This window comes from Leuciscus leuciscus (assembly GCF_965113295.1).
Source record: "Leuciscus leuciscus genome assembly, chromosome: 6".
Taxonomy (NCBI): domain Eukaryota; kingdom Metazoa; phylum Chordata; class Actinopteri; order Cypriniformes; family Leuciscidae; genus Leuciscus; species Leuciscus leuciscus.
In genome coordinates this window covers 21360339-21432427 of record NC_138730.1, presented here as the reverse complement: position 1 = coordinate 21432427, position 72089 = coordinate 21360339, and the positions used below count along the sequence as shown (strand labels likewise).

General features: G+C 38.1%; 1 protein-coding gene and 1 long non-coding RNA gene across 5 annotated transcripts; both read right to left on the bottom strand.

Annotated features, from left to right (window-relative positions):
• Positions 1 to 51058: 51058 nt before the first annotated feature.
• Positions 51059 to 52820, bottom strand: LOC309501361 (uncharacterized protein). 4 transcript variants are annotated; one of them, XR_014206868.1, is made up of 6 exons: positions 52700 to 52820; positions 52572 to 52605; positions 52402 to 52488; positions 52095 to 52259; positions 51876 to 51933; positions 51059 to 51783 (listed from the first exon to the last, which is right to left on the bottom strand). XR_014206868.1 is itself a non-coding variant. In XM_082173408.1 (5 exons), exons 1-4 carry the CDS (start codon positions 52799 to 52801, stop codon positions 52135 to 52137), a joined length of 312 nt encoding a protein of 103 aa, XP_082029534.1. In that variant the 5' UTR covers positions 52802 to 52820; the 3' UTR covers positions 51059 to 51783; positions 52095 to 52134. The 4 variants fall into 4 exon arrangements, 1 of the variants encoding a protein (XP_082029534.1); XR_014206870.1 differs by having other exon boundaries at positions 52095 to 52223; XR_014206869.1 differs by lacking the exon at positions 51876 to 51933.
• Positions 52821 to 54077: 1257 nt separating this feature from the next.
• On the bottom strand, positions 54078 to 56256 carry LOC309501273. The gene is made up of 5 exons (XR_014206837.1): positions 56241 to 56256; positions 55285 to 55483; positions 55098 to 55147; positions 54600 to 54648; positions 54078 to 54185 (listed from the first exon to the last, which is right to left on the bottom strand). It is a non-coding gene; the product is annotated as an uncharacterized lncRNA (long non-coding RNA).
• Between the last annotated feature and the right edge of the window lie 15833 nt (positions 56257 to 72089).

Here is a 72089-nt window from a genome sequence, read left to right as displayed (position 1 = left end):
AAAACATATGACTCGGTTGATTTGACTCAGTTTTATTATTTTTTTTATTCAATCTTCTATAAATACATAGTCACTAAGACTTAGGCCTACCATGAACAAAATGAGCCTCACAAACTCGATCAGTAACGTTAGCTGCAGGAATCCAGGCTTTCTTCGGAGCGTCCAGGTTCAATCGCCTAATTGCACGCAACCATTTCTTTCGTTTTTCGCGATCCTTTTCGGAGGGAATTCGAAAAAACTTTTTATCAGGCCCCCAACGAGCCGTACAATCGACCACACAGCAAGAGTGAACTATCCTCTTCTCTAAATCCTCCTCCAACGTGCAAAACAATCAAATTACAGGTATCTAGAGGTATCTAGCGGTGTTTCCTGCCACACGATTCCCATGATGCAACGCGACAAACATAAACAATGACGTCACAAAAGATCCGCCTATAGGAACCCAGTCCAATCGACTACATTCATGCCAAAAAGTCCAGATTGGGAAATCAGTGAGTCCAGAAGAAAGGCCTCGTCCTTATCGCGAATTTCAGTGAGATTCAGTTTCAAGTGCCTTTCTACAGTCACCAGCTGTAGACCATCGAGCAACCAATTGTGTGAGCTTTATTTGCTCAACTGCCTCAGGGGTAGGGTTGGGTATCGTTTCATTTTTAGCGATTCCGATTCTGATTCTGCTTATCGAATCCGGTTCTTATCGATTCTTGTTTCCGATTCCAATATTTTTTGGAGGGAGAAAAAAGGGCAAATAATTGAAGAATAAATATTTCTACCTTTTATTCTTGCCAATTTTAAGCAATAACCAATAAAATGGCTAAAGTGAAAGGAGTCTCTTCATATAAAGGTGTTGATTACATTATTACTCCAGCAGTAGGTGGCAAAAATCGACTGTTTTTTTTTTTTTTTTTTGAATTATTTATTGAAGAAGACTCGAGAGATTCGTTCAAAAACGGTGAATCATTCATTAAACAAGTATTTATGAGACACTGAATTAATTAGTGTTTGAATTAATTATTCAAACTAGTTTTTTTTTATTTAAATAGACTATTATACTAAACATGTTATTCTGAGTAGTTGTCTGATGTATGTAATCGTGATCTCCATTTTAAACTAAACAAAAATGATTTTAAGCCACATAGATTCCTGAATTAGAGACCGTTCACATATCGCGTTTAAAAATGCATGGAAAAGCACGGCCGTCTCCTTCTTTCCACAAGCGCTTGCTCTCCCGTGGCGTCTGTCGTTGCTATGCAACCAACCATTTACTAGGCTACTAGATATATTTATGGAGATGAGAAATAAAAACCCGCCCTGTTCAGCTATGATCAGCTGTTCAGCCGAGCTTTTGATGTTACAGAAAGGTCGGTTGTTTTTTGTCACTTGACCTGCCCACCGCTTGCGCCATTCTGAAAAGTTGAGATGTTTTCATCTCGCCGAGGCATAGGCGCGACTGCAAAAACGAGCGCCACGCACCCCATGCTCGTCGCGCCCACGGCCCATGTCGCTTCTATTATGAACGTGCTTGCCGCGCGCCTACATTTGAAATAACGGATAGTCAGGAATCGATAAGAGGAATCGTAATGCGTGCGTCTTATCGAATACCCGGTCTTTGGAAATGTGTTACCGGTTCTAAAATGGAACCGGTTCTCGATACCCAACCCTACTCAGGGGTCACGTCAGCTCCCTCGTCCAAATTCTTGAGGATGCTAAACCAGCATGACCCGCAGGCAAGTAAAAGACTTGCCGACCAGGGCAGAGGTAGTTCTGCAAGGTTTGGATTGCAAACAGGCAGAGACTTCCAGGAGGAAGCCATGGACAGGGAAATATATGCAGCCAGCGTATCCTCCACCCGGGGAATGTCAGCATTCCCCTGCTCCTCAGAGCCAGTAATGCTGGTATATGCTTGAGATTTCAGCCTAGGGGGCAGAAAAAAAGGTCCTAACTCCTCGGAGTCTAAAACAGCAGTAGATACTTCACTTCACACACCTACCAAGAATGTCACCGCTAACTATGAAGCATGAACATTAAGGAATACACTTCTTAAAATCCATGATGCGCTTAGCCACAACGAGAAAAGAAGCCTGCTCAATGTAGCCGCTGAAGCCCACAAAACCAACAACGAGACATGGATCAGAAAAAATCGCTTCTTGAAGAAAAAGAAATCTGAGCAGTGATATCACGGATGCAGCCTACATAGTGTGAATGATGTAGTATTTCTTAAAGTGTCTGCACCGTTAAACAATGAATTGGTGTGATTCTATTCGGGCTTCAGACAATCTGTACCACCAGTTAGTGTTCCCCTTAGCGTCAGCTGCTGACGCAGTGTCGAGTGAACCTATGGAATCTTTATAAAGTAAACTTAAGAATAACTTTTATATTGTTGGTAAAATTTCAAAATGAACACTTACTGAAGCAACTTTTTCCATACATTTTGTTTTTTGTGGCCATATAAATATCAGCAACTGCACCAAATTAAATATTTTTGTTCAGTTTGGGCCTCTGAATAAAACAGTTTTTTTCCTCCTCGAGTGTAAGCTTTATATTCTCACTATGTATCATACTATATGAGTCAACAAAAAACATGTATATATATTTGCCTAAAGGTTCAATAAACAATTTCACTTCGAATAATGTGATTTTTATTACTATTATATGTCAGGCTTTACAGGGTTAACAAAATCATATGAACTTAATATAACAAGAATATATTTTACACCAATGTATAATGTACAACTTTATGACCTAATGGGAGCAGTTTCCAGATAACACTGACTGTATCACTTAAATCAATTTACAACTGCTAAATATTGCTCAGTTTGATGTCCGGTTTCAACAGTTGGAAACGGTGGTTTTCAAACACCAATTTTTGTTTTTCCATTGTGGAACATATTTGAGTGCATCAGCACTTGATTACAGGCCACAGCTGGAGATGAGATGCAGATGAATTCTCACCTGAATTCTTGTACCAGTAAATAGACAGCTCGCTACATTTGCATATAAAAAGGTGTGCTGATAAAGGAAGCACTTAAACTGGAGTTTCTATCTATTCAACATCCTGCCTCTTTCATAGGTTTGATAGAGGTTTTATCTCTATGGGTCCCATTATAAGATAATTTTATTTATTTTCAGCGGGAGCAAAGATGAGAGGATGACATGAACATTTGTTCTTCTGTAGACCTCTGCTAAATTGCAGAATGTGCTCACGCACATAATTTGTTACAGCGCAGATGTGCTTCGCAATCCAAGCAAGACTGGTACAAAATAGAATAAGACCTATCAGTTTATTTGAATCCATGGATCGGCATGTAATAGGATATATTCATTACGTAGCTGGAATATTTTCACCAAGAATTTAAAGGAACAGTTCACTTCAAAATGAAAACTCTGTCATCATTTACTCACCCTCAAGTTGTTCCAAACCTGCATGAATTTCTTTCTTCTGCTGAACACAAAGAAAGATATTTTGAAGAATGTCAGTAATCAGACAGTTGATGTACCCCACTGACTTCCATAGTAGGAAAAAACTACTATGGAAGTCAATGGGGTCCATCAACTGTTTTATTTATTTTTATTTTTTTATTTTTTTTACAACGGACAGGTCATACGAGAGCACCCAATTAAATTTTGACTTACTTTTAAGAAGCATCACACGCCCCTTGAAACACAGCATGGCTGACAGAGAGGTTGTAATATTTTGAAACACATGCTTCTTACAGTACTAATTATAATTTCACATTAGTGTTGTACTCGAGAGACACACTTGTAGACACATTATTTTTGAATGAATAAATTAAAATTGACTCCTTAATTTTTTTTTTAAGTGGCTTTCTTAGCCCATTGAAATACAGTCTACAAAACATCCACAAAGCTGTTGCAGGGTGCCTTGTTAATTTTGACGATAACAAAGGCATCTCTGCAGGCATTTAGCAGTAGATATCGGAGCCCCCTGCAACCACTGTGGGCATCTATGAGAAACAGTATTAACAGCATATTAGCCCCGCTGTCCAAACATCTTTGGGCTTTAATCAATGTCAATGTCAAATTGTGCCTTGTCTTCCCCAGGGCAATAGACTCAGGATGGGAGGTGAGGGGCGACACGCACATTACCCAAAGGAGAAGCCTGGGCCTCTAATGAAATTAATCTTTAAATTATTCATCACCATCACAGAGCCTGAAAAATGTCGGAGGATTGCCATGATGATGAGCTAAAAAAAAAAAAAAAATGTCCTCTAAATTGTGATGATATTTTTTCTCTCATGTGTTTGTAACCTCAAGATAATATTTTCCACATAACTCATAAATCCCATAATCCTGAATACCAATAATTTATTAAACGCTGTCTTAAAAAGTGAGGGTTCCAGGCACAAATGATTCAAGGGCGACATTATTGTTAAGAAAAATACATCTGTTTAGGAGTCAAGCAGAGGGCACAATGTTTAAAACCCACCTTGATTTTCAGATCATCTGTATTGGTACATCTATCCATCTGACACAGGGAGAGCCAGAGCGGATTGTCTCCGGGGTGTCATTCATTTCTGTGGATGTTCAATCAATCAAGTCAACCATTGATCTTCCTGTCAAATGGTTTTATTCTCTCTGTAATAATCTGCTCACATTTGACAGAGACCTGTGTGGAATAGTAACAAGACAGACGGACGAGGTAAATGGATTAAGAGTGGGTTGCAGGCCACTGGTTTGCTATATGAATCTACTGTAAGAGTGATGAACTGCATTAATGTAATAATTCATCCATTCCTATGAGTTCTGTGTAACTGAATATAAATAATTCAACTCATTTATTTATCCGAATCGATTTGTTCAAAAATACATAAAAAATGCTATTCATACATGCAATGACTCAAATACACACACACATTACAAATAATTATAATAAAAATATGTTTTGTATTGTTTAGTGGGAAATAAAAAATGTGAAGGTGATGCAACTGTCCTGATATCATAATGAAGAAAAATAGCCTATCTTTCAAATATATTCATATTTAGTAGTTTGGCATAACCTTTCTTAGAATTTTTGTTATTTTTATTATTGCTTATTTTTTGCTAAATTGATGTTCACCAAATCAAGGTCATGTGGAGCAACCAACATAGTAATATGCAGTAAAACATAAAACAGGAAATTATTTCATAAAGGGGATATCTGCAGACCCTCATGACTATGTGTCAAGGTCAGTAAGTCTCTTAAAATATCAGAAAATTTGTAATGTCATGTGGTGTGACTTTTTCAAAAACTTTATATTTATAAATGAATAACTTTAACCATTTAATTTTTTTTTTCTTTTTTTTTCTAATAATAATAATAATACCCATATAGTACCACCTGAATCCAACATGAATATAAGTACATTTCTACACTTTGGTACATGTCTTTTAAATGCTACATTTTAAATCATGGACACTCTTATTTGTCATTAACTGTCTTTTTTAGTTTAGTCTTCTATTTTATTAAAGCAACAACAGTTTCATGTACATGCTCAAACACTACTGCTCGCATCAATATACAGTAGTAGGAAGAGAAAAGCATTACAGAATCATATCAGAATTCACACCCGTCCTCTCACATCACTGACACATTTGCATATGCATTCTCTTCGCATAGCATTGAACATGAGTAGGTTATTTTCAATATTCTGCAGGTAAAGTGTTTATCTTATGGGTCTGCTGTAAGTTAAACATCAACCTTGCCATTTGAAGATGTATTGTCACATATGCCACAAACACAACTATGTAATATATTTAATGACCAATACATAAACTTTAATTATGTGAAATCTGAAACATTCCCTGAATTATTAGAATGTCAGAACTATTTTTTTTTTTTTTTTTTTTTTTTTTTACTTTGTAATGCACTTTAGAATAAATACCTGCAATTTTAACCACCTGCAATTTGCAATATAAAAAAAAAAAACTAAATGAGCAGGGACCAGTCATGATTTAAGTGATTTTGAGCAATCTAAATCCATTAAAGACATGGGGGGCAAGAACATTATACAGTAAAATAATACAATGCTGGTTGTTTCTAAGGTTGTTGTTTTCTTAAAGGACAAGTTCGGTATTTTACACTTAAAGCCCTGTTTACAGATCGTATCTGATGAAATAGAACGGTTAAGATTAAAATTTGGACACATGCTGCTGTCCCGAGAATTTTAGGTTTATTTCGCTTCGCTTTATTTTCTGTATTTTTAAAATATATTTTTAATTAACATTTTAATGACAGTATTTATTGAACAAAAAATTATATTTTATTTATCAAAATAAACAGAAAATACAGAACTTTGCTGAAGTGATTGTGTTGAGCAAGTATTAACTTAATGTAAAGACATTATTAAAAACATTACTTTAGTTAAAGTATGGGGGCAAAATGTTCACCTTTGGTAAACAAAATAAACAACATTTATTTTCTAAAAAAATCTGTTGCTCCATCAATCAATGTTCAATATATATATATATATGCTTGCCTATATATTTGTTTCTGTCATTTTTGTTTTTATCTAATTTCACTTTTAGTTTTTTTTAATACATCACGTTAAATGAAAATGAGAAATGCAACTAGCTGAAAAAAAAAGCTTGTCTTTCAAACCAAGTTAAAATCAGTCTACAGCAAGATGAAACGAGAAAATGCAGTTCACCATCCATCAACCAATTTCCTTTATATGAGGATAGGCATCACTTCTTGATTGCTGTTTAAGTTGTCTTTGGCTAACCACTACTCAGAGAGCCCAGTCCCTGCAGGAGGCCCTGTCCTGGACAACCTCCATGGGTAAACAGAGATCTCAATAGGACTGGGGAAGCAGACATTGTGGGAGCAGGCAGAGCTGGCAGAGCTGGCAGCCATACAAAAGGTTGCATCCGCATGGACCCACCCAATGATTAGCAGGCAGAGGGAGGCTGGGACTCACAGCTCCCGTCTCGGAAAGAAGGCAGGATGCTATTGTGATTTATTTCTCTCATTAACACGTGAAGGACAGAGCTGAGATTCGCTGTCCAGTGTTTTAAAGAGAAAGACCCCCATGTATATGGCATCTAGCCATGTGCATAAAAACTTGTTAGGCAATTACTTTTTTCTTTCTCTCTCTCAATTAGGTTTCCTTAGAAACATAATGAATAATTATCGTAATTATCTTTTATTGTTAAGAAACACATCATCACGAAAGCAGAGCATACAGTATTGCTCAGCTCTAATCCAATCTGAAAAAAACGTAAATTGTCGTCTATTCACCCTCATGTTATTTCAAACACAATTGTTCCAAATCTTCTGATGATTCAGGTTTTTGGTGAGAGACAGACATAATTGTATATCAGTTTTTAACTAAATCTGACTCTGTGGGCTGCTGCAACCAGATCATTTAGTTGAACTTGAGAACTGAATCAGTCTAAAACGTGAATGAATCATTCAGACCGTTTTTTTTAAAACAGATTCTTTGAAAAGATCAAACTTGATTTGTTCATGATTTAAATTTTGGACATTACGGTTGCGTCCGAAGTCTTCAAAACGTTGCCTTTGGCTTTGGAGGATGCATTCCAAGGTAGGAAGGCATCAAGACACATCCAAATCCATCGTTAGCTTCACTTCCTGTCTCCTGAGATACAGTACCTTCATCTGGTCGAATCTTGAATGCGTCCTTCACTGTCTCTGATAACCCACAATCCTGTGCTTTCCATTCTGTGACAGGTTAGTTAAAAAATAAAAATGAAAGTTGTGGTTGTGGTTGGTGGTGAGTTTGTGTACATTTTTGACCAACGTTTTCCACTTCTGATGTAATTTCTAGCGAGATATTACCATTGCAGTATTTGATATTTCAAATACTCAATTCAATATTTGCTTAGATATCACCAAAGCACTCTCTATTTCACTGTAGATCATTAGACCTGCCTCAGAAGTCTTTCCGAAATTAGTTTCGTGAGGTTCCTTTGTGCGAAAACGCTGCCTACAAAGTCATTGCCTGATAAGGCAGTGATGCAACAAGTCAGATCCATACATTTTCGGATGCACCCTACTACTTCTTATGATTCAAAACGAATCACTCGGATTCATGAATGAATCAGACCGGTTTGTAAAACAGATCAACTTACTCAACTTGTGAACGAATCTTTCAGACCAGTTTTGTGAACCTGATAAACTGATTGACTGAAAAAAAAACAATACAAAAGTTAAATTTGTTCATGAATTGGACATTGCCACTTCTTATGACTCAAGCCATAGCCAATAAGTGAGAAATGAATCAATCATGAATGGATCATTCAGACCAGTTTGTGAACTGGATCAGCTGACTGCATCCCATCAAGGCATATTAATATTTAGGCATAGCTGCTTCTCACAAGTTGAACATGAAAAAAAATGAAACAGTCTGATTCGTGAACAAATCATTCAGACAGGTTTTGTTAACTGAATTAGTTGATTCATCAAAAAATATCAGACTCAAAAGTGTGATTCATTCATGATTTGGACATTATCTTAGAGCTCAGTTCATATGGTTTGGGGAGACTCTGAATAGCGTTGACTGCTTTTATGAAACATTTTGGAATTTGACAGCCCCAGTCCTCATTTACTATCATTATACTGAAACAGTGGCTTGATTTTCTACACCAAAAAAAGTAGAAAGAAAGTCACATGAACATTTGTGTTTATATAGCACTTTATCCAAAACAAATTGCAGCTTTGCAGTAATAATCAGTGTGATGACTGAAATTTTACTGATTAAATGAAACGAGGTTACCGACATTCCCATTCTAGGCATGATCAGAAGGTTGACAGGCCTAGTAAGGAATTCAAATCAGCAAATGAGTGGCATATGGTAATCCTTCAGAACCTGATGCATCGCAGACCTCACAAGAGATTCAAGCAATAATAGCCGCTTTCCTTTAAGTCAGCTTGTGTGCAGTGGTAGAGGAGAATGGGCTGCTCTATCCCTTATGACTCTGTGGCCTGACCTTCTCTTTCTGCCTTTTGTTCATGTCTGACAGTGTCCACAATGATTTCTCCATTCCAACTCTGACAGGACAACACAATAAATCGGCACCATTACAAAAGGGACTTTTTCACTTCATTAAGCCAGGGTCCCACTAGCTTGAAGGGCACAGAATAAGCTATTTATCTTGAATTACAGCTGCTTAGAAGTGGCTGCATGATCAAATTTGAATGACTTATTTTATCTTGTTGTAAATACCCCTTTGGACATCCTCTGGTATGGGCATGAAGAATCAATATTAACAAATGCATCTCTTCAATTATGGAAATTGGATACTGTTTAAGACACTGCATGGCAATGGCATGCTTACAGGCATTTGAACAAGATCAAACAACAATGGGTCAGTTATTCTTGTGCAGGCTGTGAGAGGAAATTATGCTGATGATGACGTAGAGACTGGGAATGAATCGTTATGCCCATGGACAATGACAGCATAATAATGTCTCTCAGCGGACTTGCGCTGATTGATTCATCATGACCCTCAGTGCAAGCCTATTTCAGGTGGTACGTCAGCTTATCGATGGATTGACCTGAACTGCATTCAGGCTTTAAATGAGGGATGCTAATGATTGGCTGAGGATCCAATCACAGAACAGACAGGATGGATGAAATTCAAATGTAGGTTATTTCATCTTAGTAGGGTTGTAACAGTTAAAATTACTTACGGTTCGGTTTTTATCTCGGTTTTAGGGTCATGGTTTCGGTATGTGCATGTTCAGGGGTAAAAAGGACTACTGTCAAATGCAAATAAAATAAACAGTGCATTTTCATTTTTTTTTTCAGGAATCTAACACTAGTTTTCAGGTACATAAATTGAATAATGTAATCAAATGTAAAACAACATGGCATATAATTTTCACTGTATAAATTTCACGAGTTCACACTTCTTTCGGATAGAGAAAAAGTATTAAAAGACACAAAAACATTAAAAACACAGACAGCAGGAATATTAGGTGCTGTCACTTTAAGACATAATGCACTGATACTGATACACATGTGTTGTCTTTCTCGACTGTTTATGTTCACTTAAGACATAACCTACTATGTTTGTTAGGATACTCGCCAAGACTGGCATGTTGACATTTTTTGTGTGAATTTGTCCTTTCAAGCGCAACACTTGAAAGAGAACTTGATACCAACCTATATGAAGTGTCTACTTCTGCTTTATCAAACATTCATCATAAACGATGCATTTTAGCATTTTCTTTTTATTTAAAAGTGTTTTTCTTTATTTTTTTACAGTGAGTAGTAAATGTGCTGGAGAAACTGAAGAATAGTTAAAAAAAAAATTGTGTTTGGCAATGAGAAAACAATTCTGATTTATCTTTATTTTTTGAAAACAACTACATTTTGCAAGCATGTTTAGTGGTGATTCCACTAAACATACTTGGTAATTAAAAACAACATTGCTGTCAGAATCAGGGAAGTTTGGGAGTATTTTTGGCAAAAAAAAAAATCTGAAACCAACCAAGATAGTTGTGGTGTGGCAGAAGTCACTATGAATCTAACCAAACCTCTCAACAAAAACAGACAACCATCTGTTCTATTTTGACATTTTTGTAAATCTCTGGGAATTTTCAGATAGCAGCAGATCTCATATTTAAATAAAATGCTGGAGGTTCAGAAGTGGTTTCAGATCGATGGGTTTGAGAGAGAAAACGCCCTATAGTGGTTCAAGGGGTTTCCTTCAAAGCACAGATAAAGCCCCAAAGAAAAATATAAGCATTCTTTCAATAATTACAGGGTAGAATTATGGCAGAGGTCAGATAAAGGACTGAGGAAAGACTACGTTTTTATTTTACCCCATAAACTAAATAGGGGGATATAGTTTACCCCAAAACTAAAATTCTGCTATCGTTAACTTGCACGTTATTCCAGACCAACTCTACTTTTATTCTACTACAAGAGATGTGAATATTTAAAGAATATCCTGACTACTTTTCATAATTAATGAAGGTGAGTGGGGACTGGGGCTGTCAAGCTCCAATCACAGAAGTATTAACAAAAGTAGTAACAAAAGAAGTAGTAACAAAATATCATAGTTGCCTTAAACACTACTATCCCAGCTAAGAAAAATATGTTCTAAAAACATTAAGTACATTAAGTAATGAAAACGTTAGGTTATCTGGACATTCTGAAACAATTAGTTACATTTAAAACCTGTTCGACGAACGTCCAAGTAAAATAATATTTTGAGAACATTATTAAAGACCAGATAACTTTGAGTGAATATTCTAACATTACTGGAAGAATGTTTGTTCATAACTTTAAAAGAACCTTGCCAGAATGTTCCCTGTCAGCTGGGATGGCTTCTAGTAACATCATTACGTGGAGCCTAATTGTGTGGTGTGAGTGAAAATGTGTAATATTTGGCTTCTATCGTCACTAATATTTGCTGTTTACTGTAATAAAGCCTATAGTGTTCATGACAATCCTTCAGATACTCAGTATAATACTGTGTAAAGTTGTGTTGTCTTTACTGATTGTTTTCAATCAATGTCTTCTGACCTGTGGTAACAAAACAGGGCAGAGAAAATATATTTTAGGATGCTTTTACATAAAACGTTAAACATGTCAATAAAATATTCACTGATAATCTCAACAATAAGCCTAAACCCACATACTTCACATAATTATTCAACCCCGCTTCATTTATTTATTCCCTTAACAGCACACATACAATTTGATTCTAAGTTGACTCTAGCAACAAAATCACAAATTATTAAATTAGTTTACTGTTAAGAAATATAATGGGATAGGTTGTTCTAGCTGGATTAAGTGTTCTCAGACTCAATGGTAATGCATCTCAAAAGACAGTGTTTACACATTTAACATAACTCGATGGATATGTTTTGTTTAACTGCAGCACAGATGGCTGTACACAGCAACATAAATGTGCAGTAATTGTAAAGAACTTATTTTTTTGGCTTCCAGTTTGTTGTTTATCACAACATCAGAGTTATATAGTAAAGTGTAGCTTTAAATATGTATAGTCAAATATGTGTACAAAAAAATGAACAAAATGCAAATGTACCATCACCCAAGGTCAGACATAATCAGAGCGCTGAATGTGTTCAGTCTCTCGATTCTCACACACGCCAAGGATTTTCTTAGAAATGCTTTTTGATGGAGAACCAGACCACAATCTGTATTCTGTTGCACAGCCTCATTTCACAGGAATTGTAGCGATTTGGACCTCTGCTGCAATATAAGGTGATTTCATAAGAGAAGACGAGAAAAAAAGGCTGGTTCTCAATGAAGCAGTGTGGGTCTATTGATTATTTTTTCTTTTTTTTTTAAAGTGTGGGTAAAAGACATTTGTCTTAGTTGTACAGACATGTGTGGTCATTTTACCCACAAAGATGTCCTGCAAAGGTAGTAGAGATACTGTAAAAGACACCGACAAGAATGTATTTGTGCTTCAAACTACATTACAGTATTATAGAAAGATACAACACAAAAATTTTAAAATGGTGAAGAAATCACCACTTATTTTGAAATATAATTAATACATTAATTGGACATTTCTTATTGGTAAAAACTATGTCAACAAAATAAAATAAAGTTAATTATGCCAATTATCTCATGATTTTTGACCAGAGAAAAGAATAATAAAAATGACACTGTAATAATATTATATTTGGTGAATTCAATTTACATGTTAACTTTTAAAACGCCCCAAAAATATTTTTGAAATTACATTTTCGTGGGAAATAAATCTAGAAACATTTTCTAATTTTGTCTAAATTAGTTAACTAGAGTAAGATGAACCCAAGAAATGTATCTAAACGCATCCCAGATGTCATCTCGATATACTATACACAGTATAAACCCCATCTTTGCGCTCCTATTGCCTTGTCAGATTAGTATTACTTTTAATTCTCTAAATATGAGCATATCACTTGGCATAAATGTCTTTAAGTTTGAGCTTTTGTTGTTAATGCTATAAAATCATCAGTTTTCATTAGTAATATGCCCCTGAGAGAATTGCATTTGGTTCCTGAGCCAAATCACAATCAGACAAGGGCAAGAAACCCACCCACCGAGACATATTTACTTGTGTCGAAGGGGAGATAACAGAAGGGTTTCGCTTCCAAAAAAGTATGGTTGTGTTTCCTCTAGTAATTTTCTCATTCTTGACTCTCATCTGTACCATCCACGGGGTCAAGAGCTGCTAAAGCTGCTATGTAGATTAAGCCCAAAGGAAAGCTTTTCCACTGACAGATGTTCAAACACGAGCAGTGATTTATATATTTTTATCGACATCAAACAGGCGGCAGATGTTTGCATATTAATTGAGTCAAGAAGCCTCTCACTACCTTGTGAAGCTAGAGAATTGTGCAGCACAGGCCTGGATCACTGGAAAACCTTCACAGATGGGGGAACATCCTTAGTACATTTGCAAGACTAGAACCTCGGCCTTTGTAGTTAGTTCATTAGAGGAATAGTCATAAAAAAGCACTAGGCTGTTACTAAATGAGATTGGCATTGCCACCAAGGGGATTTAAGTTTTAAAGAGGTAGTGAAAAACATTAGAAGGCATGACATTTAGCTAATGAAGGAAGTCAGCGTTTGAATCTCATGCACCTGGAGGAGGAGACAATTAGCACTTAACAAGAAGGTGTTAGCGAGCTCCATCCTGCCTTGGAGGCCACAAAAGCAGAATAATTCACTCTATAGTACAGCATAGTATCTCAGAATCCATCGCCAGGACAATTGAACGTGAAATAAGTGCATGTGTTCATGCGAATGCTCATGAACCAAGAATATATATCCCAGGAGAACATGCAAGGTCAGTTCTCTGGAAGAGAGCACTCACTTCTGGGAAAATGCACTCGCTTTAACTTATTTGATCACTGTTGAGCCTACAATTTCCATTTGAGACAAACAATGCTGCATTTAAAAAAAAAAAAAAAATCTATAGAGTGATATGTCACCAGCTTATTCTGCTGTATTAAAAAAGCCTGCTTCCTTGCTGCCACACTGTGATTTAATTACGGGCTGTTCTCTGTGTATTTAATTATTGGACACTCATGATAAATAAATAAATGTTCATGCGGAATTACATCGTTCACTGTAGCCAGCATCACAACGCCTGCAGCTCGGCTGATTTATTGTACTCTAATTTTAATTTGAAAAGCACAACTAGCCTGAAAATAGGCACAACAACAATGCACACAGCCTTGCTAATATGTCATGCTTGTTTGAATGAAATTGTGATGGGTTGGTTTTTAAATATGCAGTTTCTTTCGGCTGCATTTGAAGTTGACACAGGGCTCTGATTGCCTTCGGAGCGCCAACTCGCTCACTGTGAAACATTTGCATTAAGTCCTTTCCACTTTATGACTTTCATTCTTATCCTATATGTGACCCCAAATGCAGTGTGACCATCAGGGAGTGTAATCACTTTCAGGAGGGCTGAGTGTGCTGTAGAGGTCTCGAGGAGCGTGTTAACAGCCCGATTGTGATTGTCTTCTGCAAAATCAAGCTCTCTTAAAAGTAATAATTTTCACTAACAGCCCATTATTAGCATAAACACTGCATAGAAACATTGATCATTTACAAATAAATAAATAAATAAATAAGGGGGCAAGAATGATGTTATCTATGGTTAAAGAGTTGACCCATTTGAGTAAATTGCCTATAAGAACATTTGGCAATTCAGGTCACAACAATAGTGTGTGTGTGTGTGTGTGTGTGTGTGTGTGTGTGTGTGTGTGTGTGTGTGTGTGTGTGTGTGTGTGTGTGTGTGTGTGTGTGTGTGTGTGTGTGTGTGTGTGTGTGTGTGTGTGTGTGTGTGTGTGTGTGTGTGTGTGTGTGTGTGTGTGTGTGTGTGTGTGTGTGTGTGTGCGTGCGTGTGCGTGTGCGTGTGCGTGTGTGTGGCGCACAAGTAGCAGTTGCATTAAAATAAGCCTGAACATTATTAGTTGAAGTGCAACAACCCATTTCATAATTAGTATTGTTTACTTGCATATTTTGGAAATTAACTAATGCCAGCAGGTATCTTCCTTAACTGCAACTCAGATATCATTGCTCTAAATGAATGAATGTCTGCATCTAGACAAGCACCTGCTGTTTGCAGGGACTCTTAAAGATTGCCCACTCTCAACAGTACAGACAGTACAGAAAAAAAAAAAAAATGTATTTGCTGCTGATGCAACTGCTATGGGCTATTAGCTTTGGCTGTTCATGGACACAGAGACAAATATGAAGAAGAAATACATATTCTGTTTTTCTCCAAACATCTGATGTGCGATGTAAACTGGCTGCTGGATGATTAGATAAGTTCATTCTCACCATACCATGACCTCATCCACAGATGAAGAATGAGGCTGCGTGAATTCAGTGAGCGGCAAAAAATGGAGTAAGCAAGAAAAGGAGGGCGAATAATAAAGATGCCAAGAGGAACGAGCCAACGTCCCTAGTGCCAGCTGTCCAGTCTATCTAGTTTGCTTGAGAGAGCTAATTTCATCAGTTCTCTGTGGAGGTGGCAGTGTGGATGTAATAGCTGATTAAATGTCCGTGCACGTCTCAACACCACTTTCACACTCCTGTCCCTCCCGTCAGAGGAAAAGTGGGTGTGTTTTGAACCCTTTGAAAATGGAGGGACAGAGGGCTGTGGGACCAGCATGAAAGAGAGGAAAGGTTACTGTACTTCAGTGTTCAGGGAGGAGCCATCTGGAAAAAACCTTTTCAGGAGTGTTAAAACTAAAGCGTGAGAAAGGGCCGCTCAGGGCCCAAAGAGCATTGTCTCTGTGGAGATGAAAAAAAAACTCTTCTTTTGGGGTTCCCACGGTCTTGGAAATCCTGGAAATATTAGGGAATTTCAAAAGTGTGATTTACCTGGAAAAGTCATGGAGATAAATAAAATCAATGAAAGGTCACAAAGGTTTCTAGTGTTAACCAGTGGCAGGAAAAACAAAATGAGTGTAAATGTGTTGACAAATATAAACATACAATATAAAAACAGACATCCTACACTCTAAAAAATACTGGGTTGTTTTAATACATTTAACCCAAATGTTGGGTTTGTTCATATTTGACCCAATTTTGGGTTGAGTGCATAGGGCATAGGGCAAATTAGAGTGCATAAATCAAAAGGTGTTCACATTTTAAGAAGAACGCTATGCATTCTCAAACAACTGACAGTCATGAGACTTAAATATGATTTTCATTTACTATTATAACCTAAAATTCGGCATTAGCTATTTACTTTTTGCCCTATCAGTCGTGCACACACTCAAGCTCCGAGGATCTCCCATTCCTGCCTCACTTTTAGTCAGACTTGTGAATTCAGTGAATTGTTAACTGGAGACTCGCTCTGACCAGATCATTTCATCATTTCAGTTGTTGACTTGAGAACAGATGCAATCACAACGGTCCAATTCACAAATAAATCGTTCAGTGCGATTTGCAAACCAAAACAACAGGTTCATTTAAAAAAATCAGCTTGTTCAAGAATCGGACACTTTTCGCATCTCAAAGAGGTTGAAGATTTCTTCAATTTAAAATAACAAGGAACGACATGTTTTTATGTAATGTAGTGGAGTAAATAAGTACAATATAAAAAGCAAAAGTTTCCCAAAATAAAGAAGTTCCTATAAAGTACAGTAAAAATATTTTGCTACCGTTTGTCCAGTTCTTCAAAATTTTGTGTGTACAGTCTTGATAAAATTATTTTAAAAATCCTCCACAATGACTGAAAAATCATGGCAATTAATACAATCTTAAAGTCACGTAAAAGTAAATTAATTTTGTAAAACAAATATGAATGTTTTTGTAACATTCAGGTCAGGCAAGGAAGATAAGATGAGGCAAGCTGATCTAAATGCAGGCATATTCTTTAATAAGTGATCCATATAAGACCCAGGATGAGGATGACCCACTGCGTAATCGATGGAGGAAGAAACCAGAGCGGAGCTTGGGGTTGAGCGACATCTGACCAAGGCAGAGTCTGAGATACGAGGGAGCCTGCTGGACCCGAAAAGACGACAGTCCCAGGTGGAGCAAAGGGAGTGAGGAGCCAAGGTGGAGCCGATTGGTTGACATGCTGAGTTAGAGTAAAAAACTCAGAGGACTGAGGCAGAGCCATGGGATCCATGCACCAAGGCGGAGCTGCGGCTGAGAAGCCCAAGGCGGATCCGAGCAGCTGGGCAGAGCCACTGAAGCAGGAGCCGATGAGGTGAAATGATACTGCGGAGACGGGGTGACAAACTGGCTGGAGTTGATAGAGGAGGAGGGAGTCAGAAGCTGGATGGGATCATCAATGACGCAGAAGTCTTGAAGCTGGACGGGACCAGAGGTGAAGAAGGAGACTTGGAGCTGGACGGGACCAGTGGCGATGAAGGAGACAGGATACTGAATGGGAGCAGGAAATCCATCCATCAATTGAATTTTGTATGATCAATATGAATGTTTCGACTTCCAAAGTATTTATTCGGCCTAAAATTACTTAATGTGGATGATCTCTATTAAAGGATTTAAAAAAAATAATTTGCAAGGACTGGAAAAGTCATGGGAAAAGTCTATTTCTGTGGTCAGTATACATTTTTCTAATTTTACCCTATTTCTTATCCGGAAATTACTATTTGTGAGTATATGATTAAAAAGAATCTAGTCATAACAAATTACTTTAAAGGAGCATTTCACCTGTGGGAACATTAATCTTTATTGAAATTGGGTCATATATGTAGTCGAAACGTAACATAAATTTCGAATTTGGAGCCTTCTTGACCGAGGAAAGACAGAAAGTAACTTTAGGGTGCATTTGTATGGAAGACAACAACTCCCACAATGCACCACATTGCACAGCTCCGCAAGCCAATCCCACTAATTTTCACAACACAAACATCCGTGTCCTCGTCTGATTTAGAGATTTCATCCAGGAGAAATTGGCATCGTTGAAATTCTTTGCAGCAGACGGACTCTATCTCTGTGTCCTTTGTCGCAGAGTGAGAGCACAGGTACCACCAGTCCGCCCCAGCTCGAGCCAGTCCGGGCTCCTCGTCCGCGACAGGCAGGTCTTCTGCCTCGGCTGCAGAAGCCGCAGCAGCCGCCTCCTGTTCCTCCATCTGCTCTTCGCTAAATTGTGTCTCATAAAGATAGCCACGAACATCTGATTCGAGCATCAGACTTTCGAAATCCTCTTCTTCCATATCATATTGAGTACCTTCCGCCATTGTCGTAACTTCACATCTGGCTCCACAGCGCCTGTTAGCTTAGTTTCCAAACAAGATGGTGGATATTGCTTTTAGTTTCTGCAAGTGAAGTCCCACCCACTGATCTGTAATAGGTCTGTAGTGTGAGTGGGTCCCACCCCCTGAAAAAATGAGGGATGAGTGTTTGTAGTCTCAAACCCTCTACAAAGATAGGGGACTTCCTGCTTAGAATGAGGCAAAATGACGATTTTTACATCATTATAAGCAGGAACTGCAACAATGAAATCCGTATTTCTCCTGTCTCAGGGGAAAATGAGGGAATAATGCACGACCATTCAAAAATATGACTGGTTTCTAACGATACAAAGCTTAATGCAAATGGGTGAACTGTCCCTTTAAAAAGGTCAACAAATGTTCTAGTGTCAATATAAATTTTTATAGTTCTAAAATATTTCTTTACACAGAATTTATTACACTGCTAAATTGATGGGTCAAGTCCTCATTGTCAGCCAGCTTTTCAATGAGTATAGTAAAAGATTACAACCAGTTACTTTGTTGATCTCAAATTGTTTTCCCATCACTTGCAACTAACTTGTTTTCCCTCCTAGACCTTTCAAAACACATTATGCAGCAACTCTTAATGACAACATAGTGTGAATATCAATTTAGTGAGCAGCGATCCCTGGGAAAATTACACTTGTCGGGAGCATGGGGAATCCCTTTGAGCAAAGACTGTCATCATCCTACAGCTGGGGTGTTAGTAGACGGCTGTTATGAGCTTTTGTGTGGTTCCCCGGCTCTACTCCCACTCTTTGAATGCCACACAGCTCCAGGACTTTCCATTAAGCTGTCTCTGAACTCCGGGTTCAAAACTTGGAAAGGATAAGGCAACACAGTGGGAGAGAAGCTAAGTTTCAATGGCACTGAATCAACTGAAGTAAGAAAGTCGGTTTAACAATCTCTTTTAGAGTTTCTTTTAGGTTTTGGAACCTCTTCCACTCCTCTCAGCCAAAACGGCAAAGTAAGTGGATAACAGAGAACGTGGATGACACAATGAATGTTATTTCTGTGGTTAAACTGGCATGAGTCAATCAACACAGGTGTCAAGGATGTCAACATAGCATATATAAGTGCATTAAAAGCAGTGTAGGCAAGCTACTAGCTAAGTCACTAGCTAATCTGAGAAAATTATACATGAACATTGATTCAACCTGAAAAACTTTGAGGTAATAATTCACACAAAATATATTTAATATGGTCACCATAAATTAGTAAATTTGGTTGAACTTGTAATTTCTTTGGAAAATAATTTTCACACAGTTGGAGCAAGCTATATTTTTTCAGACACAATATTTGTGATGTCATCATTGGAAAGGATTCTGTACACTCCAAAAAAAATAAAATAAAATGTTTGTTAGCATGTTAAAGACAATTATTTCTATTATCATTTTCCTTTAATCAAAAACACATGAAATAGCACTTTCATCAGTTCTTCAATCCAGATCCAGCCCCATGCAAAGCATGCTGGGAACTAAAAATCCACTGTCCATTTTAAGTTAATTCAACACAAATTATTCAGTAAGTCCCAAAACAAATGGATTAAGTAAACTTCTGTTTTACATATTTAGGTGGATTTTACACAATAAAATTAAGTAAAGACAAAATGTTCAGCAATTGTGTGGTAAAAACTCATTTTAATTAAGTAGCTAAATTTAACAAGCAGAAAAATTCATTTTACAGTGCATCAGCTACTCTACTGAAAGCTGCTCTATTCATGGGTTTCATCAGGTCCCTTTCCACAGGTGTATAAAATCAAGCACCTAGATTATGAATGCAGACTGCATTGTGCTTGATTAATACACCTGTGGAAAGGGACCGGACGAAATCCATGAATAGAGCAAGTCATATTTTTGTACATATCAGATAAATAAGACAGCTATAATTTGATCTAACAAAATTAAGTTTCAAAAAGAGGTACATCACAAAAATTGGGTAACCTTTTATTCAAAGTGTTCAACAAATTATGTGTAAACGCATGATTTACACAGTGTGATAACACTATGGTGCAGTAGTCAAATATTAATACCAAGGTCAGATAGTATACCTTGGTCATGGATAAAAAAAATCCTCACCACTTCAACATTAATTGAAATAAAAAAAATATTCAAAATGTTGATTATGAAGTGTAACAAAAAAATGTCCATAGTCATGATGTGTTTTTGTCATTTCCATTTCATCGTTTCTTCTACACAAAATCCGTGAGATTAATAAAGGTGGCATGACTGCTGTGACTGCATGTATATGACTGTGCAAATTTCTTTTGGAGAAAATCCATGCAGCAGCTGCTCTGTATTTAGGAAGCTCCGCCTACGGAAACAGCAGAGAAACTGGAGGTACAGCATTTAATAAAGCTATAAAGAATGCTATGTGTTACGGCTTGGCAGGCAGACCAACTAAATCTTCCTCAAATATATTCAAATGGCTCCCGTCTCTCCTCCCTGACAATATCATTATGTGCAGTCATTGTATTTTATGATTGGAATAACAACTCTCTGGATAGGAAAAATATAACAATGGACGGCGAAGCCAATTACCATAGCCTGGCACCTAGTTTTGTCCCCTAATTTATCGTAGGAGTGTAAGGTCCATGTGTAAGGCGATATTTGATTTATTAAACATCTCTCCAGTCACATTATAAAGCACAGCACTTTCATTTTTCATGTATATGCATTCCCTTTTTCTGCTCTCCTCTCTCATCTGAGCTGAGTGTTCACGCTTAATGCTGCATTACCGCAGTAATGGAATAAGAAAAATGACTTAATCTTAGTTTCACACAGGGTGCTTGTTGTACTGTGTTGGCTAACCTTTCACAGCCGGTTTCCTGTAGCTCTTTAAACATCTCAGAGCACTGGCATCACCTCACACTTGTAATGCTGAATGTTTATCCACATAAGATGAAAACTAACCGTTCTAATGAGAATTTGCAAAAATCCACAGCGAAGATGAAGGTGGAAGTGATCTAAAATTACTAAGGTGGAGGAAGTATTTTGCATTTAAAGCTACACAGACTAGAAAGGACGTTTCATGTTACTCTTAACCCTGGGTTAACATCTTTTTAATATAATTTTAACCACAGATTATGCAACGTTTCACACTTGTAATTTTGAAAAGGAGTTTGTAACCCTGAAACTCTGCTCCACTTTTGTGCAGTTAGCCCTGAATTGTGGTGCAAACGGTATAATGTGGTGCCAGAATGTTATGCTATGCTTATGTTTTCTTAGCTGCACTTTTTCTTTTTTCTTTTTTGCCTACCCCTAAACCTAAACCTACCCATAAGTTATCCCTAAAATCAGAGAGAAGTGATAGGTTAATAACACTGATGTAGAAGCACCTAACCCTGGTTGTAAGCCTAAACTTGACAGAAACTGTAAACATGTCCTGATTGGTTCACTGAAATGTTGTTTCAGGATTAACAAAGATGTTGATCCAGGAACGTGTTGCATATGGTGACATCAGGTTCTGGTTCTTACCTTCTTAGCTACAGAATGCACGAATGGCCCCAGTTCTCAGCTAATTAAATATTCATGATCTTTGCACATAGAAACTTACACACTGTGTTTCGTATCCATATCTGTGGGAAACAGTTAAACATGTCAAACAGTGATGGCAAATTTGTTAACTAGAGCATTAATTGACGATGCCTTTTAAATTACAAGTCCTAATTTGAATTTGTAAACAGGATGTAAGCAAATAAGAAAAGGTTTACAAATGTAAAGTGGAATTCTCAATAACCCAGGAGTAAATGCTATCCCAGGATAAAGTATAAATAGTGTGAAACATGGCATAACATAACCCAGGGTTAAGAACGGCAACGAAAAGCCCATAAAAGTCAAGTGTGCTCACAAGAGGATGCAAGTGACCTCTGAACTCAGCTCTTTAGGGCAGGAATTAAACTCTAACCTTATATTAGAATGTCTGTCCAGATCTGCAGAATGGGTGTGTGAGGTTCATCCCCTTAGTACAAAGATGGACATGCTCACATGGAGGGGACATTAACACAGGCTTCAGTGCAAACATTATCAGCTCCCCTTATAAGGGAGTCACTTCCACTGTAGAGGTCAAAGGTGAGGAACTATTTGACTGGTTCTGTGAAGTTCACTATAGCATGTGAAGAATTTGGCCCATGTATTTACACTAGTGTTAGAGGCAGTGATGTCTTCCATTAATCAGCATTGCTTCCTCCATAAGACATCATCTAAATTATCACACAATGGAGCTTTGACAACTGCACTCAGCGGAATGCAGTAATAATTGAGTGCATAACAACAACGTATTGAAATGAAAATAATTCAAGCTGACACATCACAATGACTCGTACTTAGCAAAGCATGTATAACTCTCCCCCATAGCTCTTCAGAAACTCCTCAAAACTGGAAAAAAGCTGAGAATGAGCCATGTTTATGTCAATATTTTGCTAAGAATACATATTACAAAGGATCTTTCTCTAGAATTTCTCGTGCGGTCTACTGTGGCTCTCATCAGTTAGTCTATGTCTAAGTCAAAACATTTTTGCCAAAGTAAATTGCATTATGTATGCATGGCTTTGCAGCTGCCACTCTGAACCTTTGTGTATGTATTCCCCCCCCCAAAAAAACTGCCTTGAACTACTATATAATTATAGGACCAAACCATCAAATTTGGCAGTCAATTTAAGACATTTCGAAATTCCTGCAGACTGGCCACATCCTCAACCATCCTTTACTTTGGCAGACTGTTTTATAGGCTCACTGCTGTATGAAGCAGTGACAGGGAGGGAGCGAGGTCCAATAGTGAGCTATTTTATGAATAGGGCTTTGATCCGAGTCATATTGCAGAGATTTTGGATTAAGCTGGGAACAATAGGGTCTTTCATGAATGGAGATACTCATATTGTGTGAACAGACAGCCAATCACCTTGCCAATTACATCTGAGATAGAAAAACAAGCATGTGGTTTTCATCTTTTGCCTTTTTGTCGTACAGTCAAATGAAGAGATGATAAATCATTTGAATTTTCTTCTCGTCTCCATCATGCTAGGTGTCCCGATTCGGTGAGTTTCCAGCAGGGAATATAAAGGCTTCAGGCAGCTACAACATCAAGAGTGAGGCTAGCATGTCGAAGTCTGTCGTTTAGATTTGGAAGCGAACCATTTTGAGTCTTCCTTTTGGGGAGATTAAATATTTCCAGCTGGCTCCGGTGTGCTATTTCTGTCTAACACAACACACTTTAGCAGTCAACACCTCTAATGAGAGGGCAGGGAATTTGTGTTATTCAATGTAGGAAGAAGTATAATTAGACTTGATAAATTAGCGCAACATTAAGTTCAATGTTTCATTAGAATGCATCCGATTACACTGGGGAAAAGCAATTGATTTTTGAACGTGACGTTAATCATTTTCCCTGCCGTTATTTCTCAGTAATTTCCCTCAGATAGATCGTAGTCCCCGATCTCATCCAATTCCACTGTCATAAAGCCAGAATGCAATATGTTGTTTGAAAATCTATCTATGGCTTCAGAGTGTTTAACTTTCAAAGTGGAACTTTACACTGCATCTGATCAGAAGTCATCAGCATCAGTTTGACTCATATCTGAAGCACGTGTTTAAACACAACAATTTTATTGGTGATGTCACTACCACCTGCAATATACATCATCAGCTTTTTTGTCTTCAGGAGCAATTTGTGTGTAAGGTGTAAGTGTGTAAGCCTCGTTGTTTGTAAGCATGTGTGAAGGCGATTATTATGAAAATGCACTCAGGCAAGCATTTCAGGAAGTGTGTGCCTAGCTGTGTCCTAGGTTTTTACAGCTGATGACACACATGACCTGTGTGTTTTCTGTTTGGGTGAGGAGCACGAACGGTCAGTTCTCGAGGGGGCTGAATGGGCCCATTGTGAGAAATTGTGAGACGAAGAATCTCCCTTTGAACCCGTCTCTTTTCTCGAGGGAAAAGGGACAAGCGTCTGCGACCCGTAGCACACCGGAGACTGAGCTTGTGGGGTTCGTTGGTCGACCGGGCTGAGGATTTCGAGAAAGGTATGTCGGTCTCGCATTCCTCAGTTTCTGGCTTGAGTGATCAGCTGGATCAGGTCTTTCTGTCTGTTGAATCTTCTGATCCAGTAGAGAGAATATTGCTGGTACCGTCTTGCCCATAGACTGTAAAAAAAGATGGACGACGCCCCTTCACTCTCTTCCATTTGTGAAAAGTGAAGCCGCCAAATTCTTAATATGGCGCTGACATCTTGCGCTGATTTGGGACCTTATTCTGCGCAGTAGTGAACGCGGGACCCCAGTCTGCGCAGTAGTGAACGTGGGACCCCAGTCTGCGCAGTAGTGAGCTTGAAGTGGAGCCGCAATATTATGGTCCTGCCCACACTCCGGCAGAAACGGTTAGTACAAAGTTTACTGTGTGATATAAAATTAATTATGGACATGTATGAATTAAAGTTTAAGCTCCAATCTCCTTCCGAAAATAAAAATAAAAATACGTTGGTACCTCATTGACTAATTCGTTTAGAGAAGCTGGCAATCACAGCTGTCAATCATGACGTCACATTCCCGTTTTTATAGCATCAAATAACTAACTAAGACCAAACTTATTTCAAAAAACGAAAACTTAAATCAGCGTGATAAAATGACAGAAGACACCTTTGGAAAAAAATTCTTTGAAGTGTAATTTGATTGTTTAGTTTCCATCGCGTCCCATTAGACTTCATGGGGAGGGCGAGATTTATGACTTATACTAGGACCAACCACCTGGGGGCGAACAAGACGCTTTGACTTAACTTTTCAGGACTTGTGCGGCACGCTTGGTCTCGCCATGAGGAGATGGACGTGGCTGAGGAGGGTGTGGATATCGCTGACAGTGAGCCTTTCCAGCCTGCCAGTCCCGTATACGAAGAGCTATTGGAGGTTATGGCCCGCGCCACGACAAGATCTGGTTTAGGGGCGCGAAAGGCTGGAAGTCACTCGTGGTAGACTTCACGAGCACTTCCTGTCAGGCCATAACCGTCCCGCCAGGGCCGGCGCTCCGCACACGCACATCACGCACTGCGCGTAGGGCACCAAGTGCTTGGGGGGGCACCAAAAAATCTGGGTCGTGAAAAATCATCACAATAGGGTACTAGTATAAATAACAAATAAAATATGTCTAAAGCATGTTAATATTGGGTTTAAGTGGTCGTTCAATGAGGCCTATTATATGTTGATCCGACGAATATTATGTGTGTATTTAAGTGGTCCAGTGGTAGAATATCTGCCAAGCATGTCAGAGGTTCTGAGTTCTAATCCGCACTCATAGTTTTTTTTTTTTTTTTTTTCTCATCAAAACCGATTATGTTTTTTAATGGTTGTATATCAGGCAGGGACACTTTTTGTGCTTTTTGTTTTCTAATTGTACCGGAGCGAATAGAGAGTCTCTCCACAACGGATTGAAACGCGCGTCTGAGTGAAGGCTGTGCGCGAGCCAGAAACAAACATAGTATCCGCGCCACTGATCGCTCGGCAACGAGCACTTTGATCAGTTGATTTAAAAAAACAACACATTTCAGCGCTAGATCGACTCTTATTTAAAAAACGAATGAAATGAATGCTCTGCTGGTTAACTGGAGATGTTTTGTTTGTTTGTATTGGTACATTCGTGCCGCGAGATGTTTCAAAAGTGGTGGGGACATGTCCTACCCGCAAATTACGCCTATGCGTATGCATGTCCAGGGGCGTCGCTATAGTAGTGCAAAAGATCCGGGGCTTTAGCCCAGCATGGCTAAAATCTTTTCTTTTTTTCTTTTTTTTTACTTTGAAACTGCAATTAGAAGAAAAAAAAACCCCACAATCTCAGTGTTTGTATATTTTCATATTCACAGAGTTGTCAAATTATGTACAGAATTATTATATTGTGCCTGACCTTTGCACTTTTAACTTTCTGTGTTTACATTGTTCAGTTCCAAATCTGTGTTTTTAGTAATTGTGGTGGTATTTGGTATTTATAATTAAAGGTAACCTTTATATTATTTATTTCTTTTCATGTTTGGTGCCATTGTTAATGTAAAATTATTTATTTGCAGCAGTTATTTTGGAAGTAAAGAGAACCTAACTAAGAAATTCTGAATGGTTATTCCCTTGGTGGGTGGGTGGGGGGTGGGGGGGCACCACCAAGCATTTGTGCTTAGGGCACCCAAATGGCTAGCGCCGGCCCTGCGTCCCGCTCCGATGAGCCTTCAGTTTCTGCCCGATGTTCACGCTGAGGTGGAGAGATCATGGAAGAAACCATTTTCAGCTCACATTTATCTCTTTCAGCATTCGAATTACTCGAATGTGGAGGGGATATGTGAAGATGCCTCCCATTGAAGAGAAACTTGTGAGCTATCTTTCTCTGGATGATACATTTTATTTGAAGGCCCCAACCCTGCCGTCTAAGCCGTTACGTACCACCTCACACTTAAACAGCAGTGCGTATGTGGCAGCAGGTCGGGCTGGGGGTGCCTTAAGCCGGGAACACACTTAACGACTAGCTGAAACATTCTAAGACTGAACTGAATACACTTACAGACTGTTTCTAATGACTGCAGCAGATTTTAAACATTGACTGTGAACACCGACTGAATGCAATTGTCTCTGACTCTGTGCATTTGGGCATGATCAGTCGTAAGTATCAAATTTATAATCGGCCTTACAGTCGTTAAGTGTGTCCCCGGCTCTACACACAATGGCCAAGTTATAATAATTGTGCCCCATACATTTTGTTGTTGTTTTAAGCACAAACTCACTTAAATTTGATGGGGTTTTTTTCTAGAAAACAAGACTTAATATCTTATTTATCTATAATATCTTAATATCAAGACTTATTTTGCTTCTCAAGTAATTGTATATTGTTTTAAGATTTTAAATGTTATATATATATATATATATATATATTATTAAATGATATATTTAATAAAAAACAAGACAAAAATACTAAGCAAGAAAAACATAGTTTGCAGTGTAATACTGTATAAAAGCAATCGTACTCGCACTCGCAATCATTCTATGTTTTTTTCCGAATAGCTGCTTTCGGTGCAGCTTTTTTTTTCTTTTCTTTTTTTCTGATATTCGGAAACCACAGCATTCATGCTCAAGTGACTGCTTAAATCACGCAGAGACATTGATATATTTTTGAGTGTTACATAAGTGTCCAAATTTTTAGGGCCACTGTATATCTACAGGCACTGTTTGATACTAGTCCCTCCTCTCAGTTCAGACTCACTTTCATCCTAGGATTTGCATAAAACGGGCTGAATGCAGCTTGCAGATTTGGAAACCCCTCTGTCATTTACTCAGCTCCTGCCATGTTAGCATGCAATGATGTTGGACAGCCGCGCTGTTAAATTTATTTTTTTTTTTTTTTTTTTGTGCTTTACACCAGAGGTGCGCTGTGAATAGCCTCTGGTAAAGGCAGTATGTCCCCATTATCATTATTCTCCATGTGCTGTGTTCAGGTAAAATCCTAAGCACGTCACTCAGCAATCAGGCAGGTGTGCTTCAAGCAGCAATTGCTCTCTGCTGATATTGTGCATTATCTAACCAAGCCCAAGGGCTGCTACAAACATCTTGCATATTTAAGTGAGCTGTGTTTTTAAAAAAAAAAATTATAATTGAGTTTTGCTGTTAAACTTCAAAGTACAGAAATCTCTTGAAATTGTGTGTGTCCTAAAGTACTGTTTTCTAAATAGGGACTCTAAGACCAAACATTTACGAAATGTGGCATGCTTTCAGTATGGGGCACAGCCGTTCTCGTGCAGTGTAAATAAAGAATGCATTTTGTTCATAAGCATAAACTTGGAGGTCACAAATGGAGATTCCTGTCCTATGTACACTAGCTCTAGGCTGCAAGTCTCCTTCATTAAAGTCCACAAAAGATGAAAATATGGACTTCACTGGTTGAATATAATAGATCTTTGCCATTTTCACTCATTTCATCATCTCATCATTCAAAGCAGCGATTTGTAGGCTCATTAATTTCACTCATTCACACTCTGCTTCTCTTACATCTGAAATTGAACACTCATTTCATTATACATAGTTTGAGAACTAGGCCATACATTTACATTTAGTCACAGTCACTTCAACTTTTAGGCCCTCTAACTTTTGACATCGGACATCAGCCGGATGACATCATAATGAAACTGAAGAGTCAGTCAATGACTAACAAGCAGCCTTTTGACTATGAATGGACCTCTTAGGAAAACTGGCTTCAGACAGGCTTCCAAGGCAAAACTGCATGTCTAATGATCAAGACCAAATTCAAGTGTGATTTAAAGATAACCAAACAAGCATTTAGTGGCTACAATGCTTCTTTCTTGATAGAAATAGAGTCATAAGTTGAAAAATGGATTTATAAATAAACTTACTTATTTTATCATGCAAGTTTTCTGTTTACAGAGGGTCAATAAAAGAGGAATTTTGTCGAAGCTTTGCTTCAGAAATCACATAAAAGCATCAAGAAAGTAGTCCATTCTATTTGTGCACATAATAATATCAAAGACTGAGCTTTGACAAATCATTGTTATAGTATTTATTATTATTTAGAATTAGCTTTTATTTTTATGTTCAGTTTTCATTTTAAATGTAGTTAAAGGTTTTAAAAGTAATTTTTATAAGTTATTATTCATTGAGATTCATATATATATATAAAATACATATATAGTAAAACCACTAAACTTAAACACAAACAAGCTGAACATAAACCATATGTTTATTAATTTTAGTACTTCAACTTCAACTTATTTCTGTTAGTTGTCAAGGCAACATTTAAAAAAAAATTACATTTGTTTTTCATCTAGGCTAATATTTGAACTTACAGTATATACTTCAATATCTAATACTTGCATTTAAATTCAATTACAGAAAACTTGGATATTTTGTTGTAAATGTAAAAGTTATGCATTACTTTACTAGTTAGGCTAATTGAAAAAAATAATCTGATTACATAATTCTTGTTACTTGTAATGCATTACCACCCAACACTGATTACACCTTGTTTGTGATTTCTAAAGGTTTTTTAAAAACATTTTATATACTCATTAAGAGTATTTTATGGCCAAAAAAAAAAAAAAGAAAAAAAAAGATGACTATTAATATTTATGTTCTGTAGAACATTTGTTGTTGTCCCTGTAATAACTGTAGTAAGTCACTTTAGTATGTCAGCTAAAATGACATCCTGATTTGACTAATAATGTATTGAATGGCCTGTATTCAGTCTCAGGAATGCAGCACCCAGTTATGAACATCCAGACCTGCCAATATCCTCCAGGCTTTTTGTATCTTCTCTTGACAATGCTCTGACTGTTACGCCAGGCTGAGATTCATTTCTTGTCTGCTCTGATTGAGATATATAACCCAGCCGTATGGCCTCGACTGAAGCCTGACATGTTGCAGGGTCTCAGGTGTCAGCGGCCATTTCCCGCTGAAGGTCCCCGGAACAAGATTAAATCCATTTATCTGTTTCCAGATTGCGCGAAACCCATTTCCGCTGTCATTTATTTGGTGTATGTCATCCTTCAGTGCCCTGTTTTGTTGTGTGAACAAGCATGATTATCTCACCTCTGCATCAGAATACGCCTGATGTTTAATATACTGGAGCAGTTTGGTGATATACTGCAGGTCTCTGTAGATCACAGAACAGAGGATGAGGTCTGTTACCTGAAGTATATCAGTTAATTAAAACACACACACACACACACACAAAAAAAAAATCTGTGGGCACTAACTCTCAATTAGATTTTATTTGTGTTATTTAAACTTGGTATATTGCATTTCTGATGCTACTGGCATCTGTTAACATACACATTGTATGCAGTTGTATACAAATTCAGTCCAGATAACAGAGCATATGTTAGGGCACAGTTGCAGCAGGGATGAAAAAGGCAGAATCTATGCACAGCAGTCTTTGTTAAAGGGATAGTTTACCCAAAAAATTATTACTCATTCATTAATAACTCACCCTCATGTTGTTCCAAACCCGTAAGACTTTCGTTCATCTTCGGAACACAAATAAAGATCTGAGAGACTTCTGTTCCTCCATAGACAGTTATGCAACGGACACATAGATACATAAAAAATTGCATAAAGAGATTGTAGAACTAATATATAAATAGTCGTAAATATGAATGGTCCAAATTTTTCTGAAGAGACACAATTGCTTTATATGATGAACAGATTGAATTTAGGCTTTTATTCACATATAAACATTGATCAGCGAACATAAACAGAAGCTCAACACTCAGGCTTCTTAGCACTCTCCAAAAACTTGAACAGAAGAACCACATTACATTGACAATAACAGGCAAGGACCAACTGAAACTGAGGCCTAAAAATACACAGGTAAAAACACTAGGGACTAAACAAGATAATTAGGTGTAATACATGATGGCAAATCAAAACCATGGCTCATGATTTAGATTCCATTTTCATTGCACTATAACCTGAAGTCCTGTTGAGCAGAATCTTTCAGTCTAAATTCATAGTCTAATGCTATTGTGATTTAAATCTAATGAATGTGTCTGTATGTAATTTATAGAATTATATTGTGTAATTGATATGTATTTTAACTGGTATTGAGCCATTATTCAACAAAAATTTCAAAATGCATGGTTAATTATACAATGTTTTATTTAGTATTTTACAATAATGACATTTTCCAATAGTAATAATAATAATAATAATTTAATTTAAAAATATTTAAAAAATAAATTCTTTTGCCATATTTGTAGATTTCATATAGGCCTACCTTCTAATATTTAAAACTGGTATTGAAACCCTTTTTTTTTTAAACCATGTGTAGATAAATTGTGTAAATGCACTGTAAAGAGTGACCTATTCTATAACAATGTTCCCATTATAATAATGCTCAGTCTCCTGTATAAATATACTTTAACTGCACATTTTCTGTTGTTTATATAAGTAACAGAGGCAGTATAAAAAAAAAAAGTTTTAAACCATAATGCCTGTTAACATTTGTTTAGTCATTTCAGCCTTACAGTTCAGTCCCAGAACACTCGGATAAAGTTGCCAGTGCAGCTTTTCCTTTCCCTGAAGAAGGTTTCCACTGGAATGATGGGGCATATGTAGCTGAAATGGCAATTACTGTTTCAGCTAAAACACACTGTCAATAATGCTCGTTCTCGAGTGGAATTTGATAAAGTGACACTCGCTGCCATGGAGACAAAGATGAAACACCTCAGAAGAGAATTGTGTCAACATTTGCCATCCTGCGCCACTGGCTCAGAGAAACGGATTGCACTTCACAGCCGTGAGCAAACTGGGTCAAGGCAAGCAATGGGGGACAAGGACTCACAGGATGCTGTAAACAGAACCGATGACCTCACACCTTTGCTGCACCTCCCTCCCGCCTCACGCCATTGTTCTCCCCTTCGCGTGCCCCGCGTAATGAGGACATTTTTTCTCATTGAGGCTTAATGACATTCTGACAGTGTGCCAGTCGCTCCGAGACCCCTGGATTCAGCCAGACAATTTTACAGTGTGTTCCTCCGTTTTTTTTTTCTGCTTCTGTAAGGGGAGTCTATTCACCGTCTGAATGAGTCAGGTAAATCCAATTCCAAAAAGCAATGGCATCTCAGACGAAGAGGAAATTACGGCTGGGAGAAGTGATGGTGGAATGGATCGAGACCCCCTTAGAATTGGGCTACGGCTCAGACAATGCAGGACACCACTTTTACCGCTCCTGTTAAATGCGTTTTTATAATTGATTCCCTCAATGGCACAAAAGCAGGGCATTGAAAAGGCTGTCATTTGTGTCTCTTTGTGTTGTACACTGATGAGGTCATTCCCTCGAGGATGCCGGTGTTGACCTTAGAGTCGAACCTCAAGGACATTGATGGGAGAGACGGGACCACACACATACAAAAGTTAGAGATACAAAAGTAACTGCAGTTAGTGATATTTGATTCCAGTGTCTCCAATCAGCTTATAGAAATACAATGCACATTCTTCATCCATTTCAAGCATCTTCTAATTCATTTGGTTGTCCATCAGGATTAAATGACACAGTCATCTAGTTTGCATATCTTTCTGATACAGTGTGTTTATCGTGGCCTTGCATCACCTGTGTTGATATTAAATATTTGTCGACTTGTGGGCTGGAAATTATCGATTTGTTTGCGCTCCTATTTTCAAACAAAAGCCCACTAATTCTGACCTGGAAAATAATTCAACCAGCAGAAAGTGCTTCTGAATCAAAACAATTCTTTTTCATTTTGCTCTCTCAGAGCAGCTGAAGTTTTGACTGTATGATGTGAGGAATTCCTGAGTATTGTTTCTTATTGGTGGACAGAAGCTTAGACAGTTTCACCTCTATAGGAAACTTTTTTTCTCCCCTAAATGCTTTGCAAACACCTGGGGCCTCATTTATAAACGTTGCGTACGCACAAAAGAAGGCGTACGCCGCTCTCTACGCAATAATTGGTATTTATAAAAAGCAAACTTGACGGGAAAATGTGCGGTCCTTCACGCAAGCTCTGACCCAGGCGTACGCACAAAAACGGGTGAAATGAGAAATGGCGACACCGTCGGCAGACGGAAGAAACACGTGAAAGTGTGTGAAAGTGTGTGAAACTTTAGACCGTTGTGTAAAAAAATGACAATACTGCCTCTCATAAATAACATGAAGACTTTACAAAGCAAGTCTTACAATTAACAGCCTACACGAACACCCGTTTGATCGATCAAAGTGTAAAACAAACAAAATCAAACGAAAATTACAACAGAAATGCTAATTAACACATATTTGCAAAAAGAAAAGTGAAATATGTTCTGCAATAATATTGGCATGTTGTGCAATTCATCCTCATAAATAATATAGTAAACAGAACGAAATATACAAAACTGATATTCTCGTCAATGTGTCCATCTGGCGGAGCAGATAGATACAATTAGATAGATAGATAGATAATTAGGGAGATATAGCCTATAGATAGATAAATAGATAGATGTATTAATTGTCCACTGGGGAAAGTTGTTTTCATAGTAAAACATTTCTTCATCAGCTACGGAATCATGGTATTCATGCATATGCCTTTAGTTTGTTTTATTTTTGATAAAATAACGTATGACGTATGTCTCAACTCTGGCGATGCACTAGACGCTTTTTTGCCTCAACTTTGATGTCCGACCATTTCTTCTTTATTTCGGCCACGGTCGAGGTTGTGAGGCTGCAGCATTTACGCCGTCTGCAACCTTTTGCCACTCAATTGCCTTTTTGGCATTAGTAATGCCCACACTGTGCCCTCCAAACAACATTTTACTCCTCTTTTCCACCTCGCCAACGATAACTTCTACTTCACATTGAGTGAAGTTACGTTTTTTTTTATTTCCTCTCTGTGTTTGCCATGATTTCGCAATCAATGAATATTAACTTGTGGGCGTTTCACGGACTATTTATGGGCATCTACGGGCGTGACATGAAGCCGCAAAAGCTGCGCTACATTTAGAATTGATTGTGATTTATTAAGGGAAAACTGCGTAGGATGTGCGTGCGCACGGTTTTATAAATCCTGTGCGTACGCACGTCCTATGTTTCATCCGTACGCCACTTCTGACGCCAATCCTACGCAAAGTTTTATAAATGAGGCCCCTGGTTTGTGCATCTCTTTGCGGTTTCTTTGACTGCATCACTTTGATTTAGCATGAGGAACAGGACAGAAAGAAAACTATAGCACAAAATGAATGTGGTATGTGGTATGTGGAATAATGTGTTATGAACATACGCTGACATAAGAAAGTCTTATAATATGCAGCCCTATTAAAGTACTGTTATTTGACACTTAAGCCACACAATTATGTACTTTATAAATGTAACATTATATAACTAAATATGCACATGCATGACAACACAACTACACTTTTCAAGCAAAACATTTAATAAAGAACTATGTTAGGTTTTAGATTACTCCACCATAAATATGTTCAAAATCATAATAAAGCATTTCTGGCTGTTTAATGTGGTGGATCATATTATTATTATTTTGATTTTGAACGTATTTGTGATTAAAGGACAAGTTCGGTATTTTACACTTAAAGCCCTGTTTTCAGATCGTTTCTGATGAAATACAATGGTTAAGATTGAAATTTGGACAAATGCTGCTGGCCCGAGAATTTTCGGTTTCTGTGGTAGCACCCCCCCACCTCCACAATGGTTGCATAGGTGCACTGGAATAATCCTTCCTAAAACGTATTAAACTTTCGTTTACAAAGACGTGAAACTCACCGAGTGGTCAGGGGTGTTCACTGATATGCTCACACAAAAATCGCTGCAAAAGATGCTTTCCAACAGGTTTTATCGTAGTTTTTGTCCAACTCCACTGACTTGTATTGGATGAAAAACTACGATAAAACCTGTTGAATTTAAAATCACCTTAACAGTAGTTGCAAAAAAGACCCAGAAAAGTGAATTTAGGTTTGATAGTTTTATAGTTTAACGTAAGTGTCAAAAATTTAGGCAAAATTCCATAAAAAATAAGAAGTGTAAATTTTGATAAATGATGTCTTGATAGGGAATTAATTCATTATAACACAGTTCATTTATGGCAATTCATATATGATAGATAGACTCTTTAATAATTACTGATGCGGCAATCATTAATGAATGGTTAAGTTCTTCATGAGTCATACATTACCTCAAGATTATCTGTGGATTAGTTAAGACATTTGCTCCCATATTGTAAAGTGTGACGAGAAAAGTTTTTGAAAGGCTCTAAAAAGCATGAAATGGACTTAATAGCCGCATAACTGCTAATGACATGAATCAGAATGTTAACAGATACATGTGTTATAGCTTTCTGCTTGTATTAATGTGACTTAAGGCCCGGTTTCACAGACAAGGCTTAGATTAAGGCCTTCGTTCAATTAGGACAATTAAGTAGCTTTTATAAACGTGCCTAAGAAAAAATACTGGTTGCATCTGAGACAAAACAATGACACTGACATATTTTAAGATATGTCAGTGCAAGTTGCTTTTAGTTAAAACAGCTCAAACGTGCATTTTAGTCTGGGACTAGCTTAAGTCTGGCTTAAGTCTTGTCTGTCAAACTCTCTACCTTCCCCAGCTGTACAAGTACATGAGATGCATAAAATACAAGTGATTAAGTTGAGTCTGGCTATGGAAGAGTAACGTTATCTTATGGTAAGATAAATTGTTGTTCCTTTGAAGGTGACAACCTTTATTATACATCAATCAAATGAATGACAGATTATTTGTTATTGTCAGGGTTGTGGTAAGGGATGAGGTGAGGTGAGGACTCAATATGCAGGAATAATAGGCTTTATTAAAAAAAAAAAAAAGAAATACCCCGAGGGGGAAGACTTGACTTGACGCCCGAGCGAACTCGAAACCACATGCTCACACAACAAGACAGAGCACACGAGAACGAGCAAAAGCTCATCCTCTGCGCTCACAACAAAACAAAAACACGCGGAACATGAACGTCCGAATCCCGACACAGAACCCAAACCAAACTAGACCGAAGTGCTGGGATCCAAACACCATGCACACAAGACAACTCACGTGGACAGAAGAGCACACGACTCGAGCATGCTCAAAGCCACACTTATAAGACAATACAATACAGAAGCGTCAGGGCTCTGTCACAAAACCAAGAATAAACTAGACCGCAGTGACAGAACCCTGACAGTTATTAACTAGCATGAGTTATATTAGCTAATCATCATAATACTGATAATATGCAACAATGCCATGGTCTCTGGAAAGAGGTTTGGTGATATTTACGTTCCACATAGTCGAGTGAGCAGTCCAATGGATGACTTCCACTGGTTGTGCTGGGTGACAATTCAGTTGGAAAAGGAGCCGGAATCCATTTCAACAGCCTGAACATGAAGTTCTGTGGGATGCTGATCTCCTGGAGCACCAAAAGGGGTCCTAAAATCTGGAACACGCAGATGAGGCCCTGAAGTAGGCGCAGAATGTCCTTAATCTGGAACATGCAGACAAAGAAACCTTGATGTAAAGGTTTGCTCTCCTGAGCTTAACCTTGTTGCAAATATGTCTGTATGTCTTCTGCCTCTGGGCCAGACACTCAGAACTTGGTCAATCCGCTTTCGTCTCTTTGGCATGGAGAGCATGGGACGTGCTGTAATTGTTTGTCTCGCTGGACAAAGACTCTGAACGTAGTGTCTTTCCTTACTGACTGGAGGCTCAGATTGTGTTTGTATCTGTTGCTGCCTCACAAGCTGTATACTCAGAGCATGGATTCTATTTTTGTCACACCTTTGCAAGCTGGAGACTCAAGACGGTGTATTTGTTACAGTCTCTCTAAATGGGAAACTCAGAACTTTGTTGATCTGTTTCTGTCTCTCCCCTCACAGGACTGAGACTCAGAACTTATGTATCTGTTAACGTCTCACTGGACGAACCGGAGACTCAGGAGTGTCTGTTGAAAGGGTACATTTATCCCTTTCCGATGAGGAGGAGATTGCAGTTTGGCGCTTCTCCATTCCAGTGCTGTGATTGGCTGCTGGCATCAGAGGGGACACAGTGTGTCCCACCCCTCCTTCCCCTGTGGAACTATTCTAATGCACACAGTTAGAATAGCGTCTTTAAAGTTTTATCAATGCATTTCTCTCTTTCCAAACCACCATACCTTTGGTGATATTCTAAACAAATAAGTCCAAACATGATGGGAAAAGATCCAAACATTCATTTGTACAAGTTGAATTTGTCTAAAAAGTTGCTCTGCAAATAGTTGTCACTGAGAATACTTATTTCTCTGAACAAGTATGAAATAGATGTGTGTAGTTTCCATAAGTTTTCAGTTTTCCAAATATAGTTATGAATAGATTTGGATGGATCCCTTTGTTTCAGTCACTGCTCTTGCATCCAAAAGGTCCTAAAGATTATTTATGGTGGTTGGCTTAAACCTTAGGGATTAGTCCCAAGATGAGTGCAGGGCAGAAACTGCCTGTGGACAAATTAGAAATCCTGACCTTCCCGCACTTGAGGTGTCTTGTCAGTTGTCCTAGCATCCTTATCTGATGTGTTGGACATTTGTTTGTGCTAGTCCACCAAGATCCAATCGAAATGTAGCAAACCTTTCTCCACTGCTGCAGTAAGAGAAGGCCACTGCCATAAAACTATGCCTTGGAATGTGCTGTTCCCAACATTGCTATTATTCTAGCTTTTCTTTGGAAGACTTCTTTTGTGCAACATTGTGTATTACTTCAAATAGATTTGAGCACTCTCTAAGAGGCCATTGAATAGACTTTGTACAGCTATTATCTCTGCCATTTAGACCTGCTGGCCACTTAATGTTATAGTCTATTATGGAGTACGAAGTGGGCATTGCAGCAGTAGAGTGCAGAGCACAATAAGTGTTTAGCAGAGAGGAAGGCAGCAAATATTATTGTCACAGAAGAAAGATCATCTTTCAGGCCCGTGTGCAGAGTCAGGGTGCGTCACCTGCCGCATCAGCATCATTCAGGGCCTTTTTACTGATGGTGGTGTTTTCCTGCTAGTCAGAGATGAAGGATTCTGCTGCTCAAAAACGCTGTGTTTTAGCACGCTGTGTACAGGGAGGAAGAGGCCTTGCAGAATATTGTCTTGGGATGAAAAGTGGCAACAAAGGGACTGCTGAATATTGTCACATTCTCTAGGGTAAGAAATTACACAGTTTTGTGTTGTTTTTGAGGCAGGTTCATTTAAAAGTTTAGTTCTCCGAAAAAAAGAAAAAAATTGTCATCAATTACTCGCCCTCATGTCATTCCAAACCTGTAAGACATTTGTTCATCTTCGAAACACAAAAGAGATTTCTGTCCCTTCATTGAAAGTCAATGGAACTACCACTTTGACACTTCAAAAAGTTCATAAAGAGATTGTGAAACTAATCCATTTGAATTGAGTGGTTTAGTCCAAATTTTCTGAAGAGACTTGATTGCTTTAAATGATGAACAGGTTGAATTTAGGCTTTTATTCACATTTAAACATTCATCAATGCACACATCATTTGTGGTAAACGAAAAGCATGTTTGCTTGACGTGTGTGAACCAATGAGGTTCATTCTCGTGTTGTTCATTCTTCTGCAACAACCAATGAGGTTTGTTGCGCGTCAAGTACGGTTGAGCTTCTGTTATGTTCACTGATCAATGTTTATATGTGAATAAAATACTAAATTCAATCTGTTCATCATATAAAGCGGTCCAGTCTCTCCAGAGGATTTGGATTAAACCACTCTATTTATATGGATTAGTTTTTACGATCTCTTTATGAACTTTTTGAAGTGTCAAAGTGGTAGTTCCATTGACTTTCAATGAAGGGACAGAAATCTCTTTTGTGTTTCGAAGATGAACAAATGTCTTACAGGTTTGGAATGACATGAGGGCGAGTAATTGATGACAATTTTTTTCTTTTTTTCGGAGAACTAAACTTTTAAATGAACCTGCCTCAAAAACAACACAAAACTGTGTAATTTCTTACCCTAGAGAATGTGACAATATTCAGCAGTCCCTTTGTTGCCACTTTTCATCCCAAGACAATATTCTGCAAGGCCTCTTCCTCCCTGTACACAGCGTGCTAAAACACAGCGTTTTTGAGCAGCAGAATCCTTCATCTCTGACTAGCAGGAAAACACCACCATCAGTAAAAAGGCCCTGAATGATGCTGATGCGGCAGGTGACGCACCCTGACTCTGCACACGGGCCTGAAAGATGATCTTTCTTCTGTGACAATAATATTTGCTGCCTTCCTCTCTGCTAAACACTTATTGTGCTCTGCACTCTACTGCTGCAATGCCCACTTCGTACTCCATAATAGACTATAACATTAAGTGGCCAGCAGGTCTAAATGGCAGAGATAATAGCTGTACAAAGTCTATTCAATGGCCTCTTAGAGAGTGCTCAAATCTATTTGAAGTAATACACAATGTTGCACAAAAGAAGTCTTCCAAAGAAAAGCTAGAATAATAGCAATGTTGGGAACAGCACATTCCAAGGCATAGTTTTATGGCAGTGGCCTTCTCTTACTGCAGCAGTGGAGAAAGGTTTGCTACATTTCGATTGGATCTTGGTGGACTAGCACAAACAAATGTCCAACACATCAGATAAGGATGCTAGGACAACTGACAAGACACCTCAAGTGCGGGAAGGTCAGGATTTCTAATTTGTCCACAGGCAGTTTCTGCCCTGCACTCATCTTGGGACTAATCCCTAAGGTTTAAGCCAACCACCATAAATAATCTTTAGGACCTTTTGGATGCAAGAGCAGTGACTGAAACAAAGGGATCCATCCAAATCTATTCATAACTATATTTGGAAAACTGAAAACTTATGGAAACTACACACATCTATTTCATACTTGTTCAGAGAAATAAGTATTCTCAGTGACAACTATTTGCAGAGCAACTTTTTAGACAAATTCAACTTGTACAAATGAATGTTTGGATCTTTTCCCATCATGTTTGGACTTATTTGTTTAGAATATCACCAAAGGTATGGTGGTTTGGAAAGAGAGAAATGCATTGATAAAACTTTAAAGACGCTATTCTAACTGTGTGCATTAGAATAGTTCCACAGGGGAAGGAGGGGTGGGACACACTGTGTCCCCTCTGATGCCAGCAGCCAATCACAGCACTGGAATGGAGAAGCGCCAAACTGCAATCTCCTCCTCATCGGAAAGGGATAAATGTACCCTTTCAACAGACACTCCTGAGTCTCCGGTTCGTCCAGTGAGACGTTAACAGATACATAAGTTCTGAGTCTCAGTCCTGTGAGGGGAGAGACAGAAACAGATCAACAAAGTTCTGAGTTTCCCATTTAGAGAGACTGTAACAAATACACCGTCTTGAGTCTCCAGCTTGCAAAGGTGTGACAAAAATAGAATCCATGCTCTGAGTATACAGCTTGTGAGGCAGCAACAGATACAAACACAATCTGAGCCTCCAGTCAGTAAGGAAAGACACTACGTTCAGAGTCTTTGTCCAGCGAGACAAACAATTACAGCACGTCCCATGCTCTCCATGCCAAAGAGACGAAAGCGGATTGACCAAGTTCTGAGTGTCTGGCCCAGAGGCAGAAGACATACAGACATATTTGCAACAAGGTTAAGCTCAGGAGAGCAAACCTTTACATCAAGGTTTCTTTGTCTGCATGTTCCAGATTAAGGACATTCTGCGCCTACTTCAGGGCCTCATCTGCGTGTTCCAGATTTTAGGACCCCTTTTGGTGCTCCAGGAGATCAGCATCCCACAGAACTTCATGTTCAGGCTGTTGAAATGGATTCCGGCTCCTTTTCCAACTGAATTGTCACCCAGCACAACCAGTGGAAGTCATCCATTGGACTGCTCACTCGACTATGTGGAACGTAAATATCACCAAACCTCTTTCCAGAGACCATGGCATTGTTGCATATTATCAGTATTATGATGATTAGCTAATATAACTCATGCTAGTTAATAACTGTCAGGGTTCTGTCACTGCGGTCTAGTTTATTCTTGGTTTTGTGACAGAGCCCTGACGCTTCTGTATTGTATTGTCTTATAAGTGTGGCTTTGAGCATGCTCGAGTCGTGTGCTCTTCTGTCCACGTGAGTTGTCTTGTGTGCATGGTGTTTGGATCCCAGCACTTCGGTCTAGTTTGGTTTGGGTTCTGTGTCGGGATTCGGACGTTCATGTTCCGCGTGTTTTTGTTTTGTTGTGAGCGCAGAGGATGAGCTTTTGCTCGTTCTCGTGTGCTCTGTCTTGTTGTGTGAGCATGTGGTTTCGAGTTCGCTCGGGCGTCAAGTCAAGTCTTCCCCCTCGGGGTATTTCTTTTTTTTTTTTTTAATAAAGCCTATTATTCCTGCATATTGAGTCCTCACCTCACCTCATCCCTTACCACAACCCTGACAATAACAAATAATCTGTCATTCATTTGATTGATGTATAATAAAGGTTGTCACCTTCAAAGGAACAACAATTTATCTTACCATAAGATAACGTTACTCTTCCATAGCCAGACTCAACTTAATCACTTGTATTTTATGCATCTCATGTACTTGTACAGCTGGGGAAGGTAGAGAGTTTGACAGACAAGACTTAAGCCAGACTTAAGCTAGTCCCAGACTAAAATGCACGTTTGAGCTGTTTTAACTAAAAGCAACTTGCACTGACATATCTTAAAATATGTCAGTGTCATTGTTTTGTCTCAGATGCAACCAGTATTTTTTCTTAGGCACGTTTATAAAAGCTACTTAATTGTCCTAATTGAACGAAGGCCTTAATCTAAGCCTTGTCTGTGAAACCGGGCCTTAAGTCACATTAATACAAGCAGAAAGCTATAACACATGTATCTGTTAACATTCTGATTCATGTCATTAGCAGTTATGCGGCTATTAAGTCCATTTCATGCTTTTTAGAGCCTTTCAAAAACTTTTCTCGTCACACTTTACAATATGGGAGCAAATGTCTTAACTAATCCACAGATAATCTTGAGGTAATGTATGACTCATGAAGAACTTAACCATTCATTAATGATTGCCGCATCAGTAATTATTAAAGAGTCTATCTATCATATATGAATTGCCATCAATCCTTGAACTTGGTCAATCCGCTTTCGTCTCTTTGGCATGGAGAGCATGGGACGTGCTGTAATTGTTTGTCTCGCTGGACAAAGACTCTGAACGTAGTGTCTTTCCTTACTGACTGGAGGCTCAGATTGTGTTTGTATCTGTTGCTGCCTCACAAGCTGTATACTCAGAGCATGGATTCTATTTTTGTCACACCTTTGCAAGCTGGAGACTCAAGACGGTGTATTTGTTACAGTCTCTCTAAATGGGAAACTCAGAACTTTGTTGATCTGTTTCTGTCTCTCCCCTCACAGGACTGAGACTCAGAACTTATGTATCTGTTAACGTCTCACTGGACGAACCGGAGACTCAGGAGTGTCTGTTGAAAGGGTACATTTATCCCTTTCCGATGAGGAGGAGATTGCAGTTTGGCGCTTCTCCATTCCAGTGCTGTGATTGGCTGCTGGCATCAGAGGGGACACAGTGTGTCCCACCCCTCCTTCCCCTGTGGAACTATTCTAATGCACACAGTTAGAATAGCGTCTTTAAAGTTTTATCAATGCATTTCTCTCTTTCCAAACCACCATACCTTTGGTGATATTCTAAACAAATAAGTCCAAACATGATGGGAAAAGATCCAAACATTCATTTGTACAAGTTGAATTTGTCTAAAAAGTTGCTCTGCAAATAGTTGTCACTGAGAATACTTATTTCTCTGAACAAGTATGAAATAGATGTGTGTAGTTTCCATAAGTTTTCAGTTTTCCAAATATAGTTATGAATAGATTTGGATGGATCCCTTTGTTTCAGTCACTGCTCTTGCATCCAAAAGGTCCTAAAGATTATTTATGGTGGTTGGCTTAAACCTTAGGGATTAGTCCCAAGATGAGTGCAGGGCAGAAACTGCCTGTGGACAAATTAGAAATCCTGACCTTCCCGCACTTGAGGTGTCTTGTCAGTTGTCCTAGCATCCTTATCTGATGTGTTGGACATTTGTTTGTGCTAGTCCACCAAGATCCAATCGAAATGTAGCAAACCTTTCTCCACTGCTGCAGTAAGAGAAGGCCACTGCCATAAAACTATGCCTTGGAATGTGCTGTTCCCAACATTGCTATTATTCTAGCTTTTCTTTGGAAGACTTCTTTTGTGCAACATTGTGTATTACTTCAAATAGATTTGAGCACTCTCTAAGAGGCCATTGAATAGACTTTGTACAGCTATTATCTCTGCCATTTAGACCTGCTGGCCACTTAATGTTATAGTCTATTATGGAGTACGAAGTGGGCATTGCAGCAGTAGAGTGCAGAGCACAATAAGTGTTTAGCAGAGAGGAAGGCAGCAAATATTATTGTCACAGAAGAAAGATCATCTTTCAGGCCCGTGTGCAGAGTCAGGGTGCGTCACCTGCCGCATCAGCATCATTCAGGGCCTTTTTACTGATGGTGGTGTTTTCCTGCTAGTCAGAGATGAAGGATTCTGCTGCTCAAAAACGCTGTGTTTTAGCACGCTGTGTACAGGGAGGAAGAGGCCTTGCAGAATATTGTCTTGGGATGAAAAGTGGCAACAAAGGGACTGCTGAATATTGTCACATTCTCTAGGGTAAGAAATTACACAGTTTTGTGTTGTTTTTGAGGCAGGTTCATTTAAAAGTTTAGTTCTCCGAAAAAAAGAAAAAAATTGTCATCAATTACTCGCCCTCATGTCATTCCAAACCTGTAAGACATTTGTTCATCTTCGAAACACAAAAGAGATTTCTGTCCCTTCATTGAAAGTCAATGGAACTACCACTTTGACACTTCAAAAAGTTCATAAAGAGATCGTAAAAACTAATCCATATAAATAGAGTGGTTTAATCCAAATCCTCTGGAGAGACTGGACCGCTTTATATGATGAACAGATTGAATTTAGTATTTTATTCACATATAAACATTGATCAGTGAACATAACAGAAGCTCAACCGTACTTGACGCGCAACAAACCTCATTGGTTGTTGCAGAAGAATGAACAACACGAGAATGAACCTCATTGGTTCACACACGTCAAGCAAACATGCTTTTCGTTTACCACAAATGATGTGTGCATTGATGAATGTTTAAATGTGAATAAAAGCCTAAATTCAACCTGTTCATCATTTAAAGCAATCAAGTCTCTTCAGAAAATTTGGACTAAACCACTCAATTCAAATGGATTAGTTTCACAATCTCTTTATGAACTTTTTGAAGTGCCAAAGTGGTACAGTAGTTGTGTGGACGGTCAATAGAGGAACAGAAATCTCTCAGATTTCATTTAAAATATCTTCATTTGTGTTTTAATGACAATACTACAAAAGGTTTTTAATCAGTGCTGTGTTGTTTGTTTTTAAGTAAAGTGTTAATATATGGGCACATTCTGCTTAAATTTTTTTTTGCTGCTGAACTTTGGCTGTTTTTGAATGTCTTTTATAAAAATGTTCAATTTGTTTAGTTACTTGTTTTATTTGTAAAAAAAAAAAAAAAAAAAAATTTTATTACCTTTTAAAGCAGTGTTTTGTTTTGGGGTTTGTTCATGTCATGTTTCCATGTCTGTCATGTGATTCCCTGTTTGTCATGTGATCCTGCCATGTGTCTTGTCATTGGTTAATTGTCTGATCATTGTTCACAGGTGTCCCTTGTCTTGTCAGTCTGTGTATTTAAGCCCTCATGTTTGCCATGTGTCTTTGTCAAGTATTGTTTCCTGTAGACCACTCTTTGGGCTTGTTCATGTCTTGTTTTGAGATTTCATGTCACGCCATCGTTTTGTTTCATGTTTGGTTTTGTTTATAATAAACTGCACTTGGGTTCACATTTACACTTGCCTCCAGTGGATCACTATTACATGGTGGCTGCTGGTCTTTCACAGAGGGGAAGCTCATTTTCGGCCTACATCATAAAAATTTTCCATTTATTTATACGTAAATTCTGCCCTACGTTCCTTTTCAAGAAAATGCTCTGTGACCCTGTCGAACCAACTAGGCGTCTTTTCCAGTGACTTGACCAGTGTCCTCTCAATGGCCAGCAGAGTTAGGTATAAATATAATAATATAATAAAGGTATAAATAATAATATAATAATACTATTACTAATAATATTTTTAAATTATTTTAATACTTTTTTATTTATTATTACTACTAATAATATAAAAAATATAAGTAATAATATAATAAAGATATAAATGTATAATTGTGTGAAATGTATTATGAAAATTGGCAAGCAATTTCGACAAGCAAATATACCAAGACTTTTGTCTTTCGACTACACTTGCAAAATCCCCGATGGGACTGAGCTCGAATAGCGACTTTTTATTGTATGAAATCGCTGTCAATCAAAAGGAGATGCAGCCTTTCGACAGACCCTCCAATCATCACTCAGAAGCCCGGAGTCCAGGCCAGCCCACTCCTCCATTCACCTCCAGAGACGGGACATAATCGCAGCATTTATCCAATGACCGTCTAGTTTCGAAGCACTGAAAAAAAACTGTTCAAAGCAGCCCCATTGAAGTCAATGGACGCTGGGCTTCAATAGGGAAATGCACTGTGACGCTACGGGAATGTATGAGAAGGAAATCAAGTCAGCCGACCTGCTATTTGTAACTGATTCTGAACGAACTCGTCTTTGAGATGAACGTGTTCTAACGCATTTTTAGTCAATAAAATGTTAACACAATAGTACATATTTGACCATTAATTTTTTGACATTATAGGGGAAGCTGAGCTTCCCTTGCAGTCTTAAAGAAATCCCCACTGCTTTTAAGGCTGTAATTGACTAGAAGAATAAATCAACAGTGATCGTACAGTATTTCCCTTTTAATAAAACTCTGCTTGATAAAAGCACATTTGTCACAAATCAGAAGAGGAGACAGCAGACTAGAGAATGAATCTGGTAAATCAACAGTATCAAAGAAAGTCACTGAGTCACCACTTAGCTTGAATTTGAAAGTCTTTTTGTCCTTTTGCAGATATGGATGAATAAATGTTGTCACTGCTTAGAAGGGGATGATGAAGATCACAAAGGGTAAGTATCCACAAGGCAAGTAGGCAGATATGCAAGTCCTTACACCAGGTAGAGAGTGACGAGACCAGACAATGTGAGAGTGTGGATGGCTTAAAATCTGGTAACTCCATTTGAGCTTCATTTTGGAGAAATGTCAATAACATAACGACACACGGAACATAAAGCCACAATACTAACTTTGACAACAAGGTTTAATCATTTAAAAAAAAAATACATTTTCTGAATAGCTTAAATGTGGTGCTGCTGATGAGGGTGATTGATGAAAGGTGCGGTTGATGATTGAGTGGGTGCAAGTGGGAGCCAGGAGGGATGCTGGGAAATGTAGAGTTGCTTTGATGGGATGATGACTGGAGATTGTGACAACATTGATATAAAAAAACTTTACTGTGAGTCATGTTGCTAGAAAGAAAGAACATTTCATAGTCAAGTGTCGTCTTATAACGGGTATACAAATATAGTCTGAAATCACTCTATCCTATGGAGGCTACTATAAAACTACATGGTAGAAGCTAAAGTAATTCTTTCTATAAACGGTACAAACCCTGTTGTTGTTGTTGTTTTTTTTGTTTTTTTTAGTGTGAGAATATTATGTACGGTCTTGTAATCATTGTCTAAAGTACTTCTAGAGATTTTTAATCAGAGGAATTCATGTGAGAAACTAAAGCAAGGAATGTAAAAGAAAGCATCATGAATGCTTTAATTTGAATAGTAATGGCCCGGTCTAGGCAGAAGGCCAGCAAATCAAGTGGTTTAAAGGCGTGACAAAACAATTGTGCCATTTCACCAAGTCTCATTTTTAAATAGCGGTTAGACAGATTGAGGTCAGCTGTTTAAGACTCCTGGTTACGAGAGTCTGTCATGTAAAAAAAAAAAGAAGAAGAAGAAATAGAGGTCAGAAGTGATCATATTGTTGCTCAGAAGAATAGGCAAGAAGGATAAAGGTAAAAGGACATATTCATTATGAAAAGGACACAAGCCTTGCGATCACTATGCTGTCTGTGTGAGATGCTCCTGAATGGAAATATAATTTATTGCTAGTATATTTGGTCAATTTCTAAGTCTGCTACAAAATATGTTCCAAAAGGTACCCAACCTATTAATGTTGCCTCTTATGATACCCATCAGCCAAATTGTATGGTATATCTCATGGTAATCCCAAAATGCATTGCGACGAGCACTGTGAAGGATAGCAGATGATGAAAAATGTACATTACTGGACACAACTGGTTTGGGCTCAGTAATTTTGTTGTTGTTGTTGTTGTTGTTGTTGTTATTGTTGAACAGAAATGAATACTTTTATTCAGAAAGGACACATTAAGTTTCACACATAAAGACTTTCACAAAAAACTGCATTTTGCGGGAGAACATTGTTTTGTTGGGCTTCGGCTCTGCATGACTGTGTGGACGAATATGACCCTTCACACAATAGATCATGCTTCACAATGAACTCTGTTAGAGAGCGTATGGCAATTTATCTGTTCAGTAAAATACCTTAGGCCTACTGATCTGTTTAGTAATACAAACGTAATCTCTGTGTTAAATGTTTTGCAACATTTCAAATCCCTCAGTTCTCGGGATCTCCGAAAAGCCAAGCCAATGGTTATTCTCGTTTTATTATGAGTGTACACCCTGTCATGTTCTCTTTTTGCCAGCAGACTCTCCTCTGTTCGGAGTTTCTTTTTTAAAACGGGTGATTCCCTGGAGATTCCATACACGCGTAATACACACATCAAAGTAGCTGGAGCAACTTTTCTCTATTTACAGATATGACGAGACACGCACGAGTGAGTGGCGTATTTACACAATTTCCCGTGAAAACCATCCCACCCGGTCTAAAAACACTTATAATAGGCTTAATATAGTGAATCAAGGTAAGACAAAAACACGTTTCAAAATATATTAAAATATTTTAAAATATATTAAAATATAAAACTCTTATTTTAAATTTTAATATTATTACAAAATAGTATTGTTTACTGTATTTTTGATGAAATAAAATTTTGATCCCATAAGAGATTTCTTTCAAAAACCTTTAAAAATCTTTCCGACCCCAAACTTTTGAACGGCAGTGTAAATAAGCAATACAAAACAAGAAAAATAAATTGTTCAGTGCACTCAATATTTGTATATTTTTAGCTTAGCAACATGCAAACAACAAACTGTTGAAATCAGTTGTGCTGCTTTTTTGTATCACTTTTAAGTGTCTTTTGAGCTACAGAAATGTTTGCAATTCACATGTGGAGTCTCCCATATGGAGAATTCTTTGTTTAGAGTGCCTAAGCAGAACATTAAAGGGATAGTTCACCCCCCAAAAAATTCTGTCATCATTTACTCACCCTGAAGTTGTTCCAAACCTGTATGAATTTATTTCTTCTGCTGAACACAAAAGAAGAAATTTTGAAGAATGTCAGTAACCAAACAGTTGATGGGCCCCAATGACTTTTTTATAGTATTTTTCCCCATACTATTGAAATTCATACAGGTTTGGAACAACGTGAGGATGAGTAACTGATGACAGAATTTTCATTTTTGGGTGAACTATCCCTTTAATGACTTATGACGAGACTGCATAATGGTTAAGATGCTTGTAGGCAGAGAAGCATTTCACTTCATTTTGGAACAGATACTGTCTCCTTGTTCTTTTTGTCCACAGAGGCTGACTGAAAGAGACTGAAATACTATGCCACATGCCTTTACACCTCTGGCTTTCATTAAACCTCAGACAAGTGAATTTTTTCTTTCAAAGCCAATTATACAAATGGCCAGGGCCACTTTTTCCCTTTGTGCTGAATAGAGTGTGCTTCATTACCTTTAGCACATCAGAGTGAGCAGGTGTGGGTGCATTCAGTCCATTCAAACATCAATAATCAGTCTGTGCAAGTACTTTACAGCTTCAGTGGTCTTATTTAAGTGTAGGCTACATGTAATATAGTTAAAGGTGCTGTATGTAAGTTTGTGACTGTACTAAAGCATAAAAATACCATAATATGTTTGCAGATATTTAGGAAACATGCTGAGATCACATACTCGTTTGTCTGAAAAATTTAGTATTTCGCAACCACAGTTTGCCAGTTGGCGGAAAACACAGCGTATTGCAGCCATGGAAGCCTGGGAACAAACTGGGTCAGAGATTGCAGATTCTACCTGAACTAAAAAGCCTCCGCACCTATCTAAAAAATCTATATGAATGGGTGCATATTAAAACACGATATCAACTCATCAGAAATCAATAAATCAACTCAACAACTTACTGGACTGTAGTACCCATTTCAACCACTAGCTGTCAATCTTACATACTGCAACCTAATGGCGTTATTTTAGTACCATACCAGACATTGTCTCATTATAGGGAGATGAGAGGGTCTGTACATGTATCTCTTACCATTGGAGAAAGCGTCACGGCTAACTTGGATAACGTGAGGCACCTCAGCCTAGCATACATGCAGTTATAATTAGGGCCCGAGCACCGATGGTGTGAGGACCCTCTTGGAATTGCTCTGTTTATTATTAGGGCCCGAGCACCGATGGTGTGAGGACCCTCTTGGAATTGCTCTGTTTATTATTATTATTCTTCTCCGCATTTAATTGCATTTTTGAGGGCCTAAACATGCTCGAAAACTCACAAAACTTTGCACACGCGTCAGAACTGGCGAAAATTTACATCTGATATAGGTTTCAGAATTGGACGGGGCAAAATGGCTCGATAGCGCCACCTATAAAAGTTCAACGGAGTGCGCCTCCCGCAACGTTCCACGTACGTGCACGAAATTCGGTACATACATGTAATCACCTAATACCTACAAAAAAGTCTCTTGGAGCATAGCCCTAAACACAACAGGAAGTCAGCCATTTTGAACTTCCTCTCAGATTTTTGTGCAGTTTTTGCCATTTTCATGCCTCGTACTTTAACGAACTCCTCCTACAGTTTTAATCTGATCATCTTCAAATTTGGTGAGTGTAATCTTAAGGCCTTTGCGACGTTAAATTGCGAAGATCTTGAGTTTTCGTCGAAGGGCGGGTCCTCGGCGGCCTGACAAATTTCGATGTTTCGCCATGAAACAGGAAGTTGCTGTAACTCAGGCATGGAATGTCCAATCTGCCCCGAACTTCACACGTTTGATAAGCGTTCTGTCCTGAACACATGACCATGCTCATATTCAGTTATAGTCATAGCGCCACCTGCTGGCAACAGGAAGTGACATGTTTAACACTGTTATGGACTCCTAATAACATATAAAAAAGTGCCAGCAAGTGCTAAACATGCTAACAACATACTAGAAGCATGCTAAAACATGCTAGCAAACTCTTAGCTAAGTGCTAAAGCATGCTATTTTTGCAATTAAATAGGAATTTGCTGTAACTCAGGCATGGAATGTCCAATCTGCCCCAAACTTCACACTTTTGATAATCGTTCTGTCCTGAACACATCTACATGAGAATATTCAGTTATAGTAATAGCGCCACCTACTGGTAACAGGAAGTGTCATGTTTAACACGTTGATGCCATTCTAGCAACATGTTAAAAATGCCATTGACTTCTAAACATGCTAGAAACATGTTAAAACATGCTAGCAATACTTAGCTAAGTGCTAAAGCATGCTAATTCAATGAAACAGGATGTTGTTGTTACTCAAGAAGGCAATGTCCAATCTGCGCCAAACTTCACACTTTTGATAAGCGTTCTGTCCTGGACACATGACCATGCTCATATTCAGTTACAGTCATAGCGCCACCTGCTGGCAACAGGAAGTGACATGTTAAACACTGTTGTGGACTCCTAATAACATATAAAAAAGTTCCAGCATGTGCTAAACATGCTAACAACATACTAGAAACATGTTAAAACATGCTAGCAAACACTTAGCTTAGTGCTTAAGCATGCTAATACTGCAATTAAATAGGAATTTGCTGAAACACAGGCACGGAATGTCCAGTCTGCCCCAAACGTCACACGTTTGATAAGACCCAGATAGCAATGAGTCGGCGGCCCACCGTCGGCGCTCCGGCGGCAGTAGAAGCGGCAGAATGGCGACATCGCAAACACGTTGGACGGCGCACCGCCGGCGGCAGCCGCTTTTTAAAAGCGGCAGCCGCCTTCCTACCGCCTTCGTTCCGCGGCCGGCCCGCGGGCCAACCGCCGTCCCGCCGCCGTTTTATTTAAGGCGGCCCTTCCGCGGCCCGCTGGAGGCAAGCGCTATTTTCGAGCGATCTGCCGCCGCTTATTCTGGCTATATATATATATATATATATAATATTTAATATTTATAGCATGCAGTTTATCAAGAATAATGATTGCTCAAACCAGACAAATATCCATTTGGCATTTTTATTCCACATTTCAAAGTACATTAACTGTCATTTAAACAAGATGTGTCAGATCACTGAAACATAACAGAAAAATAAATAAATCAATATACTAACATGCAGGTTTCTTATTAAATTTTGGTAAAAAAAAACAAACAAACAAAAAACAGCCTTACAAGCAAATTACAACTCTTACAATAATTGTTCATATAAAGAGGACAGCTCTAGGGTGAAAAAAATTACCTGTAAACATTATGACAAGTAAAGAGAATACTTGATACGAAATAATGTGCAGGATACCAAATAAATCAAAGTATGACATCACATTTACAAGCCATTTCTAACAATAGGTTAAGTTGTAGTAATTTATAGTAAAGCTCTGGAGTAGAATAGACCATTATAGATGCAATGCTGACCTGTGGCACAAGGACTTACAAGCATTATTTGAAAAAAGAAAAAAAAGAAAGTAATTTCCACAGTTAGTGAGTATAGTGTGACACTTCTGACTTCTTTAGGGGTCTTGATGTTACTGACTGCAAGATAAAGAAAGGATTCCAGTTGTCAGTGATTCTGGGGTGTCAGTAGTCAGCCTAAGTGGTCGGCTGTGGGTCCCTCTCAGCTGTGCGGTGCCTTTTTCTGCCTTTACGGTCAGATGCTCCTTTCAGGTAACACGAAACATTAACCTAGACCGCTTCATCAGTGGCATCCTGGGTTGCCAGGTTCTTCCGGATGGCTAATTTAGAAAATACAGATCTGTCATTTCATTTGAATTGCATGAAGCCATACACATCTACATAAATATAATTAAAAAAATATCCAACTTACTTTGAACAATGGTCTAAAGGAACATGTCTCTAAAACATGCTTTATCCCCTACACCGAGCTGAAAATCCAAAAAAGTGTTACAAATTACATTTCTCTGAAGCTTCTCATAAATAAATAAAAAATGTGAAAGGCTAAGGATTCAGACTGTAATATATGCAGTACACAATCTTAAATTTTACTTTTTAGATTACTCTATGGCGTTATAATCAGCAAACTTACAAATTGTTCCTGGAGCTTTTTATCCTGCTTCAAACTGTTGTCAAGACACGGCAAATCTTCCTGGGTGTGTAGGGGGAGTAACAGATCCCCTGACAGGGATAACTCCAACAGACACAACATCGCCAAACTCTGCAAGACGTCACAGCATAAGGGTCTGATCTGCACCTACAGGGTTTCCCAGAATAAAATAGTCAGTCCTGGTCCCTCAACTACTAAACTATAACATTTATATCTAGGTCTACTACATGTACAGGTAGCCCCAGTGGGAATTAAACCAACAACCACAGGTGCTGTTTGCAAGTTGTACCTGATTGCCCAGTGCAAGCAAACGTCTTCAACATTGTTTGTTGAACTTGCTTCACCTGCTCTTGAAGTAAGCCGCTGTCATCCGAAGCTACAAAATGAAAGGCATATGGTAATTTTGGACTTACATCACACACAAAAAAGTACAATTTAAGAAACAGTGCAAGTTCTCACCTGCTCGTGCATTGCTTTCCCTCAGGGCTTGGTTCTACATTTAAAAAATAAAATAAAACAAACAACTAAAGGCACTATTTGCAATACTGTTAAAACACTGGACATTAAGACATAGGGTTAGAATATACCTTCACAGCTGAAAACTTCATGCTTGACACGAGATGCCATTGGAGTACAAGGGCCAACAATAGAGCAATGACTTTCTCCCTCCTATTGATAATCATTGACATGTAAAAATATGTTTGAAGTTATTGCTAGGGCTGAACGATTAATTGCATTTGCGATAATATCGCGATATGATGAAATGCGATTTTTTAAACCGCAAAGCTGCGATTATAGTCTGGTCACGTGACACGCGAGAGTAAACCAGTCTGATTTACAGATGAAGCATCAACTTGGCACGCGACATATACTATTTTTTACAGTCTATGGACACATATAGACCTGGCTACAGGAAATAACAGTTTATGTTTAATTTATGTTATATTGTGTTATAGATTCTCTCCAACGATTCTGTATTGTATATGTCTGAGCTTAGTTTTAAACACAGACGTGTACGACGCGCGTGCTTTATAAACAACCGTATTCTGCTTGCTTCTAATTCCTCTGTCTCTCACACACACACACACGACACCACTCGAACCTTACGAGAAATAATCTTTAATAAAGTTCGGAAAAGTTGAAGCGAGTTACAAGGACATTCAGGCTTCATTGCGCAAGATATGAGATACGCGCGGTCTGCGTGATGTTACTTCAGTAAGTTAGTGCGCGGTCTCGCCCGCCGGTATTTTACTAACAAATGTTCTACGAAGGCATCATATGTCTTGGAATGCAGTTGGCTTATATATTAAAAATATGAAAATCACCGACAGAAGCTGCTTTCAATTTCAAATACTCACGTGCGTTTTGCGAAGAGCATTTGAGCATGCGGCTGTGAGCGAGTCTACGTGGTTAAATGTACGTTTACATCTCAAAATGCTTTTATGACGCGAATTTACCGGTAATGTGACACAGTCAGTTATTAAACAAACAGGACAAACCACATCTTATAATTTCAAAAGAGATGAACACGTTCAGACAGCCTACTCTTAAATACTGAAAGCACTCTTTGTTTATTGCTTGTAATATTTTTTTCCCTCTTTGTTATTTGTTTTGAAGCTATATTTGTTAAAATTATTAACATGTAATTGCATTAATTTAGTTTTTTAATGTGTAATTATTATAAGTAGGCCTAATTATAATTATGTAATTAAATATTTTAAGTTTTATTAATAAGATCAATTAAAGAAAAAAAATGTATCGGCTCATGAGGTGCCTAAAGATTCCCTTCCCTATTTTACAATGATTTATTGCTTGTTTTTGTTGAAAAATAGAAAAGATAAAGAGCTTAAAAAATAATCGCATATTAAATCGCAATCGCAATATTGGTAAAAAAAAATCGCAATTAGATTATTTTCCAAAATCGTCCAGCCCTAGTTATTGCATACATTTAATGAATTGGACTTAAATGTAACACTTAGTAAAGCGCAACGTATTACATACCTCCAGAGTTTTCACCCATATGCTGCCAGGGTAAATTTGCTGCCGGGGGTGTAAAGCTTAGTACTTGATGAGCTGGGGGAGCAAACATAACAGCTTTCATTTCAATGCAGAGTATTGCTAGCCTGGTAATACCAAACTCTGCTACTTCGCTTTGCTTCGTAGACAGAGTCTGGCATGGCATAATTGAAAAGCGTTTTCTTTCTTGGGGGGGGGGGGTTAATCATTGGTTACCCGTAAGCCAATCACATAACGTTTGGTTATGGCGTGTGTTATGCGCATGCTCAGCCGCATCTAACTTCCACTGTAAACACATGTATGATGCGAAAACAAAACCATCGAGCGAAATACCGGAGTGAACATGGCTGTGAACGACAGCGTCTACGTAACGGCTAGTATGAAAGTCTGACGTAGTCAGGCTAGAGTATTGCATATTCAGTAATGAAACAATAATTGAACTTTGCAAAGCTAATGGAATGTACAACACACCTCAACACCTTTCATCCAGAAACTGCTGCAGCGAATCCCATCAAGTGTCCTAGTGAAAAACAGATTATGATTAAAGGATTCATCATCTTAAAGTCAGCATGAAATCAAATTTTACAATTTGTATTTTTATATGTAATATTGTAGTGTTTATGTAAATGATTCATCTCTGAACTTCATTTTTTTTTTTTTATTCATGTACCCTTATAATCTTTAATCAAATACGTTACCCTTCCCTCCCCCCTCGAAACGACTTCTCTTCCGGTCATGTGCAATGGCGTGAGGGCGTAGCAACTCCCCTCAAACCATTAGTCTGCTATGAGCAGAGATGGAGAGGAGGAGCGCTAGAGTAAAACCCTGCTCCTCTATTCAATATTCCCTTTCACTTGGAAATACGTCACAACACTGGAGAAAAGTCGTTTGTAACTTCCGGTTCATGCCAACTTTAAATAGAAGCAATAGTTTCCAAGACAAAAAAACTTCACAAATAACATCACTTACTTGTACTCAAACTCTTGGCGGATTCTGGATTACTGGGGAGAAACCTGGTTCTGAGAAAGAGGAAACAGAAATTTGATGATAATAATAATAATAATGAATGAAAGATTCCGTTATCCACAATAAACAGACAAATAAATTACACAGATGAAATAAAGGAAAATCAAATGTACAAGTCAGACCCATTTACCTGCTCCCTTCATGAACTTAAAATGATGTTTCTCCCAGGTGCTGTGTGGAGGTGTGCAGCGGATGGCTAAATTGTTCCTTTGTCTTTTTTGCGGAGGTTAAATGGGGGCCAATGGCACATGCCCTTCGCTGAGCCACTCTTGCGGAACCACTGCAAATGGCAGATCCTCCTTGGTGATAAACTGAACAATGTGAAGCATCTAAAATAGAAGACACATTAGCATAAAGTATACTTTTTGATAAAAAAATTTTCAGGCAAAATCAACAACATTAAAATGCTCACACCTTCGAAAAAGCAGTAATTTTCACAAGTGGATCAACAGAAAACCATGTTCAGACAAACAAAATCATATAAACAACCTACATCGTTATTTTTGTAAGAAAACACCAAAAGTTAAACTAAGTCTTTCTAGATGTAAAGTTTGGCTACCTACTGTAGCTAGATACATTTAACATGTAACGTTAGAACATGCTTGAACCCAGTGTGTAAAAAAGGTGAAACAGCATGTGGTAGCGAACACTGTAATATAGACTAGCAGCATAATTATGTTTAGTTAGAAAACAACACAAGTTATACTGATCAGTCTTTCTTGTCGTGAAGATTTTGCTAACGTTACCATTCCCACGCAGGCGGCAGAATAATTGTCCGTAGTTCAGGAACTGTAACGTTAGTTAATTCGACTGACCAATACTATCTTAAACCACATGTACTCACACTTGTATAAACATACATAACAGTTAAACATACTTAGAAGGAGAAGAAAACTCAACGCCAGGAAGAAACCAAGTAACGTTAGCCTAGCTATGGCGGAAACATGGCGGAAACTTTGCAAACAAGGCTAACTTACTTTAGCTTGACTAGTTAGGCAAGAACAGATTTTAAGAAGAAGAACTAAAAACAATGTCAAAAATGAACATAGTAATATTGCGTTACACAAAAAGGAAAAATGTACTTACTTAAAAGATCGTATCTTCCCTCTCTCCAAATACTGAAACCGTGTGAAGAGACGAGACGAGTAAATCTGCTTCAGTTTTTTAGGTGCTGCCCCTCTCGACCGGTGGAGGTACTTCTCTGTTTGTGCTTTAACACTTTCTTAAACATTTGTACAGGTCGCAAAACTCGCAATTGCAGACTGCAAAGTAATCCCTTATACATGTAAAAGGTAAAATAAAATAAAAATGGAGCTTGTAAAACAATGAAAGACATAACCACAATTTCCTGGAGTGACAGAGAGACAAAATATTTATAAATATTTCACTTTATCCTTCAGGTCAAAACAGGGATTTTCATGTTTCTCATAGACATTACCATGGTTGCAAATTAATAAAAAAATATAAAGCAAACCCAAGATTTTGGCCAAGTTGCAGATGTCTTTCACTGTTCACTGATTTCAAGCATTGGTGAAAAATCTAACTTCATCCATTTATTCTGCTAAATTGTTCAAACCATGAATGAAATATTTATTTTAAAAACAAATCAGAATCAGAAAGATATTTATTGCCAAGTAAGTTTTACAAAAGGAATTCTTTTTGGTCTATTGGTGCATCTCAAATTGTGCATAAATCAAAGAAATGTAAAGAATTGTCACCTTAAGTGAATAAAATAATTCTATATATTTTACATATTATCGCTTCAGAGTTTCAAAGTAATTTAAATGTAATGTCCTAAACCTTATCATGGAATCAGAGTCAAATCTGTTATAACCCCTAATGGCTTTGGAGCAACAACAAAAATGTATATAATTCACATAATAATTATAATCGCTTTAAATGTGAAAAGTAGTTCAGATGCTGTCAGTTTCACTCATGGCTGGTCGATTTCAAAGCGGCTTGCCGCCAGCCGGCCGCGGTTCATTTAGACGGCGGCAACCGCCAGAGAGAATGAAGTCGGCGGCCCGGCGGCTGTTCGCCGGCGGCATCTCGCAGAATTTGGGAGTGACGTATTCGGCGGCAAACGTTTCATCGCCGCCAGCGGGCCGCACCTATAGCCGACAGCTTGGGGCCGGCGGCAAAAAGAAGCCGTGCCGATATTTTTTGCTATCTGGGGAGTCATGGCCTGAACACATCTACATGAGAATATTCAGTTATAGTAATAGCGCCACCTACTGGTAACAGGAAGTGTCATGTTTAACACGTTGATGCCGTTCTAGCAACATGTTAAAAATGCCATTGACTTCTAAACATGCTAGAAACATGTTAAAACATGCTAGCAAAACTTAGCTAAGTGCTAAAGCATGTTAATTCAATGAAACAGGATGTTGTTGTTACTCAAGAAGGCAATGTCCAATCTGCGCCAAACTTCACTCTTTTGATAAGCGTTCTGTCCTGAACACATGACCATGCTCATATTCAGTTACAGTCATAGCGCCACCTGCTGGCAACAGGAAGTGACATGTTAAACACTGTTGTGGACTCCTAATAACATATAAAAAAGTTCCAGCATGTGCTAAACATGCTAACAACATACTAGAAACATGTTAAAAAATGCTAGCAAACACTTAGCTTAGTGCTAAAGCATGCTAATACTGCAATTAAATAGGAATTTGCTGTAACACAGGCACGGAATGTCCAGTCTGCCCCAAACTTCACACGTTTGATAAGAGTCATGGCCTGAACACATCTACATGAGAATATTCAGTTATAGTAATAGTGCCACCTACTGGTAACAGGAAGTGTCATGTTTAACACGTTGATGCCGTTCTAGCAACATGTTAAAAATACCATTGACTTCTAAACATGCTAGAAACATGTTAAAACATGCTAGCAATACTAAGCTAAGTGCTAAAGCATGCTAATATAATGAAACAGGATGTTGTTGTTACTCAAGAAGGCAATGTCCAATCTGCGCCAAACTTCACACTTTTGATAAGCGTTCTGTCTTGAACACATGACAATGCTCATATTCAGTTACAGTCAATGCGCCACCTGCTGGCAACAGGAAGTGACATGTTAAACACTGTTGTGGACTCCTAATAACATATAAAAAAAAATGCCAGTAGGTGCTTAACATCCTACCAACATACTAGAAACATGCTAAAACATACTAGTAAACACTATAAGTACTAAACCATACTATTACTACAATTAAATATGAATTTGCTGTAACTCAAACATACAATATCCAATCTGCCCCAAACTTCACATACTTGATAAAAGTCCTGCACTGAACACATCTACAAAGCAATATTCAGATATATAACCCCACCTACTGCCAACAGAAACTGAACTGGTTAACACAGTAATGCAGTACTAACCACATACCTATTGTGTACTAAGCATGCTAAAAACATACTAAACATGCTAGCAACTACTATATACTGTATACCTCCTTAAATGCACATTGCCCAACCATGCTCTGTCTTCCTAAAGCCAACGAGTGACGATGGCACGGGTGCGAGGGCCCTTTCATCGCTGCTTGCAGCTTTAATTATTATTATTATTCTTCTCCGCATTTAATTGCATTTTTGAGGGCCTAAACATGCTCGAAAACTCACAAAACTTTGCACACGCGTCAGAACTGGCGAAAATTTACATCTGATATAGGTTTCAGAATTGGACGGGGCAAAATGGCTCGATAGCGCCACCTATAAAAGTTCAACGGAGTGCGCCTCCCGCAACGTTCCACGTACGTGTACGAAATTCGGTACATACATGTAATCACCTAATACCTACAAAAAAGTCTCTTGGAGCATAGCCCTAAACACAACAGGAAGTCAGCCATTTTGAACTTCCTCTCAGATTTTTGTGCAGTTTTTGCCATTTTCAGGCCTCGTACTTTAACGAACTCCTCCTACAGTTTTAATCTGATCATCTTCAAATTTGGTGAGTGTAATCTTAAGGCCTTTGCGACGTTAAATTGCGAAGATCTTGAGTTTTCGTCGAAGGGCGGGTCCTCGGCGGCCTGACAAATTTCGATGTTTCGCCATGAAACAGGAAGTTGCTGTAACTCAGGCATGGAATGTCCAATCTGCCCCGAACTTCACACGTTTGATAAGCGTTCTGTCCTGAACACATGACCATGCTCATATTCAGTTATAGTCATAGCGCCACCTGCTGGCAACAGGAAGTGACATGTTTAACACTGTTATGGACTCCTAATAACATATAAAAAAGTGCCAGCAAGTGCTAAACATGCTAACAACATACTAGAAGCATGCTAAAACATGCTAGCAAACTCTTAGCTAAGTGCTAAAGCATGCTATTTTTGCAATTAAATAGGAATTTGCTGTAACTCAGGCATGGAATGTCCAATCTGCCCCAAACTTCACACTTTTGATAATTGTTCTGTCCTGAACACATCTACATGAGAATATTCAGTTATAGTAATAGCGCCACCTACTGGTAACAGGAAGTGTCATGTTTAACACGTTGATGCCATTCTAGCAACATGTTAAAAATGCCATTGACTTCTAAACATGCTAGAAACATGTTAAAACATGCTAGCAATACTTAGCTAAGTGCTAAAGCATGCTAATTCAATGAAACAGGATGTTGTTGTTACTCAAGAAGGCAATGTCCAATCTGCGCCAAACTTCACACTTTTGATAAGCGTTCTGTCCTGGACACATGACCATGCTCATATTCAGTTACAGTCATAGCGCCACCTGCTGGCAACAGGAAGTGACATGTTTAACACTGTTGTGAACTCCTGATAACATATAAAAAAGTTCCAGCATGTGCTAAACATGCTAACAACATACTAGAAACATGTTAAAACATGCTAGCAAATACTTAGCTTAGTGCTAAAGCATGCTAATACTGCAATTAAATAGGAATTTGCTGTAACACAGGCACGGAATGTCCAGTCTGCCCCAAACTTCACACGTTTGATAAGAGGCATGGCCTGAACACATCTACATGAGAATATTCAGTTATAGTAATAGCGCCACCTACTGGTAACAGGAAGTGTCATGTTTAACACGTTGATGCCGTTCTAGCAACATGTTAAAAATGCCATTGACTTCTAAACATGCTAGAAACATGTTAAAACATGCTAGCAATACTTAGCTAAGTGCTAAAGCATGCTAATTCAATGAAACAGGATGTTGTTGTTACTCAAGAAGGCAATGTCCAATCTGCGCCAAACTTCACACTTTTGATAAACGTTCTGTCCTGAACACATGACCATGCTCATATTCAGTTACAGTCATAGCGCCACCTGCTGTCAACAGGAAGTGACATGTTAAACACTGTTGTGGACATATAAAAACATTAAAAAGTGCCAGCAAGTGTTAAACATGCTAACAACATACTAGAAACTTGCTAAAACATGCTAGCAAACACTTAGCTAAGTGCTAAAGCATGCTATTGCTGCAATTAAATAGGAATTTGCTGTAACACAGGCATGCAATGTCGAATCTGCCCCAAACTTAATATGTAACATGCAAGAAACATGCTAGCAACACATAGCTAAGTTCTAAATCATGCTAGAAATGCTAAAGAAAGTTGTTGTAACTTAAGCATACAATGTCCAATCTACCCCAAACTTCACACGTTTGATAAGAATTATCTCCTGAACACAAGTCCATGCTCATATTCAGATATAGTCATAGCGCCGCCTGCTGGCAACAGGAAGTGATGTTTAACATTGTTCTGGACTCCTAATAACATATAAAAAAGTGCCACCAACTGCTAAACATGTTAGCAACATACTAGAAACATGCTATCAAATACTTAGCTAAGTGTTAAAGCATGCTATTACTGCAATTAAATATGAATTTGCTGTAACTCAGGCATGCAATGTCCAATCTACCCCAAAATTAATATGTAATATGCTAGAAACATCATAAAACATGCAAGAAATGCTAAAGGAAGTTGTTGTAACTCAAGCATACAATGTCCAATCTGCCCCAAACTTCACATGTTTGATAAAAGTCCTGCACTGAACACATCTACATAGCGATATTCAGATGTAGACATAGCCCCACCTACTGGCAACAGAAACTGACATGGTTAAAACAGTAATGCAGTACTAACCACATAACTATTGTGTACTAAGCATGCTAGAAACATACTAAACATGCTAGCAACTACTATACCTCCTTAAATGCACATTGCCCAACCATGCTCTGTCTTTCTAAAGCCACCGAGTGACGATGGCACGAGTGCGAGGGCCCTTTCATCGCTGCTTGCAGCTTTAATAGTCATTACAATTCAAGTCTTATCATAACTTGTAAAACCTGAAAAGCCAAAGAAAGAAAACATCTGTATTTTTACTTTCTTTAGACAATAGGCTATACAATACCACTCAATATTACTATTAAATAGGCCTATATTAGACTGGGTAAACCCAGCCTGATCTGCCGGCGATTTGATTTCGCCCCGCAGGTCAGGCTGGAAACCTGTACATTTATCTCTGCTGCTTCCTTTACAAATTTGCTCGAACCAATCACAAACTGGCTTATCCAATACTCGCCATTTTGGCGAATTTAATCCATTCCAATTCCAGAGCCGTTACAGCTCTGTCCAATTCCTTTTAACCTGTCGACGATGCTCAATGGCTTCTTTTTAGCAAACAAATCGCTCGAGTGGGTGTAAATACCACTAACTTTCATGTTTTTTTTTTGCATAACCTGCAAAAATCGCTCGATTCCATTGCTGCCTTCTGCAAACCGCTGATCAACACGTTTGGTTACACATTTTCTTTCTGGAGTTTTCGCGTCGCACTGCAAAGTAAGTCAACCGGATCGTTGGTCTGATTGGTTGGAGGACTATCCAATTGCGTACAGAGTCATTTGAACTATGCCCCTTGATCACGCCTCTTGTGCAGTAGAAAATACATAGCAGACTCCCCAGACCAATGTTCAATCTTAAAAGATTGAGCTTGGTCTAGTGATAACCAGACTAGGCCTATATGGTAATGTCACAAATGAGTCTTACCTTTGCCTTCTCTAATAAAATAACCTTTTTATCATATTAAAATCTACATATCGTTCCCAACAAAAGTATTGTTATGCATAAAACATGTTGAAGATTAGCGAACAGGCTGTTGATTACTTAAATGGTAAGGTGTTTCCTCACTAAAGCGGTAAAAACTAAAAAAACTAAAAAAAAACACACACAGACATAAGTTTAATAGAATCTCAAATAAAACTGGTGTACATAAAGTGAACTTAGATCCAAACATGTTACTTTCATTTGTGGTTTGTGGCAGCTAATATACATAAAATCTGAAATGAATAAAAGGTACAATTGATTTTAATTATAGAATATGTTTGACATGAATTATCCTGCAGATTTGCATTTTTCTACTTCTATGCAAAGAATTACCTTCCCTACTTTGGGCTAAATATAATCTGGCTGTTTAGAATAGATGGTGTATTTTCCATGAAAAATGACAGGATAAAAATAGAATCTTTTGAGACTTGCACATCTGCGTTAAAGGGATCCAGCAAAACCATTCCAGACCTCAATTTCATATCCTGCTTTTCCTGCAGGAGATCCACTGGGGCACGTGGGCATTTGGTGAGAATGGATTTCTGCTCTGCGGTGTGACTCCCCTGGAGGCCAAGCCTTCGCATTCTCTGGCTGTGTATTGATGGATGTTTGTCACTTTTACCTGCCTTTGATGTGCCGTTTTGGGGCCAGTTTTGAGTAGATTGGAAGGGTAGAGTCAAGGGTGTGTGTGTGTGTGCGTGCGTGCGTGTGTGTTTAAGACAGCTAACAGCTATAAATCGTACCAAGTGATGTTTTTAGAAAATGTAAAGACGCAGAAACATTTCTGTAATGGGTAGGGGTAGTGGATAGAATATACAGTTTGTACAGTATTTAACGTAATTTTGTCTATGTAATTTCCCCATAAATTTCCCTATTGTGTGTGTGCTTGCTGCCTGTCACACTCAACAGCTGGTTATCCTCTTAAAGTATGGCATTTCCTGCCAAGCACGACTGTAGGTGTTTTTCTCACCAGAGTAGTGCGTATGAAGGAAATTGCTTACAATTGCCATAATGTGTCGATTAAATTGTGGTTCTCAGTGTGTCGCAGATAGAACCAATATCTACTGATATAAGTTCTTGTCCTATTTTATTACCATTTTTCTAAACTATTACAAATAAACTGATAATGTGAGAAATGTTGAAGGTGTCTGAATAAATTTTGGTTTGACTGTATATATATAGTTAGTGAACAAATTAAATAAAAGTGTGCTTTAAAGGGGTCATATAATGGTACATGCACTTTTACAAGTTAATTGTACTGAAATGTGTGTTGGCAGTGCCTGTACACAACCATCATAAAATTATAAAAATCCATCCAGTGTTTTTTAAAAAAAAATCTTATTATATGTTTTCCCCTCTCTCAAATTGAGCTGTTCGATTTTGTGACGTCACAATATCGACGCCCCTCCCACGATCTTTGATTGACAGCCGCAGTTCAAACACAGACTCCGCCCTCGCTCGTGAGCGAGCTGTCAATCATAGTCCGCGCGTCTCGCTGGAGCACTGTCTCTGACTGTCTGTGGGTAGAATGGCGTCCAAGCGATTGTGGTGTTCTGTTCTTGGGTGTAATAACGATCACAGCAGTCATGTTGATGTTCCTAAATCCGTACAGCTGAAGACGCAGTGGCTGAGTTTGTTTTCGAAGGGAATATTCCCCATGATCAACGTCAATGCTTTCATGTTTGCGCGAATCATTTCACACACCAGAGACTGCTTTACAAACGAGGGTCAGTATAAAGCTGGTTTTGCTAAAAGCTGCTTCTGGAAAAAGGATCCGTACCAACTATTCGTGTTGCTGGACCTCCAGAAGAACTGAAGTGAGTGAAACGTTTTATTAACCTTTATATTAATCTTTGCAAATCGCTTGCACGCTTCACGATGAATGCAGCCGTTTACACTCAGGGTACATTATGTACATTTTCTATGTACGACGTTCTCAATATAATTCATAATCCCACGTTTATAATGAACAACGCGTTATGGTTATTGTGTTATTATTAAAAACGGTGAACGCACAGAACAGAGGGGCGGGGTGAGCAAAGCTCATTATCATTTAAAGACACATGCACTGAAACAGCGTGCTGAAAACAGAGCTGTTTTTGACCAGGTAAATGAGTGTTTTCTTACAATACTAATGATAATTTTTAATTAAAGTATATTACAAACTTTTAATTTAGACCATAAAGAAGCATATTAGCTTGTACAAAAATGGCATTATATGACCCCTTTAAGAGTTTTCAACAAGTGCCTAGTTGAGGAGACATTTGCTGCTCTTTTAATGGCATCTTGGTATTTAATATGACCTGTGTATTACAAAGCCAGTCAAAAACGAATGAGAAGGACAGACAAAGAGAGAGAGAGGGGGGAAATCTAGCACTATCAAGCACCGTCTCACTTCTTATTAGAATAAAAAAAAATGAAGTGTGTCATCTGCTGATTGCATTTTTCAACTTCATTCTGACAGACATCAGTCAGAAAGCAATCGCTCTCCTCATTACAATAAGATCTTCATCATAACATCATAACATGTCTCTCTTTCTCATGCACACGCCTTATTTACAGATGACAGGCAGCTCATTTATGACTAGCTGTCTTTGAGACTTTCACAATGGCCTTGGGGGCGAAACAGATAAGCCTGTTTTGACTAATACTCTTCGTTTCTTCTCTAATGACCCCTGCATATTCTTGTTTTATGGGTTTTTATTATTTATTTATTTATTTTTGTGAGGCATTTTTCAGATGTTGCATTTGGGCATGGTGATGTTTGTATTACAAGTTCTATTACAAGACTGCTCCGAAGTCTTATTCACATGAACTTCCCACACTCTTTATTACATTTGTTTTCATCAGAATGTACTGAGGAGACCGGGGATTAAAAGTAACACCTTTTGTTTGAGCACCAGTAACTCAGTGGATGTTTGTGTTATATCTCTCAAAATGTTATACATGGTAGCCACACTTGTCAGCTAAATATAATTCACTTGGACATGTACAACGCAATCACAGATTATGTGAGTTAATGTCAAACACAAAGAGTTGTTATTACATACCCAACTACTGAAATGTAGTGTGAGTTAGCCTGTGAGTTATAACACAGGCTGGGGATAAATGTAACAATGAGAGCTAATTTGCTGAAATAAGATCCACACAATCTAAATGTATGCAAGAATGTTATTGAAGAACAAAGAAAAATCAGTTTTGAATAAAGTCAGCAATTTAAAGTAACAAAAAACGTTGTATTGTATTTCTCTGAGGACTTTAAATTTAGCGCAAAAATAATTGCTGTGTGTGTTTGTTTGTGTGTGTGCTCTGTATTCCTGTCATATAACAGTTTACTCATAGCTATGTTGCCATCCACCAATTTTATGTGCATTTTGGGATATCATATAAAACGCTGGATGGAAACGCAGAGATGTGCATAAATTCAAAAAAAAATTTACACACACACACACACACACACACAAAAACGTGTGCTCAATTGAGGTGGATAATGTTTTTGTCTGATAAGAAGACATGCGCATAAACTATGATGGAAACATATTTAGCCTACTACATAAATTCCTCAATGCAAAACAAAACAACTCATGATTTTGTCTTAACAGGGGATGTGTTTTATAATGGAATCATCATAAGGGGTTGGTTGTAACATTTGAATGAACTGTTACAACTATCCCCACCCCTAACAGTCATAACTTAGCTAACTGTTTTAGTACGTGGGTTTGAAGTTATCATGAATGCAAAGCATCAAATTAAAATAGAGAAATAGCTACTTTAGATTATGCAAGTCAAATAACTGTATCTACAAATCAACGATTGCTAGGCAAAAACTAATATTGATAAATGGTTTTACTTTCCTTCCTGAATATCTTTTTTTTTTTTTTTTTGGTTCATAAAATGTACAATGTTGCTCACAGTCACATGCCACTTCTCATGTGAGCTCAAAAGTTATGCGAGTGTATGATATTGATGACATCACCACAGCTCTTTTCTGACTTGTCAAACTGACAGTGTTACAACTGACCCCGTGTTACAACCACTACAGCGCCCACAGTCAGCATAGCATCGGTAATGACGTGCTTATGTGCTTTTCTCTGTGACTGAAATATGCGGAGAAAGGCGCTGCCTTCCTATAAGGCTGTCCTGCTATTTCACTGATATATCCTTTGTCTACCTGCTTAGCCTTGAAACTATATTCATTTCCTTGCTACTCATGCCAAGAGACATTTGTCTTTTTCTTGTCCTTTTGTTGGAGATTTATTCCATTAATGATTCATTACAGTCCGTAGAATTCACAAGACCTTGCCCAGGACGTTGCAGAGGTTTCTTTTTTTTTTTTTTGTGAGGTTGAGAGGGGCAAATGCAGTGTCCTCTTTAAAATCACAGATGATATGACCTGTCTGCTGTAGACTGGTGACATGGTGGTTTTGTGGCAGGGGTTTATGTCTAGTAGTTAAACAGCAAATAAAAGCTCTATAATTCAGGTTGTGAACATGCAGCGAATCACATGTAGTACTGTACATGGGAAGTTGCATAAGTTGGGAGGGGCATCTCTATGGGGATAGAATTGTTGCATTATTCCAAATAAATAGATTGAGATTCACAAATAAATGTAAAGAGATTCACAAAAAGTAGCCTCATCAAATTCACAAATAAATGAAATGATATTTGCATAAAAAAAATTTTTTTTTTACAAATGTGTTTTATGTCACAAACATAACTCCTGTCTGGAATTCATTTATGAATCACTTCTTGTGCATTTGTATATTTTGATTTTGAGACACTTCAAGCGTCAATTCAAGACGTGCAAACAAATCCACAAATAAGTGGACTCCACCCACTAGTCTACTTTAGCAAATCCGATAACAGCCACATTGCGCTGACCAATCACAGCACGTTCCCGCTACAACCAATCAGGCTTGGCATGCACAGTCAGGAAGCGATTCACAAATGTATGCAAGCCATACACAAATGCACAGAAAGCAATTCACAAATTAATACCAGACCGAGTTGTGTTTGTGACATAAAACACATTTGTAAGTATTTTTTTTACTATTATTTGCTAATCTTATTTCATTTATTTGTGTATTGTGTTCATTTTTGTGAGACTGTTTACATTTATTTTTGGATCTTAATCTACTTATTTTTGGGAAACTCTTTACATTTATTTATAGATTTCAATCTATTTATTTTGTAATAATGCAACAATTCTAACTCCATACATCTCAGAGGAAGGACGTGGTTCTGCATATGTTCTATTAACTTGAAATGATCAATGCTCAAGTAATTATGTGTGAGTGACCAATAATTCCAGAGAAATAATTGCATGGAGGACATATAGTGTATGTAACCCCTTGTACTTTCTAAGGTTAGGGTAAAATCAATGCTAGTAATCAATATGAACACATGTTAATTATACTGCAGATCAAGGCCTAGGAAATACTACTTATTCCTCTTGCTTTTTTGTTGTTGTTTGCATAAAGTGGTCATATTGTATGTGGCTTCTAAAAATTGTAACCTCTATGGAGTCTTTGAATGTGCTAAATTCAGGGCTTTGCATTCATATTGTCTTAACTATTTGTAATCATCCCATACTGTCCTCATAATTTTCCATAACAATTTGATAAATTGTTCTTTCAATCAAAATTTACAGCTGATGTCACATACAGGGGTGTGTCTAGAGGGGTGTATTATGCTGTGTGTGCACACATTGTGATGTGTAAGTTACTATTCCTGTATAAATAACATAACTACAGCCTTCACCACAATCGGTACAAATCAAATTTCCTCCACAGTCTGTCCTGGGTGATCTTTATCAGCAGCCACATTTAAAACCTCCACTGAGAAAGATTTGGAAGATTAGATTTCTTTAAATAGAATTTGTTTTTTGCTTGTCCTTTTTCTGAAATCAAGCCATTAATATCAAGGCAATCTCAGGTTTGCTCTTAGTGTATATTATTTTACAGCAGATAAGATACAGATACAGCTGTTGGTTAAATTTTGCAGTACTAGAAGCAATGATGTGCATTTATGAGGGTCCTGACTTTTGTAAAAAGAGAAGACAAACCTGGTGAAAACATTGTCCTAATGACAGAGGCTAAGAAGCAAATGCATTTTTTTTGCGCATTTGAAGGGCACTGCAGCAAGGGCACACTACTCATACGGGCATTCCATAGAAAGTCTGCAAATGAACTGCTAGATTGTGAGACAACTGGTCTTCCCAGGCCTGTTTATTTACAGTGTTCGAGAGGTGATACAGTCCCAGTAAGAAAATAACCAAAGCTATATACAACAAAGTACGGAGCCCCTGAAAGGACCTTTGCAAAAAGAAAAAATATATACAGACTTTCGCGTGCTCACGAGAAACTTTCACGTGCGCACGAGAAAATTATTGCGTGCTCACGCGTTACAGTTTACGGTTTGCGTTATAGTGTAGTGTAAATGTGGGAATAGGGATGCAATAGGGATCGTGAGCACGCGAAAGTCTGTATATATATATATAATTTTTTTTTTTTTTTTTTTTTTTGCAAAGGTCCCCTCAGGGGCTCCGTAATTAAGAAATAAAAAGAAGATTTGAAATATTTTTTTTTATTATATGTCAGTATAAACGCATAGCTAGACAGGTATTGAACACATCTAGCAAACATTTTAATATTCAACTTAAAAGTTGTAAGGATATGTAACAGAACAATGTGTTTAAACAAAAACAAAAAAAATGAATCAAAAAGAGATCCTGCCTCTTGTTGATACCAGTGGTGATGTTCTACAATGTTGTATGTTAATGTTGTACATAGTCATGTCACAGGAAATTGAGTAATCACTGTCCTAATCAGTAGTGAGGCAGATCCTCCTTACCAGTGTCTGGATTCATATGCTGAATCACGAGCTCGGGAGCTGGGAAGCTGATTTAGACGCACACTGACTCCACAGATGCTAACAAACCCGAGACATAGTATTAACAAAACAAAACGGGGAAAAAAGAAAAAAACTCAGGTGTGTGCGTATGTTGTAATGCGCAGCGTGAACTATTGTCGGGGGATGGAAATGGAATGGATATGTTTGCATGAGTGAAACCAGTGTGCTAGTGCCATACGTGTGCACCCACATCGCCTCAGCAGGGAATGGAGGAGGAAAAATGAGGTAAGATGCCATGGTCACTTCAAGGAAGTAATTGTAATTATAACCATTTACAACCACATAAGTGGCCTTGTGATTCATTTGACACCTGAGGGAATTTCAGGGGATTTTAAACATTCATTTGCTCTCATGCATCCAAGGTTGCTTTCTTAGCTATTTTCATGGCAAGTAATAAGTTGAAATACTATAAATGAGCAATTTAACCTATATACTTTTTTTAATTGCTTTGGATAAAAACTAAAACCTGATTCAAGGTTAACTCTGTTAGAAACTTCTTCAAAAGTGTTTACTGAGTAATATTTACATTTACATTTATGCATTTGGCAGACGCTTTTATCCAAAGTGACTTACATTGCATTATATTGCACAATAATATAATTTCCTAAAATAACTTAAACCAGAACAATTTAATAAAACGTGTTTATGAGATACTGGAAACGCTGTATAGGAGTATATAGCGGTGGATAGAACTTGTGTGTGATTCTGTAATCTCCTATTTGGAGATTTAAGAACACTGTTAACACTAAACTCTGATTGGGATTTCTAATTCCACTTTTATGAAGATTAAGGACGAATGCAGCTGACAGTCATTCTCAGGTCATTGATCTATGCATGGAAGCAAAAAAAAAAAATCAGAAACACATCAAAATTATTATTTACAACAAATCTTGGATATCAGGGAGATGTTTCTATACTACATGGGGAAATAGTGCAGAAGTGTGTCTGCTCCAATAAGTATAAATCAGCTTAAATCAACTATATACGTTTTCTACGATATATCCGTAATCCAAGAGTTTGAATATTTTCTCATACAGATGTGAACTTGGGTTAGGGTTACAAAATCACATTTTATTATGAATTGTAGGGATATTTGAGACGTCTGTTCTCTAATAGGAGTTCTTTAGCCTCCACATATAAACCTGGAATTGGAGAAGTTCTGAAATCTCCTAGAGCCATGTTGCAATCCGTGAAGGTGAACTTTGTTCAAAAGTTTGATATATTACTTTCTTTGTTGTTACTTTCTATACTTCCATATTCCAAACGAGATCTGATGAGTGTTCTGTAAAGATTTTGAAGCGTTCTGCTCCCCATTTAGTCTTTGCTAAAACCTTTCAAATATCCACGGCTTTAATATAATTATCTTTGAAACTTTTTAGACCATTTATTGCCGAAGGTCTTTCCCAAAACAATAAAAATAATAAAAATAATTTGTTTCTTTGACAACTTTAATAGAGTCTCTTTCTATAAAAAAGAAAATGGGTCAAGATCAAAATGCTGCAGTTGACAAAAATGAAAACATTTTAAATTTAAATCCAAATTAAAATGCTTTTTATCATTTTTATATTATTTTTCCTCATTAACTATCATTGAAGAACATACATGAACTTTATGTTCTGGTACACAGAAAATAACTTCTGGAATCACATAACCAATATATTGGTTAACCATATATTAAGGTGCTTCCTTTGGGAGTAGCACTTGTTATCTTCCCGGTCAAAAGTGACTGGACACCAATGTAATATAGTTTTGTTCAATAATATTTTGTATTTTGAGAGGATTTGATGCATGGTACTTATTAATATTTTTGCAATAATTATGGTTCATTTTTGCCATTGAAAGTGTGTGTGTGTGTGTGTGTGTGTGTGTGTGTGTGTGTGTGTGTGTGTGTGAGTGAGTGTGAGAGTGTGTGTGGCCCTGTCCCAAATGGCAAACTTCATGTGCACTTTCGGTCTTGTGGACTTACAATGGCTGCCGCGTGTCCGTTAAGTCCGTGAGACCGCAGTGTGTCCCATTTGTCATTTTTAGATCTCAGAAGGGTGCTCGCAAGCGCCCCATGTGGTCGATTTGCGCCCTTGATGCGCACTTTTGCCGAGCCCGCGCTGATGCGGACTCCACAGCAGACTTCTTCCCGACAGTCAAAGCGGCATTACGTCACGAAAGTGCGGACTCAGCGGAAGACCGCGAGTGCTTAGGGTTCCATTTGGGACAGGGCCTGTGTCTGTTTTGCACTCTTGATGTTTTAGTGTTTCACCCCTTCATTGACCACTTAGCTTGCTCGAATCATGCCCTCACTTTTTTTGTGTGTTCACATTCAAAATGCCATAAAAGTCACAAAGTTTCGTACCAAATGTCGGTCAAAAGTGACCAAAGAGCACCAGAGGGTTAGATTAATTTACCACATCAATAAAAAAAGTTTGAAAACATGTCTGCAGCTTTGTCAGAATTACAGCACAAATACTGGAAATATGATAGAGAAAAGGGATACTGTATATGACAATGGGGCTCCTTCAAGTTAAAAAGAGAGCTCTTTTGTGGAGCAGAGCCCCTCATGTGGGCACATTTTTTACTTTTCCACTTCTTTCCAAGACCTTCAAAATGCCTCTCTGGGGTTGTTTTTAATTAGTGGTCCTTTCTGTGCTCTGCGTTTAAAAACCATAATACTAGAGCTTTACTGGCCAAGCTCAATTGACCATCCCTGATGCTAACAGCAGGTGGATTACAGATTTCACCACCAACAGAACACAGGTACAAGTTGAAAAGTTCACTGCACGTGATCGGAGCATAATCTTGCACATTGGTGCACCCAAATGAGAAAATCATTGGGACCTGTATGAATCAAGATCCAGGCTGGCAAGATCATCAGAGACCCCTCACATCCTGCTCGCATCTCTCACCTGCTGCCTTCCGAGAAGTGCGGCAAAACTATCAAAACTTCCAGACATAAAAACAGCCTTT

What these genes read in the sequence shown, in the direction of transcription:
- LOC309501361 (XM_082173408.1), bottom strand. Translation starts at nt 52,801, where the DNA reads ATGTCAATGATTATCAATAGGAGGGAGAAAGTCATTGCTCTATTGTTG. An exon ending in TGAAGTTTTCAGCTGTGAAG is followed by an intron (nt 52,606 to 52,699) that starts GTATATTCTAAC and finishes TTTTAAATGTAG; the next exon opens with AACCAAGCCCTGAGGGAAAG. An exon ending in GGAAAGCAATGCACGAGCAG is followed by an intron (nt 52,489 to 52,571) that starts GTGAGAACTTGC and finishes TTCATTTTGTAG; the next exon opens with CTTCGGATGACAGCGGCTTA.